Source organism: Panicum virgatum, chromosome 4N, assembly GCF_016808335.1.
Source record: "Panicum virgatum strain AP13 chromosome 4N, P.virgatum_v5, whole genome shotgun sequence".
Classification (NCBI taxonomy): Eukaryota; Viridiplantae; Streptophyta; class Magnoliopsida; order Poales; family Poaceae; genus Panicum; species Panicum virgatum.
Genome location: NC_053148.1, coordinates 50,014,525 through 50,082,351, shown reverse-complemented (window position 1 = coordinate 50,082,351; position 67,827 = coordinate 50,014,525). Strand labels below are relative to the sequence as shown.

The window sequence follows — 67,827 nt, the reverse complement described above, 5'->3', positions numbered from 1 at the left end:
CCGGCGCAGTGGTGTTCAAGACTGGACAACAAGAAAGCCAACACCCCCCCGCAGTCTGAACTACCGGCGCAGCGGTGTTCAAGACTGGACAAGAAGAAGGTACAATAGAGTACAAAAGGCCAAATATCCCCCCGCAGCCACAACTAGCCACCGGCTACGTTGAGGCTGGAGCAAAACTCCGAGAAGGTCGAGGAGGGCAGTCCCTTGGTGAAGATGTCAGCAAACTGGGAGGTAGTCGGGACATGGAGTACCCGAACATCGCCATACTCTGTCGCGCACGAAGTGTAGGTCGATCTCCACATGCTTCGTCCGCTGATGCTGGACGGGGTTGGTGGAGAGATACCTGGCGCTGACGTTGTCGCAGTAGACGAGCGTGCTCTTGGCAAGCGGGCTGTGGAGCTCCGCCAAGAGCTGTCGTAGCCAGGACGCCTCCGCCACGCCGTTAGCGACAGCCCGGTACTCCGCCTCAGCACTGGAGCGGGAGACAACCGGCTACCGCTTGGACGACCAGGAGACTAGGTTGCCGCCCAAGAAGACGGCGTAGCCAGAAGTGGAGCGACGAGTGTCCGGGCAGCCAGCGCAGTCAGCGTCGGTGTAGACCACCAGCTCAGCAGAGGACGAGCGGTGAAGCACCAGGCCGAGGTCCACAGTGCCGCGGACGTAGCGGAGGAGACGCTTCAGTGCAGCAAGGTGTGACTCCCAAGGATCATGCATATGGAGACAGACCTGCTGAACAACGTTAGGTGAGGTCCGGCCTGGTGAAGGTGAGGTACTGCAAAGCGCCAGCCAGACTCCGGTAGGCAATAGGATCAGCCACCGGATCACCCAAATCAGCAGACAGCTTCGCCTGAGTGTCGACAGGAGTGAAGCAGGGCTTGCAATTAGTCATCCCAGCCCGCTCCAGAATATCGAGTGCGTACTGCCGCTGGTGAAGGAGAAGGCCAGACGGGCGAGGCTCAACAGTGACGCCCAAGAAGTGGTGGAGCTGACCCAGATCCTTCATAGCAAACTCCTGCTGCAGAGAGGAGATGACACTCTGAAGCAACTGCTGACTGGAGGCTGTGAGCACAATGTCATCGACATAGAACAGCAGATATGCAGTCTCATCCCCACGGCGGTAGATGAAGAGAGACGTGTCAGACTTGGCCTCGGTGAACCCCAATGTCAGCAAAAACGTGACGAACCGAGAGTACCAAGCCCGAGGAGTCTACTTCAGATCATAGAGAGACTTGTTGAGTCGGCAGACCATATCCGGACGACTCAAGTCACAAATCCGGCTGGCTGAGAGCAGTAGACAGTCTCTGACAGAGTGCCGTGAAGAAATGCATTCTTCACGTCCAGCTGGTGCACAGGCCAGGAGCGCGAGAGCGCAAACGAGAGAACCGTGCGCACAGTAGCAGGCTTCACCACTGGGCTGAAGGTCTCATCATAGTCCACACCAGGCCGCTGGGTGAAACCCCGGAGAACCCAGCGAGCCTTATAGCGCTCCAGTGTACCGTCAGCCCGACGCTTATGCGTCCAGATCCACTTGACTGTGACCACATTGCCACCAGACGGACGCGGCATGAGGTCCCACGTCTGGTTAGCAAGAAGAGCCGCATACTCCTCTTCCATCGCGCGACGCTAGTGAGGATCCGCCAAGGCGTCGCGGACAGAGGAGGGTACCGGAGAGACCCGCGGCTCTCCCTCGGTGGCGGAGAGAGTCGCAGACTGAGACGCCATCCGCCGAGTCACAATGGGATGGACATGTCGAGGATCCCAATGGACGACTGGTGAGTGGTACACCGACGGCTCGACTCAAGAGTGAGGCGGCAGAGGCGACGGCTCCAGTGTAGGCGTCGCAGGAGCCTCCGGAGCCGGAGGCGGCACCGGTGTCGGCGCCGACCGACGCCGATACACCTACACCGGCTGAGCGTACCGCGACGACGCCGGTGCCGGCGCCAAACGACGCTGGTACACCTGCACCGGTTGAGCGTACCGCGCAGGTGCAGGGGAGGCACCGGGGCCGCGCGTGGCGCAGCAGGGGTCACCGGAAGCGGTGCCGGTGCACCGGGAAAACCTACAAGGAAAGGGCAGACAGGTAACGGTGGTTGAACCACCGGGTCAGTCGGAAACAGACTCCAACTCAGGGTCAGGAGAAGGTGTGGAGGAGGTGGAGTAGGGGAAATCCGACTCGTCAAAGACGACGTGTCGGGAGATCAGAACGCGGCGAGAGGTGAGGTCAAAGCATCGGTACCCCTTGTGGTCAGGGGAGCACCCAAGGAACACACAACGAGTCGAGCGGGGCGCCAGCTTGTGAGAAGCGGTGGCGGAGGTGTTAGAGTAACACGCACACCCGAAGACCCGAAGGTGGTCGTAGCGAGGAGGGGTACCGAAGAGGGCGTGGTGTGGAGTGGGAGCAGGAGAAGCAGTGGATAGAAGACGGTTAAGCAAGTAGGTGGCGGTGTGGAGGCTCTCGGCCCAGAAGCGCGGGGGCAGAGAGGCCTGGATCAGAAGGGTGCGCACGACGTCGTTCGTCGTGCGAATCATCCGCTCAGCCTTGCCGTTATGAGGGGAGGTATACGGACAAGACATACGCAGCTGAACACCCCGAGAGAGGAAGAAAGAACGGGAGGTGGAGTTGTCGAACTCACGCCCGTTGTCACACTGGACGGCCTTAACGGTGAGGCCGAACTGAGTGGACACCCAGGCAAAGAAGTGGAGGAGGGCGGGGAAGGTCTCAGACTTAGCCCGCAAAGAAAAGGTCCAAGAGTAGTGCGAGAAATCATCGACCACCACCAGATAGTACTTATAACCAGAGAGGCTAAGAACAGGAGAAGTCTACAGGTCACAGTGAACAAGATCGAAGGCATGCGTCGCATGCGAAGAAGAAGAGGAAAAAGGAAGCCGAACATGATGACCAAACTGGCACGCATGGCAGAGGTGCTCAGCAGGAGCCCTAGTACCAGGAACATCGGTACTACGACTGAACTGAGCCAGAACGTCGTGGCCAGGGTGACCAAGACGGCGGTGCCAGGTGGTGGAAAACGGCGTCGCGGCAAAAGCGGCAGACCAAGACGGCCAGGGCGAAGAAGAAGGCGAGAGTGGTGCAACGGAAGAAGGAAGGCGAAGGGTGTAAAGGGGCCCGTGTTGTCACACCGGAGTAGCGGACGCCGGGAGGCCGAATCCTTTACAGTGAGGCCAGAAGAATCAAACTCGATGGAACAAGAATTGTCAGCTGTAAACTGACGAATGGAAAGAAGGTTATGAACCATCTGAGGAGCAACAAGGTCATTGGGAAGACAAAAGGAGCCAAGAGCAGAACCCACGGCGGTGACAGGAAGGCAAGACCCGTCACCAACCATGATGGAAGAGGGACAAGAGGGTGTGGGGGTCGGACAGAAGAGAGGATACTGGCATGTGGGGTGGTGTGGAAGGAGGCACCCGAGTCGGCGATCCACTCGGTGCTGACCGGCAGCGTCCGCCTCATGGCGCTGAAGGACTGTGCCAGTGCGGCCTGGGCCCAACCCCCAGACCAGGTCGGCTGCTGGCTGAGTGGAGCGGGCGAGGTCCAGAACGGCGCGAACAGGAGAGCAGCAGCGGCGAGCATAGCCGCCGGCTGGGGCTGAGGACGAGGGGCCCCCTGACCCTGAAACGGCCACATCGGGATGCGCCCTGGCTATGGGGCGCTGAAGGATGGCCAGGGCGTACCTCCAGGGGCAGAAGCAGGAGTGGGAGCCGGAGTCAGGGTCGGAGTGCCCCGACGGCCTCCACCAGTACCCCCAGAGATAGCGCCGCTAGCACCACCACCACGTCTGCCCCGACGACGACGCCCGCGGCCTCCCCCACTCCCGGGCTGGCCGGTGAGAGGAGCACCAAGGAGGTGGTCGGTCTGGGATCCAGACCCAGAGGGCGGAGCCTGGTGGGTCTTGGCGGCGAGAAGGGCCGCGGCGAGAGCAGCTTCGGTCGTAGCAGCGCTAGCGGCGATCGGCTGCCCACTGAAGGCGGCGGCGGCGAAAGGCGCGTCCGCGTGGGGCATCCCGAACGCAGGCCACGCAGCGGCGAGGGAGGCAGCGGCCCGCGCGGGGTCCATGGGCGCGACGGCCTGCGCGGCGAGCGCCCGCGCGGCCTGCGCGGCGGGGGCGACGGCCTGCGCGGCGCGGTGGGCGGCGGCGGCCTGCGCGGCGGCCGCAGGGCCTGCTGGGCAGCGGCCTGCACAGCAGCGACAGCAGCGGCTGCAGGATCGGGCGACGGCCCAGGGGGCGGAGGCCCCTGGGGAGGCGGCCCAGGCAGTAGTGGCGCGTGCTCTGCGCCACCCGCCGCGGCAGCGGCAGCCCCGCCCGATAGCTGGGCGATGGCCACGGGCTCGCCCGCGCGAGCAGCGCCGGCCGCGGCGGCAGCCCAGGCAAGCGGGGCAGAGGAGGGGCCCCCCGCAGCGCCCAGGCCCGCGCCCGTGGCGTCCAGGCCGTCCGCACCCCACACAGTGGTTGCAAGAGCGGCGGCAGGGGCAGAGTAGGAGCCCCCCGCGGCGCCCTGGGCACCCACGGCGACGGGAGGAATCGGCCACCCCTGAGGCCACGGCCGCGCCAGGTGCGGCGCTGGCGGCGGCGCGCCCCCTGCGCCCGCGCCCCCTGCGCTCGCGGAGGCGGCGGCGGCGGTAGGGGCAGGCAGGGCGGGCGCAGGGCCGGGAGGAGGAGGGGTTCCGCCGGGAGGAATCGGCGCCCAGAGCAGAGCAGAGGAGTTACTGCTGGGAAGGGAAGAGAGGGGAGGGAAGGAAGGGGCGGCGCCGGCGGCAGCCATGGAGCTAGCCTGATACCATGTAGGAGAGAATAATGGCTTGTATTACTCCAAACCCTAGAAGGGTGGGATATATAGATCCTATACATGGACCTCTAGATGGGCCTCTATACATGGGCTCACATATACACCAACAATTATGATGCTACGCAAATAGAAAATATGCCTCCACAACAACAACAACAACATAGCCTTTTTTCCCAAGCAAGTTGGGGTAGGCTAGAGATGAAACCCGAAAGAAATAAGTTCAAGGTTCAGACACATTAATAGCTAGTCTCCAAGCGCTCCTATCCAAAGCTATGAATTTAATGTGCAGCTAGTAAGTGATAATTAACTGAGCAACAACATATACATGCACGCAGGTATTGACAAACAACTAGCACACAACCAGTTCTGCATGTCTGTATCCACAAAAACTAGGAAGCAACTAATAAATCATTTAAGATACAAGTTTCATAGCAAAAAGGGAAAACAGTATGGAGACTACGACAAATGGCCATCTCAAAATAGCAAATTGATGTTTTCTGCAGGTTATACTGTGCATATACTTGCCAACAAATTATTTACTTGGATTACCAAAAATGCAATTAGTACAATCTGCAGAAGGAAACAAGGCTATGAATTACAGGATCTAGAAAGAGCAGAGTAAATATAAAGAGACATGTGATGTACCTCTTGGCAGCCTCCAACTTAAAAATAGATTCCTTGCCTCTTCACCAGTGATCTTCCCATCACGATCCCTGTCTACCTTGATAAATACAATCATATATTTCCTGACATCCACTTGAGTGATTTTCGGCCATGGAGCCTGAGACTGATTTGGGTTTGAAGGAATTTGTCCACCAGGAATATTTGCACTCACTGGTCCTGGAGTGCTTGGTATAGCATTAAATTGCTGTTGCCTAGGAACTGGTTGACTGTGTGGCAACTGGCCAGTATGAGAAGGAAGCGACGATATACCCTGTACGGGACCAGACTGCATTGGCTTAGGAGGGTGATGAGGTCCAGCAGCTGAGGCAGGAGCTGTAGAACTGGGCAGATTATTTGGAACGTTGGGGGGCAAAGATGCATCTTGTTTTGATTGTGGAGTTGCAGAAAAAGGGTCAACACCAGAAGTTGAGTTAGATGATAATCCATTACCCAAGGGTACCAATGTCTTGGAGTCATTGACTGGTGGTTGTGAAGGCATCATGTTTAAATTTGTTGAATTTGTGTTGGCAGGCGTCGTAGCACCCGGCTTATGAGAATTGTAGCCTGGTAAAGGATTTGAATTCTGAGCTGAAATTCCAGCGCTAGTAAGGTTGGCCTGCGGAGAAATACCTCTGGTTGGAGCTTGTGAGGTTGCACCCAGTGGACTTGCACTCCTCTTACCACTAAACCAATCCGTAGCCAGATTTGTTGTGGTTGAACTAGTGTGGTTTAGCCCACTAGGACCGCCTCCCACAGGTGGCCTTGAAGCGATTCCCTGAGCAGGGGGCACAGTGTTTGCATTTGGAGGTTGTGGTGGCCTGACTTGTGCGTTTGATGATGCACCAGGAAGCCCTTGTGGTCCTCTTATAGCAGGATTCTGCTGACCAGACACTAATCCCTGAGTGGCATTCGAGGGGCTAGGTACAATATTGGTCTGAGGAGTGGTAGAAATATTTATCCGAGGAGCAGGAATCTTTGCAGCAGCTGGACCAAATAATGCCGACCTAACAATCTCTGGTGTTAATTCTCGGCCGCTCTGAGCTACTGTGACAAGTTTAAGCGAATTGTAGAAGTCTTCACGCGCAAGGAAACCAGTCCGATTTTTATCAGCATACGTCCAAATCTGAATCAGGGAAGAGAAATACAAAGCCATCAGTATAGAAATGTAACGTATGGTTCAATAGTGTTTAATAATCTAATAATAACAACATTGTGGTATGATAAAATTGATTGCAGAGTATATTTCAATAGCTGAAGAGCAAATGTGGGGTCATTTTGGTTCCAGATAACGGGTGCATGGCTATTTCTTCCAAGTAGCACGTGTAATGCGCCAAATGTTTAGAGCAAAAGGTGGGCAAGTTTTGGAACAGGAAATCAGTACCCCTGTAAATGTTTATTCTCACAACAGTGATTCTCTCATCTGGAATCCTAATTTGAGCAGTACAACAGCACACTAAGTTAATCTTCAGTGCAAGCTGGATCCCAACAGCTGGTTCTCTACACTTGCTAGTGGGAACACCATAGAAACTTAAGTTGATACTCAGATCTTAAATTGGTGAGCTCATCATGCTGTAGAGCACCTAATTACGCAGCTGGATCAAGGGCAGGAGCACGGGGCATCAAACTGTAAGCATCAAGCATTGAGAAAAGCAACTAAAGTTGATCTGCTTGGTCGGTCCGTCGGTGGTGGGGAAGGTCTGAAACACAGCGACGTCCATAATCTCGGCGCCTGGAGCCCAGTAGAGCTCGCGATGCAACTGGCATGGCAGCAACCACACCCGCGAGGGTGGCTGGAGCGTCACAGATCGCCGAGGCGCAAGTCGCGCGGCAGGGAATTGGAGCGCGGCGCGGCGCTGAGGATGGGAGATCTGAGGTTCACCTGCGCTAGGACGGGCTGCGGGAGGCCGGAGCCCTTGAAGAAGGCGACGGCCTCCTGGCCGCTGATCCGGCCGTCGCGGTCCAGATCCGCGGCGCGGAAGTAGGCGTCGAAGGCCGCCTCCATCGCCCCCGGAGGAGGGCGAGGGCGGCGGGGCTCGCCGGGGCGGGTGGGGAGGGAGGCTGCCGGCGGCGGCGAGGGGCCCCGGCCGGCGAGATCGGGAGGGGAGTGGGCGGCGGGTGAGCGTGCGCGCGGGCGGGCGGGCGGTGGTGGGTATATTGCTTTGCCTTGCCTGGAGTTGTGTGTGTGTTGTGTCCCCACGGCCACCGTACCCTTCCCTCCGGACGGAGATGAGTTGCTGGCCGCTTCAGGGGCTTTTCTGTAAAACTAGCCGTGCATTCTTTCTCTCTCTAGTCTTTTTGATTGGATTTAATTGACTTTGATTGTTACTAAAAAAATTGACTTTGATTGAATTTAATTGAATGAAAACTTAAACTGGTGCCACCAAAATGTTAAGTCAATTTTGGGTGGTCGATTGCATTTCTCTTAGATGACATGATAATGTGACGATAGCTCGTATATTTTGTTTAGTTTCAGCATATGCATGTTAGAAAGTAGAAAGACTATAATTATATTTGCACCATGTGTCCTCTTTTAACCTCAAAGAGTCATCCCAACGGTTAGTTCCACTTACAGCAGATAAAAAAGGCAAAATGAGATTAGTTGATCTACATGCCCTATTTGGAAGTCCGGTATTCCATAAAAAACTCTTGTAATTAAATTACTGCTCCACAAGTTTTCCCTGAAATTTGCTACTTGGATTGGATAGCCACTAATTTTACAGTTGCTTTGGAACAAAACCACGACTCGGCGGAGGCGCTGAGTGCAAACCTGATGGAACTGGCGTAGGCGCCGAGCGCTCGACATAATGAAGGTGCCGAGTGCAGCCTGAATGCGATCCAATCAACAACGGCAAGCGAATACGGGTCGAAGTATTGAAATTCATACGACTATTTGTTCGATCTGTGTTTTTATTTGTATGGAAGGATTGCATTGCACCTGGTTCGTGCATTCACTGTCAAATTCAACTGTTGATACCGTGTATCCAAACAGAGTTTTACAAGCATCACCGTTGTTTTCTTGTGCACAACAAAAAAAACAACTGTAAATAATTTACATGTTCATATATTTTCATAACATCCAAACAGGGAGAGAACACCTTCAATGTGACAATACAGTGCATCCATGAACAACAACAGTACACTCTTACACTTACACCAACATCACATCGAAAGAAACAAACCCCGATCCGAGAAAAAACATAAATAAAGAGACATCTCTAGCTAATAAACACGAAAACCATTCGTGCTGATTTGTGGTATCATATTGATATATTAAATTTTGTAAATATATCGTAGTAAGTACAAAAGGTTGAGATCAATTTGACTAGTGACCAGAGAGAGAGAGAGCGGCGGGGGGAGGGGGGGTAGGTATTTGCAACCGGGATGTTTGGTGGTACACAGTTGCATCGTCCATTCCACATGGACTTTGGAGAAAAGGAAGGAAGCTAATATATAAGCTGCCAGCCTGGCATGATTAATCTACCACCTCTCTCATCAGATGAGATACCAACAACATCATGATCGATAAAGCCATTGCGAAAAATGTTTAGACTCCTCCAGATCAGATCTGAATGAGTCTAGTCCCCAACTCAATTATTCGGATTGCCCACCAAACTCTTGCTCTTTCTTTACCTTCAAAGTTTTTACTCCCATCTTTATTAAAAAAAAAAATCAGCTTCTTTCTTTTATTCCTCATATTGATTCAAGAGACTTGAGGATTGATTAAGGGGAAATTAGTTCGATCCCATTCATCAATCCATAATAATTAATAAGGAGATGGCTTATTTACTTACCAAATAAACTAGCTAGCCTTACAGTTACTACTCATACAATTACAGTTCATGTACGACAAATGTCCTCGTTGGGGATGCCCTAAGGCAGAGAGAGGCCAAGATGCAACGCATGCATGCGCAGGTATTCTCTTAAAACCAACTTGAATACTGCACAAAACATGAAACCCGTCTCAAGTCTCAAGAGCAGAATGAGCAGCAAACAAGAGGGCCAGCGTCCGGCTTCCTTTTCTGTCAAACATGAAAGATTGCATGGTAACACAGCACAGCCCAGAAATATATATCCATCTGCGGAGGGAGCAGTGTCATTCATCCAAAGTAACAGAGGGGGGAGTTTCTTTAACAAGAGTAAAAGAATACCAGAAAAAGGTTAAACATTTGGAAAGTAACATCAGCAGTAATCAACCAAGGCTAAGAAGGCAGTTACAACTTAATCAAATTTCTTCACCTGGATGCACATTAAGATCATAGTAGCTGTTAAAGTTAGTTATGATGTAAGAAGCAGTGAAAACAGGCTCACACATCAATATTCAATCATCGAAGTCTAATTATTTACTAGTATATTCCTTTGATACCAGAGCACTTGTAATTATGCCATAACAAAGCAATCGTGCACTAGTAGTTACCACCAAATGCAAGGACCTCTTGCCTGTTGTCAGTCTTCCAGATTTTAACAACTAAACACATTTACACCATAATCACAAGGGAGCAAAGGAATCATTTGCCCAGAGAAGGCAGCAGCTACTACACGTTCAGTGTCTGAAGACCATTGATTACAACATGCCATTTATTTGAATGATGATATGCATAACAGGTACAGGTAAATGGGTTTGCCACACCCCCTATTACTAACAATGACATCAAATGGGAAGAGCGGGACAGAAACAATACGGTAGAAATACCCTGTCACCTATATACCATAAAACAAGCACATTTGTATTAAAATGAAAGCAAAGGCGAGATCTACCGAGAAAGATTTACCTCCTCTCCCTCTTCGTCCGAACAGCCACTTCAACATACAAAAATCTCACAACAAGCATTGCTAAGACAAGCATCTGCCAACTATACGCTATGGTACCTCGCTAATCAGCTTTCACCGAAGCTGAAGTTTCGGCTGCTGTAGGAGAGGAGCACACGTTGTGCAACACCTTGCTATCAGAGGAACAGTGTGATGTTTTTAACTTCTTGAACTTCCATACAGATGTAATCTTCATCGGCGCCACGCCATCACCTGGGGCCTTTGCATCTGTTGGACACCCATGCTTTTCTGTTCCATTTCCATTCAACTTTGATTCATCCTGTCCTATAGGTTGTACTTGTACAGAAGGTTCTGTTTCTCTGGGCTCTTCTGTTCCTTTATTTTTCTGCTGGTTCAGGAAGAGTTCCTTCCTCCTGATCTTCACTTTCCGGGCGGCGCTCAAGTTTGCAGCCCCAACCCCGTTATCAGCAACATGGCCGCTACTCTTGGCAGCGTGCTTAGATGGGTCATGGCCACCATCCTCATGGTTGAACAATGGAAGAACAGCAGTTGTCTCACTAGATTTCCCCTCAGAGCATCCATTAGCCTCAATTGGCGCATGAACTGAAGAACCATTGCAAGCATTGCTGGTGCCGCCCTCACCGTTGGTGATATCACCAAGGGCACCAAGGGTGGTGCCACGAGGCCTCTTGGGCGGTGGTCCAGTGTGAGAGATCCTGGGCGAGCTATTCATGGCACGGTGCAAATTGCGTGCGATCTCTTCGTCGGACTGCTTGCGCCTCCTGGGTTTGGGAGCATCCCCCAGGGTTCCATTGGGCCCGTACAGCATCTTGACCTGGACATGCTTCTTCCTCGACTTGAGCTTGAACTGGAGGCCATTCCTGGACCCGCCGGCCCTGGAAAAGGAGTCGAGGAACTCCATAGCGGCCCGGGCAGCTGCCCTAGCCTTGGCGGCCACGGCCGCCTTCTCGGCGGCGGCGGCACGGGCGGCCTCGGCCGCATCGGCAGCGGCTTCGGCAGCCGCCCTCGCAGCCTCGATCATTTCCTCGGGCGAGGAGCCCGAGGCGTTGGCGGCGAGCGCCATCTCGCGGAGGCGGGCGGCGAGATCGCCGGAGGCGGGGAGGGGATCGGCAGCGTCGCAGGCGGTGGCCGCCGTCCGGAGCCCGGCCAGCAGCCGCTTCCGCGGTGGCAGGTGGGTGTTCAGATCCGACGGCTCCATTTCCAGATCACAATTAGGAAGAGGAGTGAAGGGGGGGAGAGGAACCCTACCTTACCTGGGGGTGCGCGGGGTGGACAAAGATCGGCGGGGTAATTGGAGTGGATTTTGTTGGTAAGGCCGGCGCTGCGACCTGTGCTGTGCTGCGAGGGAGGAGGAAGAAGAGGTGACGAGGGGATGGGGATCCCAAAACCCAAGGCGAACAGGGTGGTGGTGGTCTGGTGGAGGAGGAGGAACGGATCAGGCTCCAGAGCCCCAGTTTTTTCTCTTCTCTTCTTTTCTTTCTACTAACCTCCGTTCACAAATAATTGACAAATTTAATTTTACTATTCAAAATTTGACTTTCAATTTTCTCATAAATTCATTATTATATCATTTTAAACATGTGTCGTACTTAAAGTATTCTTGACACAAAATACAATGATACTCTAAGTGTTCTCGTTAACTGAATACTATTTAAATAATTAGCGGTCAAAATAGTAATAGTAAAAATTACAAGTATTCGTGAACGGAGGTGAGTAATTCTTTTCACCGAAGCATTGCTGGATTGCTGCTCAGTTTTCCATCACCACAACACATCGAAGATGGAGACGCCCCGTCCCCCTCTCTCTTAGACCAATCTCAAGGCTCAGTGCATGATTTTATTACATTATTATCATTATCAAGACAGAAATTTTGGTAACTGAATTAGATAAATATTATAGGGATGAAATTCTCTCATATATAATATGAAACTCTTACTTCTCTCTTCATAAATACACTGTCACATCGACAAAATATAAAATTCTTAGGAAACTTCATTAGAACTGGCCTTAGATTTCCTCAGAACCATAGGCCGCAGCAGAGGTATGCCCCTAGGGCTGGATGACGAGCCGGCTCGGCTCGGACTGGCTCGGCTCGGCTCATTAATGAAACGAACAAAAAAAACTTAGCTCGGCTCGGCTCGTTCAAGCTCGCGAGCCAACACATGAAAGCTGCCCTGCTCCGCCGATGAGGACAGCACGGTCCTCTTCGCCACTGCCTTACACGTGCACCAGCTCCTTGATTCAATGCTGGGCGGCGGAGGCTGTTGCATCTCCTCGCCCTCAATGGTGGGCTGCAGGCGACGGGTTCTGGCGGCCCCTCCTGTGGCCGGGCACCCGGGCACCCCTGCGTGGTTGTGCCTGTGCTGCTCGGAGGTGGGGCGGGTGGAGGTAGACTAGAGGGGCTCCGGCCAGAGGGAAGCGGAGGGGAGAGTGCTGATGGTTCTTCCGCCTGCCATGTGGAGGAGGATGATCGGACAGAGGGAGCCAGGGATGCGCGATTGGATTCGGAAACAGCGTGGGGGGAGGGCGGAAGATAGAGTCTAGGGTTGGGTTAGGCGGTCGGTGGGCTTGTTGAGCCACAATGTTTGGGCATGTGGCCTGCTGGATGCACGGCTCACTAGGCTTGCGAGCAGCTCGCGAGCCAGCTCGAGCCGGCTCGTTAAACTAGCGAGCAAAAAAATCTGCTCGGCTCGTTAGCAAATTGAAACGAGCCGAGCCGAGCCAGCTGCGAGCTGAGCGAGCTAACGAGCGAGCATTTCGTCCAGCCCTATATGCCCCTGTATGCCATAACATACCCATAATTTGAGATCGAAGGCTTAATAAGTATACATATTTGTTCGTATAACGTACATTCCACTAGCTCAGCAACGAGAAACTTCCTCCCATCCGTCCATAGATGGGTACTTTGTTACTTGAAGCTTATAATAAGCTCATCTCAAAAACTCCAAATAAGTCTCATTCTATCCAAACACTTCAAGTTAAAGGTGAGGCTTATTATAAACTTCTCAATAAGCCCATAAGCTTCTTTAAGGGTGCTTATAAGGTTTTATTTTCTGTGGATTCCACCGGCACCTTCTGTCGGTGTTTACCGCCAAGCCTGCTTAATGATACCATTAGCAGTAGGGTTTGTAGGTAAGGAACAATGGCTCTGGAACTCGATGGTGCAAGGAACACAAAGATTTAGACAGGTTTGGGCCGCGAGTTGCGTAATACCCTACATCATGTGTGGTGGTTTGTATTGCCTTAGGTGTAGATAATTGTTTTGAGGGGGTCCCTGCCGGCCCTTATATATCCGGGGGGACAGAATTACATGGAAAGTTCTAACCGATTACAATTGGAGTCCTACTACAACACGATCGGGTAGTTTTCTTGTACTGCAGCTAGTTCTATGCCTATTCGGATAGTTACAAAAAGAGGTAAGGTACATCCATGAGCTATCCCTTACTCTAGAACATTCTATGTCTATAAGCAGTCCCGCTGCCCCGGGTCTGACAAGCCCCCGAGCTCTTCGTAGCCGAGTCCTGCAGGCGTCGAGTACTTAGCTAGGCATCTTCGAGTAGTCAGAACATCCTTCTGTTTGCTTCTGACTCTTCCTTCAGATACGTCGAGTAGTCCTTCAAGTACTTCTGTTTGCTTCGAGGCTGTGAGGTGCTCAAGCCCCGAAATCTTGATCATATATGGTGCGCGAAGTACTCGCGCTCCATATGGAGTAACCCCCGAGCCTAAGGTTGAATCGTAGAATCAGGCTGAGGGTCACTTCAATCTTTTTCTCCTTCTTTATTTTTCAAAAAATTTGAAAAATAAATCTCTTATACATATATTCCACAGCCCCCGAGTCTTGAATTTAAATCCCTCCATTTAGATTTAAGAATCAATGTAAACTCGTGGCAAAAACTGAAAATTTTCCCGAGAAGGAAAGAGTCCGTTAGCATCTCCAAATATTCACAAAATTGCCCCTGAAGACCGTATAAAGCCGGTTGAAAACTTCCAAGGGTTTTACCCCTTGAACTCCTGGCCGCCGTCAAACTCAGATTTCGCATTTGCCTCTTCTCGGTCAAAATCCAAAAGCCCCTCTCATAGCCCCCGAGCCAAAACTCGTGACTTTGAGATGGCTCCCAGGAAGAACAAATCCAAAGTTGAGGAGGGAATTGTCGCCAATATGTCCACAGGTTGGCGTAAAAGCAAGATGTCTGAATCACTAGTCCGAGAGTTGGAGAATATGGGTCTCCTCCAAGAACAGAGCATAAGCCAATGGCGCGCTGGTGAAGGAGAAGATTACCCCATGGAAGGTACTCTTGAGACCGTTATGTTTCGTGATTTTGTAGAACGTGGTCTCACTCTTCCGTATCAGAATTTTTCTATAGACTTCTTCAGTTTTGGAGAGTTCAGTTACACCATCTCACTCCCCAATCCATCTTGCATCTTTCAATTTTCACTCATTTCTGTGAGGCATTCCTTAGACTTCTCCCCCATTTCCATCTTTTCCAATATTTCTTCTTCCTTGTTCCAATCCCTAATGCCGTCAATCCCACCGTCATCGGAGGATGTGAATTGGTACTCCGCCCTGAGAACCGAGACGAATACTTGGCTTATGATCCGGTAGATCAAGGAGCTGAATGGAAGAAATTCTGGTTCCATGTTGGGAACTTTGAATCCCCACTTCCAGAAAGGACTGCTGGTGCCCCCCAAGTCCAGAAGAGCTGGTCGAGTAGAGGACCTGGTGGCAAGCAAGTTGAAGCCATTCTTCGTGCGATTGCCATTATTAAGAAAAAAAAAAGTCACTAGAGATCATGTGGTCTTCTCGTTTATCAGTCGCCGGACGCAGTCTCTCCAGCTGCGAAAGCATCCTGGCTTTAGATATGAAGGTACGCAGGATCCCACTAGGATGTCCTCCGAACCATTAGCTCAGTCTGAAGTGATAAAGAGATGCTGCAAAGTACTCGATAACTTCGACATGTCTTTGACGCTTCCAACACTCTTCTCGGCACAAAATCCTCCCGAGAATGCCTGTGTACGTGCTTTGGATACCATGTCGAGTACTTGTAGTCAACCATTTTCGATCTTCTATCTAAGTATTGGCTTCTTTCTGCAGAAGAATTATAAATCCTGGTATTGTATGCCTTCGACTTCCGCGAATGTTGATTCTGATGACAGCAAAAAACGGAAGGTGGCTCCCGGATCAATGTTGCAGAGGAAAGTTCCTCATCTCGATGCTGGCCAGTAAGTATATAACTTTTTGTTGATTGTATCCCATTTGCCTCAGCTTTCTTATTCAGAATCTTTGTTTGGCTAGGGTCCAACATCTTTTGGCGCATGAAAAAGATCAAGTCCAAGACTTCTGCAACTGGATGTCGAGTGGTTCGGAAGAAGCTAGTTGATCAGCAACCGATTCTCCTGTAATTGGGTTGATCGAGAACCCGACTGCCAGTTGCCCGAGTGTAGACACAGCTGAGAAATCAAGCGAGCCAAGCCCTGAAACATCTGATACTCCTGCGGCTACTGATGGAGCTTCCAAAGCTGGTGGATCTGGGAGTAGTGGAGCAGAAGGGTCAAAAGGTCCTTCCGTTCGACTGGTACCATTCCAGTCTATGCCTCAGTCAGCCCAAGAAGAGCTGGGAAAGGAACTGTTAGATGATCCGTTGTTGTCTCTAGACAACATGAAAAAACTTGCAGATTGTATGCGGTGGAGCTTTAAATTCACCAAGGTGAGTCTTCTGCCACTATTTGTCTTTGTCGAGTAGTTGTTGATATCTGACCATATTCGCCTTGTATGTCTCAGGATGTAGACAATCGATCTTTCTTAAAGTCTCATGCTCTGTAAAAGACTGTGGACAACAGAAAGGTCTTGGAGGATCAGAGAGCCATGATTGCCAAATGTCTGGATGAGTCCCTGGCGGCTCGTAATAAGCTCTATGAAGCAAATCAACAGCATCATCTGGAGATTTGTAATATGAAGCTCCAGATCTAGAATCTTGAAGAAGAAAAATCAAGGCTGCATGAAGAAAATTCCAAGCTTCAACAACAAGTGCAGGCTGCCCAAGCTTGTAAGTACTCGATCTTTTTTCCTTGATTTTGCTTGGTCAATAATAATTACTAAAAAACCTTTCCATCAGGTTCTCCAGAAGACCATACTCGACTGGTTGCAGCAGCTCAAGCTCTTGTGAATGTGGTCGATGAAGGAGGGTCGTCAAATAGCAAATCTTTGGTCGAGCGCTTGGAAGAAGCGTCACAGAAGATTTTTGATGTCTTGACGGCTACTTCCAAGAATTATCTAACCCACATGATAGGAGTTGTCAAGTTGTACTTGCCTCAGTTTAATCTAGCTCCGATAGCTAAAGGAATAGCTCCCAATTGCTCTGATAAGAAATTCCGAGAGTATTGTAAGGAATCAAAAGTGATTGCGGAGGAAATTCTGAAGAACATGGCAGAATAGACTGCTTGTAACAAATCTTATAATCTTCAGTGAGCTCTTGTCGTTGTTCATAGCTTGTATCTTGTTGGTGTGTCTTCAGAAGCATAATCTGATACCGTAGGATAAGTATGAACTAGTCGACCAATCGAGTATAATACCCGCATGAAGTAATCCTTAAAGTTAATCATTTAGGACGAGTTCCGTTGGACTATCCAAATAGAAAAAACTTGTAAAAGATACCCATAAACTACTCGATCAGGCGAGTAGTGTGTCCTTACCAAGGACTGGAGTAATTCGTAAGACAAAACTGTTAGGTACGAACCCCGTCGGGTTGCCCAAGACGTAAATGTCGTAGGGATATCCAAGGCTTACTCGAGCAAGGCAAGTAAGGTGTCCTTTAATTAAGGACTGGAGTAATCCTTAAGGCAAAGCTGTTAGGTACGAACCCCGTCGGGTTGTCCAAGACGTAAATGTCAGAAAGATATCCAAAACTTACTCGAGCGACGCGAGTAAGGTGTCTAACTTGTATACTGGAGTAACTACTAAGATTGACATGTTAGGGCGAACCCCGTAGGGTTGCCCAAGATGGACAAAATGTAGTAGTATCCATAACATACTCGAACGAGCGAGTAGTTTTGCATTGACAGTAATGCTGAAGTTCCTCATAGTTGACCTGTTAAGGTGAACTCCGTCGAGTTATCCAAGATGGACAACTAGTAAGGTATCCATTCACATTCTCGAGCTAGGCGAGTAGGTTGTGCCCTTTAAGGGAAAGGATGCGGCTTGTGTAGTTGTTCTGAAGGAAAACTGTGTAAGTTTATCCTGAACTGGTGATGCTGTCAGATTGCCTTTAATGTAGTCGATATGCCAATAAGGATCTTTATTTTATTAAAGAAATCCACTAACACCATTAGTTGCTTGGATCAGGGATAAAACATGCGCAAGTGCTCGATGTTCCAGGAATTCGGTACCTCATTGCCATCTGCATCAGTGATTCTGTATGAACCCAGTCTTGTAACCTTAGTTACGATGAAGGGACCTTCCCATCTGGAATTTAACTTGTGCAATCCTGTCTCATCCTGAATCCGGCGAAGTACTAGATCTCCAATGTTGAAGGATCTTTGGTGGACATTGCGATCGTGATAGCGTCTGACTCCTTGAAGATATCTAGCCGATTGGGTTAAGGCGTTGACTCTGGCCTCTTCGACTGAGTCTAACTCAAGTTGTCGAGCTCCATCTTCTTCTCCTTCTTGATAGGCTTCTACTCTTGGAGATTTCCACATGATATCAGCGGGTAGTATAGTCTCTGACCCATAGGTAAGGAAGAAAGGAGATTGTCCAGTTGCTTTACTAGACTGGGTTTGCAACCCCCAGACTACATGAGGTAGTTCTTGAATCCACTTGCCGCCTTTCTTGGTGTTGGCGTCGTAGAGTCTTTTCTTCGAGCCGTCGAGTACTAAGCCATTGATGCGCTCAACTTGACCGTTTGCCCGGGGGTGAGCCACGGAAGCATATTTGACCTAGATGCAGGAATTATCACAGAAATCTCAAAAAGATTGTGACGTGAAGTTAGAGCCAAGATCTGTAATAATGGTGTGAGGAAAACCAAACCGATGGATAATGTCGGAGATGAAGTCCACTGCTCTATCTGATGAGATCTTGACAATGGGCTTGTACTCGATCCACTTGGTGAACTTGTCGACTGCTACCAGCACATGATTGAATCATCCCGGAGCAACGGTTAATGGTCCGATCATGTCCAAGCTCCAACAGGCGAACGGCCATGATGGAGGGATTGTTATCAAATTGTGTGCTGGGACGTGAGTCTTCTTGCCAAAGAATTGGCAACCAGGGCACTGTCGGACCAGATCTTCTGCGTCCGAGACAGCTGTTGGCCAGGAAAAATCCTGACCTATACGCCTTGCCGACTAGTGTCCTTAATGCAGCATGATTGCCGCAAACTCCTTCGTGTATTTCTCGGAGGATGTCTTTGCCTTCTTTAAGGGTAACACACTTCATGAGGATGCCTGAAGCAGAGCGCTTGTATAGGTTGTCGCCGATGAGGACGAAACCCTTCCTGCGCCTGGTGATGCGGGCAGCTTCAGCGCTTTTAGGATCAACATGTGGTGGAAGCTTGAATTCCTTGATGAAATCAATAAACTGAGTTCGCCAATCTTCATCAATCATCATCACTTCTCTGACTGTGGTCGGGGCCTCCGTGTCAGTGGCTTGTTGGCTTTGTTCCTTGACTGATGGGTGGTGGAGTTCATGGATAAAAACTCCTGGTGGAACAGCTGCTCGAGTGGACCCAAGTTTGAAGAGGATATCAGCTCCCACGTTATTGTTGCGATCGACGTGGTGGATTTCCAATCCTGAGAACTTGTTTTCGAGCTTCCTGATTTCTGCAACGTATGCATCCATTGTATCCTTGTTGACGTCCCATTCTTTATTGACTTGTTGAACGACGAGTAGAGAATCGCCGTAGACGAGTAGTCGCTTGATGCTAAGAGATACTGCTAGTCGGAGGCCATGTAGCAATGCCTCATATTCAGCTTCATTATTGGAGACCTTGAACAAGATTTGGAAAACATACTTCAATTGTTCTCCCTTGGGAGAGATGAACAAAACTCCTGCGCCGCCTCCATCGATCTTGAGTGAGCCGTCGAAGTACATCACCCAATACTCTGGAATGTTCTGGGGTGCTGGAATTTGGTTTTCCCGCTATTCAGCCAAGAAGTCGACTAGTGCCTGTGACTTGATTGTTGTTCTTGGCTTGAAGTTGATTTCTAAAGCTGTTGAAGGCTGTTGAAGGTCTCTTTCAGGTCAGTGATGAATTGATCCTGGGTCTTCGTTTTGACAACGACGCCGTCAACATAGGCTTCAACATTGCAATGTAGCTGGTCGGAGAAGCACAGCTGTATCGCACGCTGGTAAGTAGCGTCGGCGTTCTTCAACCCAAAGGACATGGTCTTGTAGGCGTATGCCCCGTAAGGGGTGATGAAGGCCGTCTTGATTTGGTCTTCCTCTTTTAGGGAGATCTGATGATACCCTGAGTAGCAGTCGAGGAAGGATAACAGGACGCATCCTGCTGTCGAGTCGATTACTTGATCAATACGTAGTAGCCCGAAAGGATCCTTCGGGTAATGCTTGTTTAGATCAGTGTAGTCGACGCACATCCTCCACTCGTTGTTGTTCTTCTTCTGGACGAGCACAGGGTCGGCCAACCAATCAGGGTGGTAGACTTCCTTGATGAACCCAACTGCGAGTAGTTTTGCTAGCTCTTTCTTGATGGCTTCTCGCTTGTTCGGTGAAAACCGCCGTAAGCGTTGCTTTTTTGTGTTGCTTTAGGGTCGACCTTCAAGGCATGCTCGATCAACTCCTTGGGCACCCCTGGCATATCCGCTGGTTTCCACGCGAATACATCTCGGTTGGCCCTAAGGAAGTTGACGAGCTCGAGTTCCAATTTGTCACCCAGTCCTGCTCCGATGATGGCTGTTTTAGAGTCGTCTCCCTCTTGCAGCTGAATAGTCTTAGTGCCCACACCATTGGTTGGTTTAACCGATGATTGGTTTGTCTTCTTGGAAGGCATCGACTCCTTGAGTGAGAGTTCTTTAGCAGCGGCAAGTATTTCGCTGACAGAGCTGGGAACCTGGATAGTAGAAGCATGGTCTATTGCTTCCTTGTCGCACTCGAAGGATTTGAGGAGGTCTCCCTGTAGTGAAAGGACTCCTGTGTTGCCTGGCATCTTGAGGAGCAGGTAGACATAGTGTGGCACTGCCATGAATTTGGCTAGTGCAGGTCTTCCCAAGATAGCATGATAAGAGGACTCGAAGTCGGCTACTTCGAATTTGATGTACTCTGTCCGAAAGTTCTATTTTGTACTAAATGTGACTGGGAGGGTAACCGAGCCAATTGGAGTAGAGGAATTTCCGGGGATGATGCCGTAGAATGGAGCCTTGCATGGAGTAAGCAGACTCATATAGTTGAGGCCCATCTTTACCAGTGTGCTAGCAAAGATTAGGTTGAGCCCACTTCCGCCGTCGATGAGTACTCGAGTAAGCTTGGAGCCCTTAACGACTGGATCGAGTACTAGCGGGAACTTTCCAGGTTCAGAGAAGCTGGTCCACTGATCCTCCCTAGAGAAGGTAATGGGGACCTCGCTATATTTGAGTGGCCTCTGAATTGCTGGTTCGACTGAGAGGATTTCTCTGAGTAGGAGCTTCTGAGCTCGCTTGGAGAAGCTAGAATCTCCTCCGAATATGACGTTGACGACGTTTTGCTGCTGTTGGAAACCGTCATGGTCTTTTTTGTCGTCTTCATCATCTTTGTCTTGTTCTTTCTTTGGAGTAGTTGCAGGTGCCGACTGGAAGGATTTGCGCAGGATCGTGCACTCCCACATCGAGTGGTTGCTCTTGGGGTGGATTGGACATCTTTTGTTGTGAAGTATCTTGTCGAACTGGTCCTGCAGTTTATCGCCCTTCTTACCACACGGTGTGTGATCCATGGTTCCGACAGTGTCATCAGTCTTACGCTTACGCGTAGGATCCCGCTAGTTGCTGGGCCCTCCACGGTCGTTGTGGCGCTTCCCGTTGTTGTCGTTGTTGCGGCGGGGAAAGCGACTGCGTTCTTGCTCCTCTTCATCTGCCCAGCGCTGCATCATGTCACGTAGATCTACCACTGTTTTGGGCCGATTACGCCCAAAGTCGCGGTATAGTGATTGGATGGTGATGCCGCTCTGGAAGTAGTCGATGACGTCGTCGTCGGCGATGTTGGGGATGGTGGCTCTTGTGTCGAAGAAGTGCTTGACGTTGGATCTGAACGACTCGTCTTGTTCTTGCTTGCACATGGACAGGGCGTGTCGAGTAGCTACACGGTGTAGCGACCCTTGGAAGTTGTCGATGAAGGCCTTCTTAAGGTTGTCCCATGAGTGAATGGACTCGCGCGCCAAGCTTTCGAGCCACGTGAGGGGTGCGGGCTCCAGGGCATCGGGAAGTAGAGGACCTTGGTGTTGGTGTCTCCCCCTGCAACACTAACAGCGGTCGAATATAAACGTAACCATTGAGCAGGGTCTTGCTTACCGTCGTACTTCTGGATGTTTGTCGGCTTGAAATACTTTGGGTACTCGACATTGTCGAAGACACTGCTGAGGGCGGGGAAACGATCAGAGTTGTCTTCAAGCTGTGCTCTGCGTCTTGCGTTGATGATGTCCCGTGCGTCCATAATGGAATCGGCTACCTCTTCCCTGTTGTTCCCACGGTTGTTGTTGTTGCGGTTTGGCCGAGGGTCAGGAGCTTGATTTGCTTGTGGTTGGCCACCTCTGGGGCGGTGACTACTCGCAGCTTCCTGATCCTCTAGGTTTCTTCAATTTTGCCGTTCTTGCTGCTGCTGGCGCTGGTGGCCTCCGGGGGTACGGCTTGCTTGCGGTATTGCTATTGCGGTAGCCTTTGATCGCGTACCGTGAAGTGAGGACAGGGGGTTCTGTCTCTCGAGTTGTTCAACAGTGTTTTTGGTAAGATTTATGACTCGTTCCAACTCGGGATTCTGGGGTATTGTCATGACTCGCAGGGTTGCTTCTGTCATTGCGGCGATTGGTGTTCTGAAGATGGGATCCACAGCATTGTTGAATTCGTTGTTGAGGTTGCGTGGCGGGAGATGAGCACGTTCGGCCGCACGAGTCCTGCGCACTTCTTTGCGTTGATTCCTTTCCCTACGGGATGTACGAGTGACTTCGTCTTCATCAGCTGGAGCGTCTTGGGTCAGGTTGTCTGCTGAGATCTGATCCAAATCTTCGTTTGGATCATGGTGGCTTGGAGCACCTCCGGGCTGGATGATTACCGGAACCAAACGCTCGTGAGAGAAGCTTTCCAGGTCTGATTCGTAATCAGCTAGGACAGTTCCACCGGAGCCAGTTTCCCTCTCGGTTTCGAGGGGAGTACCGTGTTGAAACGAGAGATCATCAATGCTGGCGACTTCTCGCAGGTTGTCGAGTAGTTCTGCGAGAGTATGATCTCGACATGATTTGAGTTGCATCTTAGCCAGCGCATTGGTGATGAAATCCAGGCTGTCTTGAGATGACTCGACTGGATCTGGATAGACGTCAAAAATGAGTGCCTCCCGGCTAGCGGTGGCTGATTGGTTTTCGATGTGAAGTAGGCGATCCAAGCTATTTTCATAGGAGGATCTAATCATCTGTTTGTAAACAGACGATGAATTGCACAAACCAAAGACAGGTTGCGCAATAAGAGTCCCAATCCGAGTAAATTTCGGTTTGAGATCAATCTGGGTCCGAGTAGAACTCGAGTTGATTTCGAGTTTTGACTCGATCTCCTTGGCAAGGTCGGGAAGCAACATAATGCCGCGATCATGAGATCTGGTGAGCTTGTTGGAGTCTTCCGGCGTGGAGCTCTTCGGCGTGGGAGAGTTGGTTAAGTGGCTATCAAAGCCACTTGAACCATTGGCGACGCAGACCCACGAGCCGAAGATGAAGGTGACGCCTCTGGGAGGCGTCATGGTGCTGAAAGCGAAAGTGGCCATCGAACTCGCCGATGAACTCGCCGAGTCCCCTACCTGGCGCGCCAGCTGTCGGTGTTTACCACCAAGCCTGCTCAGGGATACCCTTAGCAGTAGGGTTTGTAGGTAGGGATCGACGGCTCTGGAACTCGATGGTGAAAGGAACACGAAGATTTAGACAAGTTCGGGATGCAAGTTGCGTAATACACTACGTTCTGTGTGGTGGTTTGTATTGCTTTAGGTGTAGATGATTGTTTTGAGGGGGTTCCTGCCCGCCCTTATATATCCGGGGGGACATGATTACGTGGAAAGTCCTAGTCGAGTACAGTTGGAGTCCTACTACAACACGATCGGGTAGTTTCCTTATACTGCAGCTAGTTCTACGCCTATTCGGGTAGTTACAAAAAGAGCTAAGGTACATCCATGAGCTATCTCTTACTCTAGAACATTCTATGCCTATAATTAGTCCCGCTGCCCCGGGTCTGACACCTTCCAATCCCTAACCTTCCACAACCCTATCCATTCAGCCCCTACAAAGCACCTTAATGAGGGGAACAAAGGTTATTAGCTATTAAAGATGCTTATTATAAGCCCATACAATCAAACACCTATTTGGGCTTATTATATAATAAGCCCTCAAATAACCTAACAGGTCCAGAATCGTGTAGTCAGCGTTTCGCGAGCGGTGAGTCGTATCGTATCCCCCTATCTCTGCTCGCCTGCGCTGCATCAGCGCATCGGCTTGGCGGTTGGTGCTCGATGACTCCCCCACTCAGTCACTCTAGCGACCGGCGGGCAGCACCAGCACCTTGCACCCTCACCTCCATCGGCCATCGCTCACGCGCTACGATTTACATTCGATAGGCGGTTGCACTAGAGAGCAAGTGGAGCTCCGAGTTGTGGGGGCCGCGCGGCTGGGCGCAGGCTGCGTGGCGGCCCGGCGGCGAGCTCGCGTATTTTTTCATTTTTGATGGACAAAACTTTTCTAACTGAATTTTTTTTGTCTTGGATGCAAAAAAATGTTCTTTTATTTTTTTTATCAAAAAATTCTCTTTCAAGTTTTTTCTCATAAATTTCTCCATTCTCTCCAAATTGTTTCTTGATAAGTTTTTCCAAAAGTTTTTATCAGAAAATAAAAAAAAACTGTCAACCGTAAATTAGCTTGGCCTATAGATAGATAGATTATTAAATGGGAGTGAAACGCACACCTCCACCAGAAAAAAAAGGTTATTCCTGGCATAGACCTGCTCCCGGTCTGTACCTACTTTTTTCTTAGTTTTTGTTTGGTTTTTTAAGTCATCAAATGTTCATATGTCAATTTGAATGTTCGGATACCAACTTAATACAAAACTAATTGCATAAGTTACAATTAGGATTCTAGATGAATCTATTAAAATATAATTAATGCACGATTGCGAATGGTTAGTGTAGCAAGTAGTGGTTAAATTATGGACTAATTAGGTTTAACATATTCATTTCGTGATTAAATCACGACTTATGAAATTAGTTTTATGATAAATCTATGTTTAGTACTCTTAATTGGTGTTTAAAGATGCGATGTGACGGGATTTGTGACTTAAACTAAAAAAGTAAACGAGACCTATACTCCTTTTTCTTCAAGGAGAGGCTTCTATTTTTGTTCTGCTCAAATTGACGAGCAATAGAAAAAATGGTAAGATGCCCAAATTTAGCCCCAACTAAGAGTTAATGCGACAATATTTATTACGCTGTGTTCAAGAAGTAGGAGTAACGTTTCTACTGCGCTTATTGGAGTGTCAAACTCTCAGGTATGTTTTCTATTGAGGGATACTTGTCTTCAGTAAATACAAAAAAAAACTTATACATAATAAAGTGAGGAATTTCCAAGACATGCAACTTTTACATTGAAGCTGGAAATTTGCTGCTCAAGTCGCTTGTCAATGTAAGCATCTGCTTGGTTTTGTCAGATGAAAACCTCTATCAGAATGTCTTCAATCAGTTCATCGAAGATGGCACGTTCAATCTTCCTCCCAACAACATAGGCATCCTCGTGTAAAACCTCAGCCCATGCAGAATTCCGGATTTCATAGGCCACCATGCTATCTATTGTCTTCATTTCCTGCATTTGGGGGTTCCTTAGTGTTTGCACCTGAAATTTGAGAGAAACAGATAGGAGCTCTGGTTGATCAAAAAAGATAATAAAGAAACAACAACATGCATCGCACTATATATAGAACATGCAAGCATGTCCATTGTTCAGTCGAGATCACTGACCTGCTGCCACACATCATCTACCAGCCTCCTCCCTCTCGACGCACCAGTACTGTCAATGACCCATTGCCGCAGCGAGGAACCGGTTCTCGCACCCTGAACCAAGCTCAGCAGTGCTTCGTTGGCAAGGTCGAACAGCATCCTGTGATCCGTTGCGTTTCCTCCAGCGTCGCTGTACAAGCCAATGCCGCGGTAGTAGTAGATGTCCTCTACCTCCTCGAAGATGTCATCGCAGATCGGTCTCGCCATCGAGTCCACCCTGGCATTGGCCTTGTTGTCAAGTGACCCATCGTCAACGTATAAGCCAGCAGCAGCAAGGACCTCTCTGATGTAGGCCTTGTCAAGGCTGCAGGCTGTTTCAATAGTCATTTCTGGCCTGTATGACAATTCACTGGCAGGCGCCTCAAATTCTGACAGACATTTTGGGCTCAGTTCTGCAAAAGATTATTGAGTTCAAAAGCTATAATAAAGTTTTCAAACAAAATGTAGCATATATATATAACTGTCTGTTTGTGGTTTTAATGTCGTACCTGGCAAGGTGCAGCTGAAGTCGTTGTTGAAGAAATGGCGGCAACTGTGGCCTACAACCTCCAGTGGGGACACTGGGCTAGGAGGCAACTCGATGAGATTAGCCTAACAGCAAGCCAAAAGCAACAGAATTTCAATCAGTCCATTTTCTCTGGGTGAAACAGTGTCGCTGCTCCTACCAAGCAAAATATAATGATGACATTTACTTGCCTGTGCAACCTTGAACAGGTTGAAAGCTTCAGGAGGCGAAGGCGTCGTGCCAATAGCCATCTGAGGGTGGAGCTCCCCAAGATTCGTCTTTTTCGACCAATGCGTCCTCCTCCTGAACAGATTACTTCTAAGGCTGAAGCTGTGCCTCAGGCTTGAGACCGTCCCCCTGATGAAGCCCAAAGTAGCATTTCTCTTGCTTGCCATCGATGCAGCGCCTTCAGAAGCTATGTCGTCTGAAGAAGCTTCATGCGCGGCGCTCCTCACACTGCCATCCCCAAACAGCCTACCTATTGAGAAGCCCAACTCCGGTGCAGAGAAGGATCGGAATAGTGCCCGTGCTGGCGACACACGGTCATCCTTGTGCTTCATCAGGCACTCGCTCCTGAAACTTTGCTCGCCAAGGCCATTGATGCCTGACGGAGATACATCTGCCAACGACCTGACCCTTTCTCTACTTGCGATCGAGCAGGAGCTCAGTGATTCTTCATCGTCTTTATTCGGTGTTGACACTGTTTCGGTTATCGATGTGACACTCTTGAGCCTGTGAGCAAGGATGTTCCTCGCGACTATCCTGACATGCTCTGGAGATGCATTTTTTGTAGTAGCTTCCTTGCGCTTGCGGTCGCTTCTGAAACCGCGGAAGGACTCTGACCGGAAAAGTCTTTTACCATGGTCCTTGGCGACAGTTTGTTTGGCCTGCTTTGCCAAGTCGCGTGAGATTTGCGTTGCCTCAGTTCCCCAACAAGTTATCGTGTTGAGCTCAGTCGTAGCGTTCGCTTTGAGCTCTTTCTGAAGCATCTCCCTTACCTCCTGAAGAAACCTGCTCATGTTGCCATCCCTATTCACCTTTGGCAAACCAAACAACGGTTGCTGACCATCAGAAGTACTAGGCTTGAGGAGAAGTATCGGCGTCCGTGATCCCAACTCTTCAACAGTTGCCCTATGGTGATGTCCATCCTTGCCTGCCTCAAAATCTTCGGATTTTTCTGATGCTGCAGCACAGGGAGTAGCTCTCTTCAGTACTGTAATGGCCTTCTCTTCAGGCTTTGGTTCAGCTGCAACTGCAACCTTATTAGCTGCGCTCTCCGAATCACTTTGCTGCACAACATTTGCCTTGCTGTTTGCAAAACCGTATCTTGCCATCTTTTGCTTGCGCAGGTTCTCCTGCGCGATCATCTGGATGCACCAACTACTTTCCAGATCCTTGCTAGGAGGATTCCCAAACGCTGCAACAGTAGCTGAACAATCGGCCCAGTGCTTTGGATGTCTGCCATGCCTGGAAATCCTGCTTGATCTTCTGAAGCAGGTCCTCCTGGGGATGACGACGCTGGCGCGAGCGTGATCTTCCGGGCACCCTCGTCTTCTTCAGACAGTGCCTGGAGCCGGAATCTTCTCCTCCATTCCGGCTGCGGTACGAGTAGGACAGCAGGCTGCACTTGGCTTGCTTGAATGGCGCGGATCGAGGCGAGACGGCCATGATTTCTTGAGCTGTGGCAGGTGGTGGTTTGAGTCTGCTGCTGGTTGGCTGCGCTTGGACTTGTATGATTGGTGCAGGCTTTGGTGGGATCGGGATGGCGTCGACGCCCATGAGACGAGCAATGACATTGGGCGGCTGGATGTGGATGGGTATGTCTCCGCATGTCACCTTCTCTGCAGCGCCCCTGCTGCTATCAAGATTGCTCCGTCTGGATGGCTTATTAGTATTACGACTCATCATCTGCATCTGCAATCTGCATGGTAGGGAAGAATGTCATGTACTGAAAGAATAAAAATACCCTGTAAATTCGTTTCTAGTTAATACTACGTAGGGTTAGTATGGTGCCTTTACATTAAAAAGATGTCTGAATTCTCAGGTTGTACCATAGCAGGCGGACAATTTGAGTGATAATGAGATATCGATATCCAAAAAAAAAACGAAATGACTCGCATAGTAGAAAGACAAGGGAAGAGAGTGGTTTCAGTGCTAATCCAGGAACCAAGAACATGTATAAGGCGGCAGTGCAAGTGCTTGAATTGAGCAGGTGAGGAGAGAAGACAGGAACAGGATGAGAGAGACAAACCTTGAGGTCCGAGGGAGAAGCAGCAGACCTCTCCGCCTGCTTCTTTTCTGCCCATGGGATGGGAATTGCAGGAGGCAGGCACAGACAGACACAGCTCAAGGGATTTGATGAATTGTTGGCGTCACGTCGAAACGAAAACCAAACCAACAAGTGGGGGCCGCAGGACAGCACAGGTAGTCGCGCGCACGATTCAATCCAGGAACTCTGTAAGAATACCGAAATGGAAAAAAAATACAAAAGCCCCCGGCGAGGATCGAACTCGCGACCTTTCGCTTACGAAGCGAACGCACTACCACTATGCTACGGAGGCCGAGTTTGTTTGAGGTGATAATGGAAGTTATTTATCGTAAATATAAATCAACACAACAGAGTTTTTTTTTTTACACTAACACACAACAGAGTTACTCATACATGAAACGGAGCCTTGCGTTACTAGCCCATTTGTTTCAATATACGCAAAGCAGAGCAAAAACACCACCAGCATCTACGAAAGTCTAGATTGTATTATGATTTAAGGTTCCGTTGTTTCCAACAACACGCGGAAGATGCGAACCGTTGGTTTGCTTCTACTAGTTAACGAAAAACAGAAAAGAAAAGGAATGGCTGTTTTGTTTGTATTGTGAATTGGTGATGGCGATGAAAAGGATCGGAGGAGCAAGGAGCCAGCCGATGAGGGAGGGGAGATATCCCTGCTGCCTGAATCGGCATGCTCCCTAGCTAGCTAAGCTAGGGCCGGGTAAAGCAGCCTACCTACCTACGGGCGTAGTAGTAGTACGTAGCAGACGTCGCCATCACATTGGTTTCCGGCTGCAGTACCAGTGCCGTACCGACGGCGATCCATTTTTAATTTTTTGAAAATTAATCCATTTCATTTCGGAACCCAATCCCAACTCCCCCTGTTTAGTTGCATATGTAAAATTTTTAAAATTAAATCTTTTCATATTTGAAGTATTAAATATAGACTAATTACAAAACTAATTACAGAACTTGTCTGTAAACTACGAGACGAATCTAACGAGCATAATTAATCTATCATTAGAGCATGATTACAGTAGCAATTACTGTAGCGATTTAGTACCTAATCATGGTCCAATTAGGCTCATTAGATTCATCTCGTAATTTACAAGCAAACTATGCAATTAGTTTTTTATTTTATTTAGATTTAATACTCCATACATACAAGATTCATCTTTGATGTAATAGTTTTGGAATTTTGAATTTTACAATTAAACAAGGCCCTGACCGTTGGTTCTAGCCGCCGTCGCGTCGCCGTGGGTGGTGGCTCGCTGCCTGCCTGCTCTGCTGTGCTGCTGCTGTCAATTTTCAACAGTGCATCACATCTGCTGCATCTCGCCCTCCCTAAGAGCAAGCATTACGGCCGGCGAAATCCAACGTGTATGAGAGAGAAAACATGAGAGAGAAGAGAACCGGCGTTTCGCGACACGCCGGCACTGTAGCGGGCGAAATGCACTGTAGCAGGTGTTCTCCCAGTTGAAAACGTCCACGTTGCTGCTGGGCATTCAATATCGGTGGCGCGCTGGTCGAAGCCGGATGACATGGCGTCCTCCCCGCCCGCAGCAGGCGAAATCCATAAGACTTGCTCTAACGGTAACGAGGCAGGCCTGCATCTGCTGCTCTCGCCTCGTTGATTGTTCTGCATCACATAAGAGCAGGTATTATGGTCGGCGTGGAGGTGGCTGAATCCGACGTGAAGTAGGAGAGAGACTGCGAGCGGGCGGTTCGGTAAACGCCCGCTGCGGCCGGCTGAGACGCGCGCAGACGCGCTGTGGCTTCCTTCTATTGGCTGACGGTGCTGCTGCAGCATTTAATCGCAGCCTCGTGCGCGCCTCCCCGCGCGCTTGCAGCCGGCCACGGGCTATATTTATAAAACTTGCTCTAAGGCACCAGCACCAAGAGAGACACATCATTAAAGTGAAACACAAAAAAGCCGTAAACGCAAAAAAAAGAGAAAAGGAAAAAAGCCGTAAACGTATTAAAGTGAAAAGGAATCTTACTAATTTGAAGTACTAAATGAAGTCTATTTACAAAACTTTTTGCATGGATGGCCTGTAAATCGCGAGACGATTCTAATGAGGCTACTTAATCCATGATTTGCAACAGTGATGCTACAGTAACCATCTGCTAATTATTAATTAATCATGGATTAATTAGCATCATTAGATTCGTCTCGCGATTTACAACCCATCTATGCAAAAAGTTTTGCAAATAGACTTCATTTAATACTTCAAATGCCATGTTTACATCTTGACACATTTTTGCAAAATGAACTAAACACACCCTTAACTTTTTTTCCCCTCGTCATTCATGTATGATTGTGATTGATGGTAGAGTACTCCAGTATGTATGATTGTGATTGATGGTAGAGTAGCAGCAGCACGTGCACATGAATCCATATCAAGGTCACTGCCGAGCCGATACGTATCCGTTTCTTTTCCAGACAATGGAAATAATAAATGTCTGAGTCGAGTACGTACATTGTTGGAGTTGGAGTATACACTTGCGCTACTGCAGTGGTCACGCATACGTACAGCATGAGTATATACCATCAACTTTCAATAAACCATGATTTGCTGCCCTCTTATCTATGGTTAACATGATCGATATTCAGGCTATTCGCTAAGCTAGGTACCAAGTTACTATGATTTATTTGGTCCTTTATCAAGTCCACTACTACCAACCATCCAAAATCATGTTGGTTCTAAGACAAGAGTCCACTACTACTCAACATCAGCTGAATGACTAACCACATCACAACCATTCCATTCTCTGTGCGACCAACCCGTCCATACAAAGGGCGACCACAATCCGTCCCGTTCCAAACAGGGTAACCAACCACCACTGCAAGTCAACAGCACACCAATCATTTGCCACCTCCATTCCATTCAGTATTTCCTTCACAAAGATTCAAAATATAGTGTAGCGCCAACCATCCTGTGCACTCATTCATGTACAAAGAATGTAGGGTATCACCAAAACGGCAATTGGACACACAACCGCAACTTTGCAAAGCATCGGCACCAAATTACCAGCCAACAAAAGCAGGTGCTCTCAGGGTAGGTACATGGTATCATGCACAGCGCTCCTAGTCAAAGCAATCATCAGGCAACAACACCAAGACAATGTAAAAATAACACCCAACGATAGGATATGCACGAGAACAAGGATTACTTAATCTAACATTACCCAAACTGATATTATCACAATGTTAGCCGATGACAATGGAAACAGTAATCTAGGTACAAGCGGGTATTGCCGGTGTGCCCACCGCGCAAACACTAGCCCGCCGGCGGCGCCAACAAGGAGCGATATCCGTTATAGGACAGACAAAAGTAAAACATCACGATGTGAAGTGAAACTGAATAATTCTAGTACACTGGATAGGCTCCTTTTAAATCCCGCCACTAGGCCTTTGCATTCGCCACTCCATTGTTCCATGGAGCATCAGCTTGACCTGAGCTTACTCGTCATCGTCTTCATCCTGCAAACACAGAACCATGCAATGGTTTTAAGCCTTCATCATGCGAACAAGGCATGCTTGTACTTGGATTAACAGCTACCAAAGAGAGTTTCTACTAGTCTGATCATTTAATCAAATAGTATCTATAGAAGCCACTTATATCTAAGACACGTGCAAGTAAAGTCTTGGATGAACAAAACGAAAGCAGTATAGATTATAGAAACTTGCTAGGCAGCATCAATGACAGAGGTATACCTCCTCACTACCCTCTTCATCATCCTCGTCGTTTACCTCAGACTTTGACTTGTCAGACTCCTCTTCTTCCTCCTCTTCCTCCTTGGCAGGAGCCTTCTTGGCAGCAGTGCTCTGACCAAGCCAAAGGCATGATTGGTTAGTACTGAATAATGAAAAGCAGGAACAAGAGTACAAGCCAAGCGGAATCTGTATTATTTCTACCTCGCCCTTGTTGTAGGCAGCAATAGCCTTGTTGTACTCAAGCTTGAGTTTATTAGCCTTGGCTACATAAGGAGCCTTGTCCTGCAGCAATCCGCAACGAAAATGTAAGAATCATCACAGGTTCGGTTCGGTTTGGTCAAACCTAATCGCAGCAACTAGTTGCCGGTTAATGTAATGAAGCTTACCGCATCGGTCAGGGATTTCCACCTGTCACCGGCAGCTTTCCCCACCTGAAAAAAGTTCCACCACGAGGAGTATATAGGAAAAATAATTAATCACGAGGTCAAAGTTGCTATTATGTGTCAATTTTTTAAAGAAAAAAAAGATGTCCGCTTAAAGGAGAGCGAGTTGGTATTTTTAGAAACTTACCGCAGCAACAGACTTGTTTTTCGGGTTCTTCTCCTTGAACTCCTTGCGGAATTCCTCCCTAACCAAAAATAGATCAAACCACCACCCCAGAAAAAAAAACTAAGCAACTAGGATCAGATCAATCTTCTCTCTCACATGAAGACGAAGAAGGCGCTGGGCGCTCTCTTGGGCTTGTTGGGGTCCTTGCCGGCCTTTCCCTTCCTGCCCTTGGCCGGCTTCTCCGCCCCCTTACTCTTCACCGCCAACCTGAACGAAGCAACGAGGAGAACCGAGAAAAAAAAAAAGTCAAAAGCACGTCGCAACGCGTAGAAATCGAACTGTTTCGGTGGCCGCGGAACAGATCTGCCCGAAGACGATCGAAAAAACAAGGGAGAGGCGTCGTGATTCTTACTTGGCATCGGCCTTGGCGGCGCCCTTGGATTTGGCCCCCTTCATGGCGGATTCCTGCGGAGACAACCGAGGAAGCGGTCAGATCCGTTCCAATCGGGCGGAGCGGCGGCGAATTGGGAGCGGGGCGGGTCGGCTCACCTGGACGGGAGGCGGCGCGGAGAGGGGAGGGCAAGCCTGGCCTTGGGAGGGGAAAGGGAGGAGGAGACAGAGAGAGGCGGGCGCCGAGGGCAGGGGATAAGAAGGAGGCGCGCCCCCGGGGGCATATCTGCGATTCCTCCCCGCCTCCAGGGGCCCCAAGCCAACTCCTAATTTGAATTTTCGTACCGACGCCCGAGTTTTGTCACCCGGGCGGATCCACCCCACCACGACGCGCGGGGGCCGGGCTGCGGTGGGCCCCGCCTGTCATCCTGTTCTCCGCGGCGCGGATTAGGGCTCCCGGCGGGCGCGTGCAAGTGGTGGAGGGGGTATTCGCGGTTGCTCCGAACGCGGGGGTTGTTTCCGCGAAACCGGCGGCGGCAGGGGCTTGGGCGGGATTTTGGAAAATTTCGGCCCGCGTTGGAGTTGATATCCTCCCGCAGCGGATGTGCATGTGCCGCGCGGATCCTGTTCTCCGCCACGTCACCGATCCGCGGGAGGGCGCCTGGTTGGCTGCAGTGGAGCGCGGGGGGCAGGCAGCGCCTTGTGCTTCTCGCTGTGCTTTCTGCGACGCAAACCCTGGCCTGGTTTGCGGTTTGCCATTGCGTTTCGGGAGTTTGAAATCTCTCTCTCTGGGTTTTGCTGAGAGCCTCCACCTCCAGCTGCTGCTGCTGCTGCTTTGATCTGATCTGCGATTAGCTGTGTGTTTGTTTCCCTTCGACTCTTTTGCTGCTAAACCATTTGTTGCGTCATTTTTTCACCAACAGTGCACGCGCATTGTCCACTGCGATAATGTGGCACTGCCTGCTGATTACAAGAGTGCTGTTGCAGTATGGAATGACCCTCCTTTTACCTATAGCTGCAAAAAGGTCGTGTTAGCTACAAGTAGAAAAAAGTCTATGGCCGTGTTTGGTTCTTTTTCACGTTTTTACTGTAGCACTTTTGACCAAAAATTTAAACTATCAAACGAAGTCTAATTACAAAACCACCTCCACAACCCCCCGTGTAAATCTCGAGATGAATCTAATGAGGCCTTTGACCGCGCGATTAGAGGATGGTTACTGTAGCGTCACTGTAGCAAATCATCAATTAATTACAACAATTAGATTCGTCTCGAAAAGTTACACCCGTCCCTAAAAAGATTTTGCAAATAGACTTCATTTAGTACTCCATGCGTACGAGATTCTCTTCTCGAAAAACGTGCGCGAAAAATTTTTCATCTAACCAAACACGGCCCAGATGTGTGTTTGCGCGTCAGATACGTGTCGGACACTACGTGGAGTATCGGGAAAAAAGAAAATCGTGAATAAATCGATACGTGGGCTGGACACATAATTGGACTTTTTTTGGGACCCGGCCCAGCCCACGAAGCACTTCAGCCTGACCTCACGGCCACGCCCCCGCACAGAAGCACTCTCGCACTCGACGGACGCACGCAGGCGCCACCCACCCTGAACCAGGCCTCCGCACGAGCGCCGCGACTCGCCGTCGCCGGCGACGAGCCGCCGCCCGCCGGAAAGGAGGAGTGCCGGCTGCAATCTCCAGTAAGTTTCCCCTTTCCCATTCTCGTCGTCCTCTCTGATTTCCTCCTCCCCGTTCCCGATGGCCCGATCTATAGACCTGAGAGACCTGTTCTTGCTTTTCTTCTGACTTCTGTAGATGGCTACATCTAGCAATACTAGTGCTACTGCTGGAGGTGCTGGTGGTAGTGTAGGATCTGCATCCACGATTGATGGCTCCACTGTGGGCTCATGTTAACATTATAGACAAGCCTAAAACAGGAGGAGAATGAAGCACATGGTTGAGGATGTACAAGCATAAACCATGAAGCATTCAACTGCAAGCTGTCCTTAATAAATTATAGTAATTTCCTAGATTGGCCTATGTTTATTGTGTACTGATTGCTATGTGCCTGTGTTGAACTTCGATTTCTTGTTGTTGTGAACTTTGGTATGCATTTTTCTTTCTTTATTTTTTTTAAGAATTCTGAAACGTATCTACGTATTGGAGTTATTTGGGAAACTGCCGTATTGGCATATCCATATCAGCCTCGATACTGATACGCGTATCCGTATCCATGTAACTTAGACATCAGGTGATGTCTTGCTTTGCTGAGCTAACTTTCTCGGTTCTCCTTGTCGCAGCGAGATGTCCGAGTACCAAAATGTCATTGGGGGGAGGCTGAAGCTGAAGGGGAAAGCTTTGGATGTCAAGGAAGGTGGAGTCAAGAAAAAGAAGAAGAAGCAGCAGCACCGTAAGGAGTTGTCTCAGATTGGGCATGATGAACTTCATGAAGGTTTGGCTCATTTACACTGGCTTCTGAACCTAAGCAAACTATTCAAATTTCTGTGAACAACTGAACGTGTTAATGAGCACTATTGTGTATTCTAGTGATGACCGGTTAATTGGAGTAGTTTAGGTCATCAGACGATCTTCTTTTAACCCATATTTGTACAACAACAAATCCTTTATCCCAAGCAAGTTGGGTTAGGCTTGAGATGAAACCCTAAGAACCAAATCACAAGAACAAACCAACCAACCAAACGGAATAAGGAAAAGAAATATTTTTTTACATCAATTGTGTGCTGAAAGCTAGTGATGTTTGCTTGTATCCTTTATCATGCCCTCTGTTTTGTCTCTTTTGTTGTGCCTCACAAGTCACAAGTAAACAATGTGAAACTTGAGAAAAAAATGTTTTGAGAACCACCCTATCACTAAATTTCTGGGAAAATACAAGTAACGACCCAACCAAACCACAAAGCTAGCCCTAATGTTTCATGTGGTGTATTGTAGTCTGAATAAGTTTTCGATGGTACTTAGTAAACCTGTGAATATAGCACTAAAAGCTGGTACACCCAGTTTGTGCTGCTAAACTTTCAGAACACTTTTATGGATACCTTTTGATGTTTTTGAAAAGTAAAAACAAAGGTGACTGGGTACGATATTTCAAGAGATTGATGCCTTTTCTGTCTGGGTCTGTTTTTTTTCAACTAGATATATTTATGAATGCTTGTTGGCTTGTTGCAGGTGGACTGATTTCTTCATCAATGGATAAAACCAAGGGGTCACCATGTCAACAAGGTTACCTTGAAAGTTCTCAAGCTGGTAAAATGATGAGACATTCGATCCCAAACCTTCCAGAGGTATGTCAGTTATCGGCATAAGATTCTGAGAGGGAGATTTAGATGGCAAGCCTACTGTCATTAACCATATTATATTATTAATTGTCATTGAAATTCCCATGTGTTATATTACTTTCCCATTTAGCAAACCTTGTGCAATCAGAGGTGGATTACCCATGTGCTTGTGTTTGTTCTAACCCCTCTCGTCTAAGTAACAATTGAGTTCCCATGGCTGTACATGCAGGACATCTGGCGTCATATACATTCCCTTGTGCCACAGCGTGATGCAGCTCGTGCTTCTTGCGTGTCTCGTGCGTTTCTACATTCCTGGAGATGTCGTCCTAACTTCATCTTGAATCGGGATACCCTTCAGTCGAAAGCACATGTGTCTGGAGTGAATTTCAGCCATACACTTGACTGCATTCTGAGAAGGCACTCTGGTGTTGGTGTGAAGACTTTGCAGCTTGTATTAGATGATATTGCCAATAATGGCGATCTTGACAGTTGGCTTCAGGTTGCTGTTGCACCAGGGATTGAAGAATTAATACTTATGCCAATATCTGGGATGATAAAGTACAACTTCCCGTGTTCACTTTTATCGGAAGGGATAAGAAACTCAATCCGGCTTCTTACACTTGGCTATTGTGCCTTTCGTCCCACACTTGAACTTGGCCCCTTAAGAAGCCTGACAAGTTTATGTTTGGATACTGTCGGTATTACGGGGTATGAGTTGGAGTGCTTTTTTTTTCCCATTCTCGTGCTTTAGAGCGGCTGGTGCTCATGGATTGCCAGGAAATAATTTGTCTAAAGATACCATGTGAGTTGCAGCAACTCAGCAGCCTCACGGTTTGTGGATGCTGGAGGCTAAAGGTGATAGGAAGCATAGCTCCGGATCTCTCCAATTTAGCCATCACTGGGAAGGTATAACTCTCTGGAGAAATATTGCAAATGAAACACTTAAGCATGTTCTTTGGAAATGTGGTCTGTTATGCTCGCTCTGAGCTGCCGTCAATTTTGCCAAATCTTGAGACTCTTGACTTAACTTCTGATGATGAGGTATATACTAAAACTTTAGGTCTTATAGAGTTGATATATGCCTAGGACAATACTTCTAATTTTTAAATCTAAACCATGCCATATTTTTTGAACAGGATGTCCATACACCAATGTTGCCTACCAAGTTCATGTACCTCAAGCAACTGACCATTTCAATTACATCAGGATTGACCTTTTCCCCATCCTATGATTATTTTTCTCTGGTTTCTTTCCTTGACGCATCTCCTTCATTAGAGACTTTGGTCTTAGATGTAAGGCTCTCATTGATTATGTCCTGCATAGATATGTAGTAATTGTTGGATACATAAATTCAGGTTCCTTTTATTCTTCAGGTAACTCAGGAACATATGGGGCATGCATCAGTTTTTGAAGATTCCTCAAGTTTGAGGCAGATTAATGAACACAACTATTGCTGCCTCAAGAGTGTGAAGATCTCAGGGTTTACCTCTGCAAAAGCTTGGTTGAGCTAACATGTCACGTCCTCAAGAACGCAGTGTCACTTGAGCCTGTTACATTGGACACCCTTTATGGTTGGTGGTGTTCTGAAGAAAATCGTGCAAGTTGCTTCCCTATGGGCAATGGTATTCTGAGGGAAGCCCCAAGAGCACTTGAGGCTGTCAGAAAACACATTACAAACAAAGTTCCAGCCACTGCTAAGTTTTCTGTTGTAGAACCTTGCAGACGATGCCATAAAGTTGCACGTTCGTAGCAGGTATCATAGCAAGAAGGCAGTTTTCAAGCTGCTTCCTGGTTCGTCCTCTTTCATTGCTTCTATATATTTGCTTCCATGTTTGTTTAAATCAGTCTCTATTGGAAGCACATCATCATTATGTTTGTGAGTTCGTTGTGTTGTCGTTAGGGTTCCAGGTTGAGTCGGGAATGAGTTGATCCAGCACCTCAGTTTGGATAATGATTGTGCTACTTTTTTTAAGAGAGCCCAGATTTGTCCGATAATGATTGTAGCAAGTTCTAGCCACAAGCATGTCAGTGCTTTACTTGAGTTTTTATAATTCAGTCTCCAGATCGCACTTTCGAGGCAGGGTGATGAGATGAATTGCTTGTTTAGAATGGTTTGGTGTGGAAGCAGGAACATTGGATTGATCATAGCTAGGATTGATTGTGCTGGTTGGCTTCCTGGCTATATATGCTTTTGAAATAGAAGGAAGTCGCTTCTAGATATTGTGTGCAGCTTGCAAATATACTTTGAAATTCTTTAATAGAGAGTATGCAAGAAGCAGCTCATGTTTACTAGAATCATCTGTAGAATATGTATTCAATCAGGCTTCAACAATGGTGCCTGCATTGTTCTGTGATAATATGATTTAGAAGGAAAGTACTGATTAAAGTATTAAACCAAATTAGGAGAATGTTGTGCAGAAAATATATACATTTGAATTTATGAAAAGAGGGGGGGAATATAAGTGTTTGTTTCTTCCCATGGGGAAACCAATAGTTTTTTTTATGGAAGTCTTTTTCCAGCACTGAAAAGTCAATGAAGGTCTAGGTACTCGTGTCACCTGATTTCTCTTGGTGTATGTCGTCTTTCTGATTTCTGCCTTTCTCTATGCAACCTGGAAGCTTTTATTCTACTTGTGTTGTCGATCTGTTTGCTTGTTTAATTATCATAAGGGAGAAATAGCTTGGTGTCATGGTGTGTTTGTGGGTGCGGGAGTGGGGAGGGGCGGGAGGGAGCATTTTATATTGCAACTTGAATTTGGTGAAGTAACAAGGGCCAGTAGAAGACCGGATTCAAAACATTATTGTGGTTTAATCCTTGATTTTCTAGTTTTTTTACTGTGACCAAGTTTAATCTTTCTTTGTTCAGATTGTTGCGATTCTTTTTATTATCATTATTAAGCAGCTATGTTTTGAGTCCAGGATAAGCTTGCTGATTTTTAGGGAATGAAGAAGTAATCTCATTTACCAGTTGACTTGTATCCATTTCAACATAACTGATTTTTGGTTGTCCGTCTTGTTCTTGTGTAGAGCACATGTGATCTAGGAAGCAGGGATTCAACGTGATGTTGCTGCAGGCAGTTATCTGACAAAGAAGAAAGTTTTATCTAGTGAGCAGAATGGGATGCTAGATTGTGAACATAAAATGTAGAATGAGATGAAGACTAGACTGTTTCAAGGGATGTAAGTTTATGTGTTGCTTGGTAGACGTTGTCGATAATTGTCGATTGTTTAGGTCAGTTTCCTAAGAAAATTATCTCTCTGGTCTGGAATATATATAAGTGTTTGAAGTGTTAATTGAAGGAAGGTTTTGCCCTGCACGCATGTAAAATAATGTAATGATGCGTCGAACTACAACTTACTATGGGCCATGATACTGATAAACAAGGAAAGGGATGTAATTTAGGCAGATTGCAGCAAGAAGGTAAGGATGGAGTGTGGAATCAATACAATGAGTTTATTATTAAGACAATAGTACTATTATAGTATAATACTTTTTTTAGATCAAAGAACTTTAGCCATTGGCTTATTACAAAACAATCTTATATATAAGAAGAAAATGCCCTATATAGTACCGAGGGAGGGAGCCTCGGTAGCCTAAAATCTTGGTACTAGTTGTGGTTGAGGGTGTGTGTTGACTTGCGGAGCTTGGTAACCCGCTTTAGCAGCTCCTTGGCGTCTCTCACGATCCAGTTTAAGGGTGCTTTAGCAGCTCCTTAGCGTCTCTCACGATCCAGTTCAAGGGTTGGTTTGCTGGTGCGTTGATGTGATGTAATATGTCGTTGCAGAGGGGGATGGCCTCGATCGTCATGAAGCTGCTGCCCACCTGATTGGCACACTGCCGAAGTTGCTGCTCACAGTCTCGTATCCAAGCAAGATTACCCGTGTTGTCATGGGGGTTCTCCACACGAGCGGGGAACGCGGAAAGGCTCAGCATACCCAACAGCCCATAAGCATTCACCATGTGCCTAGTATTTCTCATGCTGATAGCATGAAGCACTTTCGGAGCTTCCTCAACGTGAAGAGCTCGAACGAGAATCACGCGCTGCGCACCACTCGGCAGTTCTGGCAACCCCTCGTTCATCTCTTCCACAGGGTTCACCAAACCGGTGGGAACCGGTTCCGGTTTCGGCCGGTACCCAATCGGCCAAAATTCAAAAAATGAAAAATTCTCAAAAAATTCTTAAAAATACTTCAAGTTGCGATGAATCTAATGGTATCAAATTTTCTCAAAAATTCGTTCATTTAGTATAGTTTGCGGGGATTTAAAGTTAAATCAAAAAAGAAAAAGAAAAAAATGGGCCGGCCCATTAAGGCCCACCAGTCAAACCGGTCAAACTGGCCGGTAAACCGGTCAAACCGGCCGGTAAACCGGTTGCACGGGAGCTTTTGAATTTGGATTTGAATTCAAACCAGTAAAACCGGTCGGTAAACCAGTCGGAACCGGTTGCACGGGAGTTTTTGAATTTATTTGGATTTGAATTTGAATTCAACCGGTTTCCACCGGTTACCGGTCCAACCGGTCCGGTAAACCGGAACCGGCGGCCGGCGGTTTGGGTTAACCGGTCGGGAAAAAAAACCCCTGTTCTTCCATCGCCTGGCGCAGCGAGATACGCTGGCATGCAAAGCCATCACATCGACGCCGATCTTTTCCTCCTCCAACATCCTCTTTGCTTGATTTGTTTCTCTAGGATGGATATGAGTGAGACGTTCACAGCTAACTAGGGGTTTTCTAGCTCTCTAGGATGGATAGGAGGGAGACGTTCACAGCTAACTAGGCGAGCGTGGAGGCAAGGCCGCCCCTGCCCGCTATTTCAAGCTGAAGGGGGAGAGGTCTCTGAACCAATCGACTCATACGATCCTAATCCGACCGTGACTCGGCCTTCCTCATCGAATTCTAGTCGGGAGAGGGGATTCGGTTGCCTTCTATCGTTTGGGACATTAACGGGAAAGTGGAGCACAAATCACAATCGGATATATAGCACTCCGGTCTTAAAAATTCAAACTAAAAAAATTAAATTTATCCACCATTAACAGAGCTCCAGCAGCTTGCCTTCTCCGGCCAAATCCGCCCGATTCCCTCCATGGATTTCAAACCCACCACACCCTAAGCTCACTCACCTACCTAGAAACCTCCCCAACCCCTCCAACCCCAGCCCCGACTCTTACATCGCTGGGAATCGAGGATTCCCCGGACGCCAACCTCCATTACCGCCGAGCTCCACCTCCACGTCGACGACCTACCCTCGGCATCTCCACGCTCGAGATAGGTATAGAACTCGCTTTCCCTCTTCCCCAACATGCTCATTCTCTTTCTACTTCCTCGCATTTCTTTCTGCCGTTTGGGACATTAATGATACTTATACAATAAGTACTTAGAAACTGGGAGACTAACACTTATAAAACACTTGCTTTATTACAGCACAATAGTATTACACAAGAGTACACAACACATCATCTCTTTAAGGCTATCCTAGCGCTCACTCTTCTCATCTACCATACTCTTGGATGGATGGCATGTCAAAGAGAGAGGGGCTTTATTTATAGGGCAAGGGAGAACCATGAGGTGGTGACAAGTGTCGCCCATTCCAGAAATTTTCTAGATATTACAACATTATCTCATTTATTTTATTACCAAATCTAGACTATTTCATGGTAAATATCTTACTCTTGCATAGTGTAGAACATTCTAGAAAGATGCCTTGTCTTCTTTCAACAGATAAGATTTCCTATAACATACATACCTTGCATGATCTCATCCGGCACTTTGTAAAAATTATCATGCATTTTCTTTTCTTTTTCTTTGTGTCCTCAAATCAAGCTTTGCAAACAAACTGATACAAAATTATCAGAGGGTAGTACTCCCTCCATTCTCTATTGATAGTCCTAATTCAACTTGACACAATGATCAAGAAAAAGCAACCTTGCTTATCATCTAATTAATGTAACACAAGACTTTTTGCTAGTTCCCCAATATCTTTGCTAGAAACTTCTTGTTATTTGTGCCATTTATTACTATGGTACTTATCAACAGTAAATAGGACTATCATTTGAGAATTTTTTGAATTTTGGAAATAGGACCATCAAAAGAGAATGGAGGGAGTAGTGTATATAGGCCCATGACTACCCTAGATTTGGGCTATAATTCTCTTACTCATTAGATTTTCAAACTCCGAAAATAAAGAAATGGCCCAAGGGCAACAACGTCGGCCCGTCACAACCCATTAAGCCCATCCATCGAGCTGCCTTCCCTGCCCTGCCCTGATGAAACTCTAGGGAAGGAGAGGGAGGACGGGACTTCAGCTCGCTCGCGCCGCCGGCCGCCCGCCCGTCTCTCGCCTGCCGCCTCCACGCGGGCACGCGTTGGCCCCTGCTCCCTCCCGAGGATAGCCATTCTTTTTTGGCTCTCACATCATCACATGCTTGGTTTGGTTGGTCAACTGATTCCATAGCGAGAAAGATTTCTCCAGCCTTTGAATTTCCAGCTCAACTAGTACATTGATTGATTTGATTCGAATTTTGACAAGCTCGTGACGAATCCAAACCCTTTTACTATTGACCACCTGGTATTCAAGGGTGCCCATTATTTTTGAAAACATCAAGTATACATATACATGTATCCGTATTAAAAAAAGAAAATTATACTACCTTAGGTTTATTCACATCTAGCCCACTTCCCTTCTCTCGAAATGGGCCAAACAGCTAAAAAACGGCCCACTGGCCAGCCTTCCCTCCCCATCCCCAAACCCCACACGCAGAGCCCAAGCCCCCACATGGACACTCCGTGTCTCTCTCCCTCACGTCACTGGAACCCTATCCGCCGCCGGCGGCGGCGGCGGCTGGCCGCCGGGCACGCAGGCTGCAAGCGGCGGTGTCTTGCTGGTGGGCAGGCTTGGCGAGCGCATGGTGCGAGGAGGGCACGGGGCAACTAACCAGCGGCCGCCGGCGGGCGGCGGGTCGGAGCCGAAGCCAGCCGCGGCTGCCGCGCGGGGAGACGAGAGCGGAGCGCCGGGGCAGCCTGCAGCAGTGCGGCACTGCGACACCGGGCAAAGGCGCACGGCGACCGCGGCACCGCAGCAGGCAGCTCGCGCGCAGCCTCTGCTCAAAATTGGACAATTCTAAGGTCAATTTCTCAAATTTCCTAATCTCATATTCCTATTTCTGCATATTAGGCTATTAGCCTGATAATTTGTGCAGTGAGCAGTCAACTTGAATCATTTTGTACCATGTTTATTATTGAGTATATCTATGGCTATATGATTAATTGATTATATCTATATCTAACTTTGGGTTGCCTTTACAAATTTTTGAATACCCAAACTCAAATTCCTGGGCCCGCCCCTGATTGCCTGCCCTTAAATCGTTTCCCAACTCTCACGCTGTGTCGTGTCGTCAGCTTATGGATTTGCCAGGTCCGAGATGGAAGAAAGGCAAGGACGGCAAGGACTTTGCCGCTCTCGCAGCAGCCAATCCCATGTCCACGATACTTGCCAAGCTCCAGGCTTCTTTGAGAGACGCACAAGCCGTGGCCGTTTTATCAGGGGATGCCAAAGATGCGATTCTTGCAGTTGGAGAAGACCAAGCCGTGCTTCTGAACCGTGCGGCCTTTGGCCGGGCTGTGGAAAATGCGGCAGATGAGAAGCTATGGTTCCAGCTGGGCCCCGAGGAGACGTTCTTCCTTTGCCATGCCCTCAGGTGCATCACAGTTCAATCGGAGGAGAATAAGCAGCAGATGGGTGAAGGGGAGCTGTGGGATCTCTTGACCTCCACCTCAGAGCCATTCCCGGAGATGTACAAGGCGTATCAACACCTTAGATTGAAGAATTGGGTTGTAAAGTCAGGATTGCAGTACGGTGCAGATTTTGTTGCTTACCGTCACCATCCAGCACTTGTTCACTCGGAGTTTGCAGTAATCGTAGTTCCAGAAGGCAAAATATTTGGTGCTCGATGTGGCCGCATGAAGGTGTGGCCTGATCTACTCTGCGCGCTTCGAGCTTCTGGAAGTGTGGCCAAGACATTACTTATTCTAACCATCAGCACCAACAACTGCGAGGTGAGATCGTCTGATTGTTTGGAACAGATGATTGTTCATGAGAGGATCATCAACAGATGGATACCGCAGCAGTGCCGTGAGCAACAAAACAAACCGCGCAGAGAAGAAGCCCACACGGATGAGCAAAGACAAAAACAGTGCAGAGAAGAAGCAATTAGGGAAGAACAAGAGGATACAAGAGAGGGTGTAGTATTTAGCTATTGGGGTGTAATACTAAGCTTTACAATTCTCTTTCTAGCTTACTTGTCTACAAGCTCAAACTTTGACTGAAGAGCTTAATATTTATGTATGTTCATGTTGGTAAACGTGAATTCTGTCCTATTGAATCCTATGATGCTACTTCGTGAGCCTTGTTGAGGTTTCTAGATGTCCTGGCTAATAATACCATCATATGACTGCACTTCACTGCAGACTGTATAGTATGTGTATTGTTATTTCTGGGTAAACGTTTCAGGCCTTCAAGACTGCTATGGACTGAGTGCCCTCTGGTGGCATATAAAATTCTATCTGCATGGCCGACACCACTGGAGCATGTTGAACAAATGAGGTACACCAGATGCATTACATTATGCATATCTGCATAGTTTTTTTTGTAATGTAGTTGAAGTATTCTATATTTTCAGCACCATATATAGTGTCTTACAATTAAGTTATGTTGCAAATTTACCTTTAGTACAACAGAACTCAACATAAATAGCTTGCCAAGTAAACATGACCAAGAAAATTGATCTGACATGAAGTCTCTATTTTCTTATATAAAATCAACCTTTTGATTGACAAATCTGCTTAAAGTAAATAGTTTAACTGGCATCATTTGGGGATTTATATAGTCATGGAGGTGACTAGGGAAAGAATAGCATTCGCAATTGCATCTGTTCCATCTCTATTTATTCGAGGCTCTCAGCTTTTTCGTGTACGATGCCTACTCTATCTGGTAATTCACTGTGTGATCCTTCCATATACCACTCTCGAGGTACTTCTCGTATAAGCTAGCTTCACCATCATAGCTCACTGATAAAGCTGCTGTGCTTCGTGTCCCGTAGAGCCCCTTCACCAAAACAGAATTACATGAAAGAATTTTTGTAAGTTCATTTCTGAAGTATTAGTGTAAGCTTATGAACACAAATGTTTATGAGTGGTCAAATGATGTAGTTTTCCAACTAGTTGAACACTGAATGTAAATGTAACTGGAATCATGTCAAAGTTTTTTTTTTTCTCACTTGGTCAGTTTGCACCTCGATGAAAATGGAACTCAGACCATGCTCCCAGTTGGGATCACAACCAGTGTTTGGCAGTCTATCTTTGTCAGCCTTTGTGGTGTCAGTCATTAGGCTCTCAACTATATCCTTCACTTCAACCTCATCATCACCATGCTTCATAAGAAGTTCCCTGAAGTTTTTACCAAGGCGAACTGCCTACAAGTGCATACACAACAATGAAAAAAAAAACCTTTAGGTACCAGCACACTGTCTTCATGAACAACTGTCTACTATTTTGGTAGGCTGAATGGTCCCTAAGGGACAGAGTAGCTTGCAATAATGCATCGCCATTTTATCTTCTTGCACATGCTATGCTATAAATTGAGTTAAATGCATTGTAGCTTATAACTAGGGAGGTACTTTAGATGGTTCAGCTGTAGCTTTCTCGCACTTTTCTCCCAGCTCAATGTTTGCTTTGTGATAGTTTTAGTGCGGCTAAGAACGAAATCATTAAAATGACACCTCATTCTTTTAGTGTTTCTAGTTGTGTACCAATATATCCTACCAGCTATTTCATAAAGAGCCTCATTCTTTTAGTGTTTCTAGTTGTGTACCAATATATCCTACCAGCTATTTCATAAAGAGCATTCTATGACATTTTTTATTTGCAAGCCATTCTTAGAGTTTTATCTATCTACAAGTTGTCAGGTGAACATGAACATGAATTAGCTCTGCTTACCTTTTGCCAAGGGCTATCTAGCCTTGCATTGGACAGCACATGGAGTCCTGGTGATACAAGTTGAATTGTCGCAGGCTGCCCCTTAGGCCGGTTTGACACATAGACCATAATATTTGTGGTTAGATCAGCTAGTATGAGGTTGAAGCCATTGTATTCATCAGCTTCTTCTGCCACTTCAGTTGCAACTTCAAGTGGGCTCTTGTTGCTCTGCACAGTACAGACTGTATTATGCTTGTTCTTGAGGGAAAATATTATGCCAAATATAATTTCATGATGATAGATCAGATTTTGTTCTTACAATGCATGCTATAGTTATCCGTTGTAATAGAATGAACCACTTAAGTGTTTTCAAAGGTAAAGTTGTGGTTTCTATTGCCAATGGGGTATGCATATATATGTGCCATGTGCAGTGTCTACTGTCTACACCAATCACTGTCAGAACAAACGAGTAGGCTGAATCAGATGCTAAGGAACGATGGTGATAAGAAAAATATAGCGGAAACACCAACTTTTATTGTACTTGAAATGGATATATCTTTCTCAGCACTACATTGGCTCAGCTGTTGGATAAATACTTCAATCAACTTCAATGATCTAGATGAAGCTTTTGATATGTTTTGCTATATACCTGCAGGTACCGGAGGGGCAAGTCTCCCCTAGTTCGTGCGCCAGGCATGGCATCTGGCTCAAGCACATTGGTCAGGAATGCGAGCCTGCCATCCTTGGTGCACCCCATCCATGTTCCTCCACCAAGCACATCCCTGCCTCCAAGAATCTTCTTTGAGCCTTCTCCCCACCATCCTACTGCCTTTGTAGGCCTGCATTAGTTTGTTGGAACAACAGAGAAGCTCTCTGAGCACTGAACACCCAGCATTGTTGTTTTGCACTGAGTAACCTTTCTATTGGTTTCTCTAACAGCATTTTCTCTATGAGAACTGATTGAACAATATTAGCATACGTGTCAGGGAAGTTTGCATTGCATGACTGTAAATTCTGCCAGTGAGTTTGCAACTCTGGAGGGAAAATTTTACTCAATTTCAAACCAGTTACTCATACAGCAGAGCTATTACTTCCAGGTTGGGTACTACAAAGATCAATAAAACCAAATAAGGTCACGTACCTGCTGTGGAACTCATCTCTGTTGAGCAGCAGGAGGATCTGGTGCACAGGGTGAGCCTGCCAAATCCATGCAGCTATGCACATGGCTTCAGGTGGTTTCAACTCCTTGGTTGGTTGAAAATAACTTGCTCGTTTCGCAACTATCTTTGTGTTTAGCTGATGGTTCTCCTTGGGCTTGGCTTTGTATTTATAGGGAGAAGGCTGGAAGGAGAGCGAAAGCACAAGGAGCCCACAGAGTCTTTGCATTATTGGCTGCAACCAGGTGCTCTGCAGTCTGTCATTCTTCTGTCAGAGTTCTATCCTGTTCAGTTACCTGGTTATATTACTTCCCATGTGAAGAGGTCCTGATTAGGGGCCCCTTCCTTACTACTACTGACGTCTTCTATATCTGGCGAAATATTGATGACTTCATCTCAGGTTAGCTATAGTCTGGTCCATCATTTGTGCGAGATTTGCTACAGGCTCTCGTACTGTTGACAATGATTATATGGCTTAATGCGTGCTCAGCAATGCAAATTTTGTGCTTGGTTTCCTAAGTACTGTTGACCGTAGACATGTCACATGTGTGAAGAAACAGCACCTGATCAAGTAACTGTCAGCTAGACGAGATTCTAGCAGCACGCCACCCGAAAACAGGCAGCAGCACTCTGCTTTCCCCTGTTCTGAGTTCTGACTGGAGTGAGTGTTTGTTGCTTCTGCAGGCCACGGGAACTGGAGCTCATCCATACCTCAACGAAACCAGGGGCGTGCTGGATTGGGTTAAACAAAAGCGGCAAACAACGACCTGATCTTTCAAAGCAATATATGACACCTGTTTCCGTGTATGATCAAAAGGCCAGTACTGAATCCATCAATCTGTTTCCCGTGGGTAGTTGGCTGCGGTGGCTCACACGTGTCGACCTCCAGGAATAGCGTGCCTGCACGGCGGTTTTCAGGCACTCGTCATCTACTCTATCCGTTTCCAGGTACCACCCATGTCATTTCTAATTTCTTGTTGCAATACATATTCGTTCTTTTCTGCTCATGTTTATCCTACGCTGTGATACATGTGCTACCAGTTTACAAAATATCAGCGGCGGGTGCAAAGGTCTTTTATCTTTTAGAGATGATAGTCACAAGTTTTTCTGGTGATAACATTGACGCAGCCGTTGATTACAGAATTAAATAACTTGTAGGCGCTGTCATGGTACTGGTCCTGACACTTATCACTTATCAGGCCATACAGTGTTTTTTTTTTTAAAAAAAGATGTTACAGTGCATATATATATAGTTCCTCTTAGAGTTCCGTGAATGAGATGCCACATCAACTAAAGCTTTTAAAGATTATTATTGTTACCATTATGTTTAACCAAACTTGATGGGCCAATAGCAAAGTCTAAAATATCATGTGAAACTTTACACAAAGTCAGGATATTTGGTTTCTTTGGACTCTTCAGGGCGCTGGTCCTGCGTTTGGTAAGGTGCTAAGGACGGCCGATTTGGGTAAGAGTTGGTGTCTCCATCTCTCATTATTTGGTTTAGTTGGAGAATACTAGTCGTCTGGCACTTGGTGGTTAGATTTATATTCTAGGGTTCATTTCATAGAGTGGCTGCGTGTCCATCATTTATCCTCTGTCTGTCTCAGTATGCATGTAAGAGGTTAGGCTTGTAAGAGGGTTCTAATAATAAGTTATACCAGAAATTAGAAGCAGCTTAATTTGGTGGTTTCGTAGCTTTTAGAATGAAGCTTAATTATGGAAGTAGCTAGCTAGAACATTTATTGTGGGCCAGCAAAATTAGAAGGGCAATAACACAAGTGCTCATAGGTTGGGGGTCACTGCAACCTACCATGTCGGCACCCAATTACTACTCTAGCATTGCCCGATGATGCACGCTACCGCTTTGCCAATAACCCACAACGGACAGCCAACTAGCCATCATGTACTGTACCTTATTAGCTTCTGTGATAGCTACCATGCATGATGGTCTAACAATAACAGACATGCTTATATATTATTATTCCCAGGGGGTTTACTGCCTTGTCTCAGCTTGACCCCGATCGAGTCGCCGGTTTTCACCTTGGTTCTATCTCCTCAGTCGGATCAGCCTCGACATGTCCAGTTGTCTACTTTTCAGCAGCAACCGGAGAGACAACTGCCTCGCGCGGAATGGTAGATTCGTGTGACCGAAGCCAGCTCGCGCAGATAAACGGGAGAGCTTTATTCTTCGATCCTCCAAAGTACAGCACTACAGCATGCTAGGCGGTGACCTTTATTATAGATCAGGTGTCCCGATCAGGCTAGCAGCTAACCACGCGCGCGCTAACAACCCGAAACAAACTCATAAACACCCTCATAAACGAACGGATTAGATCATCAATCATCATGTCATGATATGCTACAATAGGCCTTCTGCATCCATCCTATTCGGCCCATGACGTTTGCACGAAACTGGGCTGTCTTTACGTCGGCTTTTATTTTTTTTTAAGTTGGGCCACTCAGCCTTCTTAGCTGAAGAATTTGTTTGTGGTGGGCCTGTGAAGTTGGAAGGAGCACCCTGGCCCCACATGTGTGACTAGCTATCAAAGTATCACACAGTCATATATTTTCCAAAACCGTACATCCAAATCAAAATCCAACTGCATCATTGTGTTCCTTGCAACGAAACCTTCAAAACAAGATCACGTTTGGATGATTTTTGTGTGTGTGTGTGGAACAGTTTTTTGAACGCGGAATAATTTTTTTCGAAGTTGGAATAATTGTTGCAGCAGTATGAAAAAAATGTTCCGTCTTATGTGATGGTTTGATTGTCAGTCACACGTGTGGGTCATAATATTTACGCCCTGCTGGGGCCGGGGCCCTTGAGTTGCAGAATGCAATGCCTGAAAATTTGGAATATGGCAAGTGTCGATGCATAACGACATCGAACACCATGGTGAGCACCAGTGGAGAGGCTAGGGTTTTGGGGCTTTAGATGGAGTATGTTGCTAGCGCTGTTTGACCGGTATGAAAAGTAATCCTGCTTTTGGGAGAAAAAAAAATCTCACAAAGGCTGCAATCAATTACCTACCTAATTAAGTGGTTAGATTTAACTTGCATGTGAAAACTAACTGCAGATGAGGGACGAGTCTTTTCGCACAATCATATACTGATGCCAGCGTCAACGCAACTACATGCATGACATGATGCTGACCCACCTGCCAATCACATGGAAGAAGCGTGTGCGGATATATGATTGATGATTGCATTGCATAATAATATACTGCTTACTCCTAGGCCCTAGCTTAGATAGATAGAATAGTGAAATAATAAAAGAATAGATCGCGGAATGAACAGCGAGCTTTTAATTTTGTACACATTTTGGCAATCCGCGGCAACAAGGAAGGAACATCCATCTATCACATGCAAGATATCTAGCTAGGGCTACATGCATGTTGTATACACCTCCTCCCAGCCATCTGTATATATATACATATGTTTAATTTGTACAACAACTAACTTTGTTATTTCCCGGAGAGGATTTTTTTAAAAAAAAATCCAAACCAACAACCAACTCTCTGTCAGTTGAAAGTAGAAAAAAGAAAACTCTCTGTCAGTTGAAAGAATCAAAACGAATGGTGATCGTGTGTGTAACCTGTATGTACGACCTTTCTTTCTGTGTGTGTGCGTATCATATGAATGAATTGATACGTATTATATACCAATCAACGAGCTGAGGCAACGACGACGACTATGCTCAGAGCTGCTGGTGGTGTGGGGGGTTATTGGCGGAGCAACAACAAGTTTGGAGGTGAATCCGAACCATCTGCGGGTCACGTCCCGCAGCAGGGTGTCCTCCACCTCGCAGAAGCTGTGCGCCCACCCCTCCGGCTCCACGGCCTCAAACCCTAGCCCGGGCGTCCGGTCCCTGGACCCGCGGTTCACCGGGTCGGTCCAGTCCGCCACGTAGGTCGACACGCGCCGCCGGAACTTGACCTTGAACTCGTCCCAGGCCTGGTACTTGTAGTGGTTCACCCGGGCGTGCCCGGACCGCTCCCACCTGAACCCTGCCCGGACCTCGAAGTGGTGGACCGAGTTCATCAGCGACGGCGCCACCGCGTCGAGCCGGACCAGCGACTTGTGCCGCTCCTCGGCTCGCCGCCGGCACGTGTACCCCTGCGTCACGCCTTCCTCGGGGTGCCTGGTCCGCCCCGACGGCCCGAAGTCCCTGCAGCCCAGGGTCACCTGGCCGACGTCGGCCTCGACGGCGGCCACCACCGAGCGGAGCATGGAGGATCTGGACGGCCTGCTCGATCGGGCCCACCTCGGGGAGAAGATGAACTCGTCGACGTCCACGAACGCCATCCACTCGCACGAGTCCCGGTGCGCCGCCGCCGCGTAGGAGAAGCCTGCCTCCTGGGTCTTGGACCACGGCCACGGGCGCGTCGAGACGTCGAACCCGGCCGCGCGGAGCTGGCGCACCTCGCCGGCCAGGTCGTCCTGGCTCCCGTTGTCGTAGAGGAAGAAGCGGTCGACGCCCACGGCCGCGTGGTAGGCCACCCACTCGCGGAGGAACTTGGCCACGTCGCGGACCATGGTGCACGCGCACAGCTTCGATCTTTGTTCTTGTTCTTGTTGTTGTGTACCTGATCCTGACGACGATGAAGCAGCAGGGTGCTCTGGAGGAGGGCGGCCGCTGTAGGTCGCCATGGAGGGGATGGGCTCGCCGCCCGCGACGGCGAGCGTGACGCGGAGAACGTCGTCGCCGTCGAGCCGTGCCGTCGCCGGCGGGGGCGGGCACCGGAAGACCTGCTGCGCCGAGGTGGCGGCCGGGAGCGAGGCGACGACGCCGGTGGCGTTGTACTTGTGGCGGCGGTAGTAGTAGACGCATTGGATGTCGGAGGCGTTGCGGTTGACTCCCTGGCGCGGATTGACCCCCTTGGCGAGGACGAGCACGTCGCCGGTGCCGGTGAGCGCGACGGCGTCGTAGACGATCTGGCGGCCGCTCCAGCGCAGCATCTCCTCCCCGGCGGCGTTGTGGGTCTGCTGCTGGGAGGAGGCCGTGGTGGTGACGATGAGGCTCGGCGCGCGGAAGGGCGGCTTGCGTCGGCGCTCCGGAGTGGGCATGACGCAGGTGTAGGCCTGGCGTCCGGACGCGGGCATCCTGCCGAGCGATCGCGCCGGGGACGCCGCCCCGCCCGGGAACGCGCACGTGGCGTCGGTGGTCTTCGTCCCGGGGGCGGCGGGGTGGAGCAGGACGAGGACCTCCCAGTCCGGGAGCAGCACGGCGTCCGGGGGGTACCGGTCGTCGTGGTGGAGGTCCCGGACGACGGCGCGCTGCTGCTGGGTGCGGCGCGGCACGAGGAGGGCGCGCGCGGGCGAGGAGGAGGCGTAGCGGTGGTGGTGGTGCAGTAGGGCGGCCGTCGGGGTGGAGGTGAGGAAGGCGAGGAGCGCGGCGAGGGCGAGGGCGAGGAGGAGCAGCAGGCGCGGGGAGGCCGGCGGCGACTGCATGGTGGCGGCCGCGGCAACGAGAAGAAGAACAAGGCAGACGATATGCCAGGCGGAGTCCGCGGCGGCTGTACGTGTCATTGTATATATACGCATCATTGGATTGTACACGGAGTCGGACTAGATCGATCGATGATGGTTTGAATTCGACGCTAGTTTGTTACCAACGGAACAGATAGAAATAAAGGGTCCTGCATGCGGCCTCTTGGAATTCGATCCAACTAGCTAGTGTGGATCGGATGCGGATACGACCGGGTCCGGGCGGCCGGCGGTCAGAGTACGTCAGCCCGTCCGACGCGGCAAAGCTAGGAATTGAACTAGCTCTTGCTCGGAATGTTCCTTAGTGTCTCTCACGATCAATTGCAAGTTGATTGTTCCAAGCTGATTCATCCATCCCAACCCTTGGAAGATGACATGACACGACACGACACGACTCACACGCATCTGATCGGCTCCCGATCGATCTTAGTCTGGCTGCTTGCTTCCGGCTGCCACGACGTTGACGCAGACTCTCTACCTCACACTCTCAGCTCACCAGCTAGAACCACTCTCGAGCAATCTCTTGTGAGCACAGGCAATACAACACACGGTGGATGTAGGGTATTACGCTCCGGCGGCCCGAACCACTCTAAACCTTCTGTGTTCATCGTGTTCTTGCATCTAGATCGGACTAATCCTAGCTACCCCTCGAGTTCATTCTCCCTCAGGGTTTAGGCGGGTGCATACTGCCACCCGGCTGGGTTTACCACCCGACAAACCTAATATAACCCCAGTAAAAATAGGAAGGAGACGCCCATCCACCTGCCTGAGTCGTTGGACACTCTTCTTACTTATTGAAGGTCGATGGCGACGGGGACGTGAGCTGTCGTGGGCCTTGTGCGATGTAACTGCACGTAGTTGCATGCATTATAGTGAAAAGCGCATCCCCCTCTTATGAGGAAATCTATTCATCGTACAGTGCGATTAGAATCCATCCCATCATAGAGGCGATGCTCTCCGTGCCAGGGGAGGGGGAGCAGGCACCGACAAGTTAGGAGAGGAGGGAGGGGGCACCGGCGGCCAGAGTGGTGGTCGAGGTGGCGGACCTTAGTTTCCGGGGTTGCCGGGTGGGGCGGCTCCATGGCCACCAACCCTAGAGGAGGGGGTCGAGGGTGGTGGTGGCTCGATAGCGGCGGCGGTTCGGCCAGCAGAGGGTGTGGCGGCGCGAGAGCACTATCGGCCGAGCAGAGCTGGATAACCAGTGTGCGGCGGCGGGGTTGAGGAGAAGACGAAGACGAAGACGAAGACGACGGCAACGGCAACGGCTAGCTTGGTTAGTGTTGGTGGTGGTGGAGGTGCTGCCAAAGCTGGAGGAGGCAGGGGAGCAGCGGGCGGGGCGGAGGAAGAAAAAGAAGTAGGAGGGCGCAGCTACAATCACAGTTATTACAATCGAACCGGACCGACTGTTCATTTGGTTAAACGGGGAACCTAAGCTTCTACCGATTGGTCTATGTAAAAGATTGGACATGTAATCAAATCGAATTAAATCGTTCGAACTGCCTGGTTTTACTAAAAAAAACAAGCAATGAAACTGTGGTCTGACCCGGTGGACGGACATCACCTCGCGCTGGCAAGGGGAGAACGGTGGGACTGGCGTTCTGGGTGGGAAATATTGTGGCAAAATGAGTGGGCATGCGGTTCGAACCCAGGTTGGGAGCTTCGGAGTGGAGAAACATACCACTACACCAAATTGAAGCGTATAAGAAAATTTAATTTTATTTGAGATGTTTTGAACCAATGATTCCATCAGTTGGACCAATAAATCATTGAACCGAGCGCTCTAACAATTTGACCGGTCCGATCCTAGTAACTATGGCTGCATTATATTCGGATAAGTTGCAATCGCAGCTGCGAGGAATTCGTATGGTGGCCTCGTCCTGGGTCTCTCTCTCCGTCCGAGTGCGCGCGCGCGAACCAACCACATCGGCCTGCTGGGCCTTATCTTGGCTCCCGTCCCACCGCATCAATGTTATTGAAGATGCTGCATGCTGCGGAACTCGGCCCAGTCGCGATCCCTGTCATCATCATCTTCTTCTCTTCTTAATGCAGCGTTGCATATGCACAAACCATCCATTCCAGGGTACTCGTTTATTTAGTAGTATAATAATATTTTCTATAAATTTTTATTTTTTGTCTATTTAATTTGTTGTTGGCTGTAGCCTCAGTTGTCAGTTGAAACGAGTAGTACATTTTTTTTCAAAAAAAAATACTACTACTGAATAATAATATGGAGTAAATACAATGAGACCTCCTGATTGATCTGAATTCTTGTTGGCGAAAACAAAGAGAGAAAATACATACGATGAAGACTATAGCTAGTACTCCGTGGTAGCAGGCAGCTGATGATATATATATGGACGTCGATGCATATGGTTATTTTGATCGGGGCGGCGGCTGCTGCGTCGCGAGAGGCGCCGCCGCCGCCGCCGCCGCATCCCTGTCGGCATTGCGTATTCTGGCCTTGAAGTCGGCGAACTCGCGCCAGGCCCGTGCCCTGACCTTGCCGCCGCCTCCCGTCTCCGGGTTGCCCTGGCGCCCCAGCGTGGGCACGGCGCGGTGCGCCACGTACTGCGCGTCCACCACGCCCATCTGCTGCTCGGGGTCGTCGACGCACCTCCAGAAGTTGAGGTCCAGCCCCCAGCCGTGGATGAGGTCGTTCTGGATCATGTGCCAGGCGCAGGCCCAGGCGTCCCGGGAGAAGACGGGCGCCATCACCTCCACGAAGCCGCTGCAGGGGCGCTGGTGCACGTCGGAGCAGTTGCCGGGGCCCCCCACGGTGTTGCGGTGGACCTCGCTGCCGTTCCTCCGGGTGGTGACGTCGTACGTCTTCTTCCCCCGGGTGATGTCCAGCCCCGGCTGCGAGATGCGCAGGCCGTGCTTGGCGACGAGGCGCACGTACTCGTCGGCGTCGAAGAAGTCGGCGGCGAGGTCCTCGTCCCACAGGAAGAGGTAGTCGTAGGGCGCCACCACGCTGGGGTGCAGGAAGCGCTTGGCGTACCACCACTTGGCCTGCTTGCGGGCGCTCACGTGGATGGCCTGCTTGGACCACGGGAACTCGTCGTCCCACTCCGTCGTGCGCCCGTCGTAGTGGAACAGCATCACGTCGAAGTCGTCGGAGAACTGCCGTGCCGTTGACATTGGTATCTATCTATCAGCAAAATAAGACTGCAACAGATAGATCATCGATCAGAATAGCAGCAGATAGATCACCTTGTGAACGGTGGCGTTGACATTGGCTCTCTCGCTGAAGCCGACTGTCATGGTGAGGAGGTACTTGCGCACCGGCGTGTCCTGCCGCGGGTCTCCCCACAGTCGCCGCATGTGAAGATCAGTCTCTGAAACCACGATCTTGGGTGGGAGCCTCTCCGCGCCTGCCGGCGGCGGCTTTGAATTACCAGCTGCTGAAGAACAACTACTAGTAGTTGCATTTGGCTGCTGCTGCACCTGCAGGACGCTTGCTGCTGCTGTATTAATATTGTTACTGCTGCTGCTGCTGCTGACGACGAATGGCACCCAGAATCTGCCTAGTATGTTTGTGGTTGTGGAGTTGGCCGCAGCACCTGCACCTGCACCATCACCACCGCCACCCCTCCAAGGGAACACGTAACACGGAAGCTGCATAATTCCAAATCAAGGAGGTTGAGATTATAAGCTAGAATATATTATATATAGATATATATACATATATATCTATATATATAAATAAATATATAACTACCTGTGGTCGTCCTACTTGAAGAGGGAAAGAAACGCCGATGAAGAACCCGAATGCCGCCCCGCACAAAGCCGTCAGGATGGGATTTAATCTCATCCTGCTTATTCCCGACTAACTTGTACTACTACGACACCGTCGTCTTTAGCTTTGGAACACCTTATATAGCTTCTCGCGAGTCGTACGTATAGCAAGCTAAGTGCGTGACAGCATGCAGTAACTTGTACAGAGGAAAAAGATGCATCCCCATGCCTTAGAATTGCAGGCAAAGCTTATTAGCTTGCTTTTCCGGAGCTGACTAATACATCTCTAGCTACCTACCTACTACCAAGGTCAACGCCAGCAGCGGGCAGTGGACGACGAGCGAAGAGCTGCCTCCTCTCATCCTCTGCACTGCAGCTAGTTGGCTAGCTCGTCGGAGAAGAAGAGCTTTCTTGATATCATGATCGCCGGCCGGCCGGCAGAGGATGAGAGGAAAGAAGAATGAAGCCTTGCATTGGTTCTCATGGCCTTAATTAATGTCCCGTCCCCTTTGGGAATCCATGATTACTGGCAAGTGGCAAGTATGTATTATAGTTTGTTTTGCTTCGGCTAACAGCAAGGCAGCAGGAACTTTGCGGCCAGTGTCCTCGATCTGCTGCTTTCTCTCCTTTGTTCTTGGTTCCTGTCTGTTTGTATCTCGATCGATGACTCGATCGCTTCTCTACTGATGTACTATGCTTGGTCCAAAGGAAGGCACGCTTTTCTCAGAAAAAGTTGCTCTGCGCACTATAGCTAAACATCATTTTTTTCGAAACAAAGGATTGATATCAAGGGTTGTTTACTGAATTGTGAGAGAAACCACAAAACAAAATATATGAATGTACTATGTACTACATACCAGAAGGTTGTCGCCAAGCAAAATGAACCAAGCTAGTACGTGCGTGGCTGGTAGCTTCGTTTTTCTGACAGCTTCAAAAATGAAAGTAGCTTCATTTTCCCAAGCAAAATGCATGCATGCAAAGTAACCTATGACTCGGTCCAAGCAAAGCATCCATCGTCGACTTTTCTGACTGGGCCGGGCCGGGTCACCCACCACCGGTACCGGACCACCGCACTTGCCCCTTTTTTTTTTTTTTGGTTTGAGGGCGATCACTGCAATTGCTCTCCTGCCAGGGGCGTCCCAGCCAAACCGGGTCCAGTGTGAAATATTAAAATGAAGCTCTAATAGTCTACTAAAATTAAATAATATATAGTAACAAGTAACAATGGAATATATATGATATGTATATATGTGTAATATAATACGTATAAATAGAATATTTTAAGAATTATCTTACATATTCTTCACTTGAATAACATTATTCTTTAAGCATTCTTTGAAATAAAGTCTTCACTGATGCATTCATAATCAATTTTCTCCAACATATCACTCTCAAGTGCTATAATATCCAGAGTTAAGCCTTTCTTGTGTGATTGTATGACATAAGTAAGACTTTAATAGCTTCAATTTTAAAAAGCTTTGTTCCGCTGATGCAACCGTCACAGGAATAGTCAACATAACTCTATATGCATTAGTTGCATTTGGAAAGCAATCATGTCAGCTTCAAAAAAATTAGAATTTGAACTGGGCCTATATTATCTTTAGGAATGAAATCTTGAAGGAACCTCAACTCCACGTATAGTTCACTAGCAGCAATATTAGAATTTCCATCTCTTGTAAGGGTTGGCTCATGATTATGACATGATTTCAAGCTCTTAGTATCCAATGACTTGAATGCTTCAGAAGTAAATTTTAGAATACTATGTGTGACTTCTGAGTGTAATTTGCACATCATTTTGCTACAGATTGGGCTGCAAATTAATAAAATTGAAGCCCTCTATATTATTATACATAAGTATAAAGATATACTTTATATTTTGGGGCCCTTCAAATTTGGGGGCTCAGTATGGTCGCATAGCCTGCACGGGCCCAAGGACGCCCCTGTTGCCGCACTTGTAAAAATCCGATAGATGATCGATGATAGCAGCAGCGGTGGCGCACACGGTCATGGCAGCCGCCGCTATGGTGTGCCACACCACTCGTCTCGGCTGCCGCGACCGCGACCACGGCACATGCGGCCCGGCAGCAACGACACATGTGGCGGTGCCACACGTGACATCCGTGTTGTGCACGGCAGCGCCAGATGATGATGGGACGTCCGTTTTGGTCACCTACACCACTCTTGCCAGCGGTCAGGTTTGCTACCATTCCTCCGGTGATTGGCTGAGGTGCTAGCAAATGCTTGGAAAACAGCATCTGCGGGCGCTGCTCTCTCCTTGGAGGCATCCTTTTGCACCCCTCTGCCTCCCCGTTCTAGATGTTGCAGGTGAAAACCCAACCCATCTTAGGCTGGCGTCAGCAGCGCCTTTGGCAACGTGACCTCCTTAAAGGCGACGCCAAGCTAATCCTGATGGCGGTGATGACACTACCTCTTTTCTTCCTTTCTTCCTCCTATAAATAAAAAAAATATAGCTTGTGTTGGTGCGGCTCGCTTCGAGGACCCAATCTGACCGTGCAGGGTGTGCAGAGACTCTGGTCGACGACCCCTAAAGGCTTTCTGCCGCGCATGTGGTGCATTGAAGATTCTAGCGGCGGCACGATGAAGATGAGGTTTTGGTGTGGCTCAGCGGTACTATATTACCCTCGACGGCGAAGCAAGCCGGATCCTTAAAGAGTCTAGCGACGGGAGTGGCGAGGCCCTGTGCGCTTCAAGGTGGTGTCTGAGGAGCGGTGTGCGACAGTGTATGCGGCGAGCCCCCCACGTGTTTGAGTTGAGGCCTTGGTGGATGTCCCAATCCGTCCTGGGCGAGGAATTGTCTCAGAGTTCTAGGATACGGCCTGCTATTTCAGATGTTTAGTGTGCATGGTGCGACAGCGGTACTTCGGCGATGGGTTTTGCATGGCGGTGGCTCTTTCGGTGTGGTGCGGTGGGCTCCTCTGCTGACTTCTGCCAACGTAAGGCCAAGTTGGAAGATCGTTGACCGTGTTCGTGATCAGAAAACGATAGTGGCATGGTGGAGGAGTCGTGGTGGCTACTTGGTTTACAGTGGACTGCGGCAGCAAGTTATCCGTGGTAGCAGCTAGTTGGCGTGGAACATCATCGAGGATGACAGTGATTGCGAGGTGGGCTGCTCATCAGCTTCTTCTTGGTAGTGGTGGCGCGGCGTGGTGGTTTTGTGTAGTCGAGTTGAGTTGCGCAACCGTGTTGGTGTCCCATTCCAACCGGTTGCTGTTTGAGTCGAGTTCGAGAGGAGTTATATGGTCATGTTGACTGGCGGTGATGTCATTGTTGGTTGTTATGGTTCCCGTCTGGACGTTGTTTTCTCTTTTTAATATAATCGGCAACTCTCTAGCCTGGTTGGTTTTAAATAAAATTTAGAATAATCCATTATTCAAGTCCTTGTTGACGATGGATGAGCACCGCGAGCTGGGATTCGCGGGAATCCCCGTTTAGAGATTCAGCCATGGGTGTAACACATGGTGGGATCTGAAATTTTAATGACGATCAAGGAGCAAGGTTGTTTAGATAGGTTTGGGCCACTTGGAGAGCGTAACACCCTGCGTCTTGTGTGTTGCTGGTGGTTGTATTAAGTTGCCTTGAATCTGCCGGCCCTTTATATGTTAACTATGTATCTTATTTATAGCCTTCCCGGTGGGCTCCTGGAAGAGTTTACCTCCTTTGGTGTGAACGTGGCGCTTGGAGGGGGGCACCGCCCTACAAAAGGTGTGTGTCCGTGGGATAGGATCTTGTCGCATGGACCCGGACTGTCGCGATCCGGGATTGCTATGTAAGGAGTTCCGAAACATCCCGGGGCCTTCCCGGGATCCCCATATATGACCTGGTAGTGTTGCTCTTTTAAAAAACAAAAAAGGCTGCTACGGCCCCTCGAGCCGCCGCCGCGCGGGACTTGGTCCCGCTCGAAGCCACCCCACTCACAGCCGCCGCACTCACTGCCACCGCCGCCACGTAGGAGAGGGAGAGGGGGACCAGGGCTACTGCAAGATTAGAGCGATCTCACTGACAGGTCACGCACGCCACTGCCACCATGCACTGGCGCCGCGTTGCCGGAGGGGAAGGGGAGGGCCACCGCTGCCAGGCACTGCCGTGGCCCCGCGTGCCGCCGTGGCCACGGGCTACGCACGTTGCTGCGACCACCACACGCGGCGCCGACGCTGACAAAGAGGGTTAGGGGAGGGCCACTGTGGCCCCGCGCAACGCTGCGTTACTAGAAGGGGGAGGGGAGGGGAGAGTAGGAGCCTAGGAGGTGATGAGGGGTAGGGGTGGGGGTGCGCAGAGGGCGCGATGGCAGGAGGTGAGCAGATGGGGAGGCGAGGGTGAAGGTTGGGGATGTGCAGTTCTGTGTATGCAAAGGCTACGGTGGTAGGAGGTAAGCTGATGGGAAGTGGAGGGGAAGACGGCAGGGGAGGTAGTGCGGGGGAGGGGAAGAAGGGAAGGAAGGGGTGCTGGGGAAGAAGTATGGGAGGGAGTGGCGATGGGGGAAGTGAGGAAGATCGGGAGGAGGGGTAGAATGAGATGTAGAATACAATGAGAGAGGCTGGAATAGAAGAAAAAAAGGTGAATGCATCAGCATCAGGTTGTATCATGACCAGACAGTGATACCCACCATCACCGTCAGTTCGTATTATGACCCGACGGTAGTGCCCTTGCAAGCTATCACCACCTATTTGTAATACGAACTGGCGGTGATGTCCATTATCATCGTCGGTTCCAAAGGGAACTAGCGGTAATGAGGTGTTTACGATGTTAAATTTTATAGTAGTGTTTAATCCCTCTAATATTTTATATTTGAGGACAGATGGAGTAGGTTTTTGTCTACATGAGATAAAATCAAACTGGTATCTTTGATGCTACTAGCTAGTCCGATTCTAAAGGTGTGACAGTGACAGCTACAATTTTAACGGCGGGACTGCTCGACTCCGTGTGCATTACGTATACGAGTATCTAGTAGCGTACGTACATGTAGCTGTGGGAAGCTCAACTAAGAAACATCAAGAGGTAGCCCAAGCCCCAAGTGAAAAGTCAGGCAACATGTACTACGTCACCGGTGTTGGACTCATGCGTTGACTGACACAAAAATAATTAATCGTTTCAACCCATAACAAAATTAGATAGCCACTTGACTGATCGAGACGGTTTCTCCTAGCATTCCCATAATATAATTAGGATTTTGGTCATTTTGCTTCACTAGGGATAAATAGTATTCACTATGTTCGGTTTATCTGCTTCCGATTTATTCTCACTCACAGAATACTATTGAATTAGTTAAAATCAGCCGGGTTTTTTCTACCGGCCGAAATGTAGCAAGCAGGTAGCTAGGCCGCGGTACAGGCACCTCTGTTATGGCTGTGTTTAATGGAGGGAAAAGGGGATGCGAAAAGGCACATCAGACACTGTAGTATACTGTAGCACTTTTCGTTTTTTGTGGTAATTGTTGTCCTACCATGACCTAACTAGGCTCAAAAGATTCGTCTCGTAACGTACATCAAAACTATGCAATCAATTTTTTTATTTACCTACATTTAGTACTTCATGCATGGGTCATTTGCTATATTTAATGTTTCGATGTGATGGAAAGTTTGGAATTGAGAGGGAGTTTTTTTGGAACTAAACACAGCCTATGAGTTTTTCTCATTCAACAATTCCAAGGGCTAAGCTAGTGTGTGTACTCAAGAAGAAGCACGTATAAACGTAGTAGATAGAAAAGCGTGGACTCACACTCACTCGTCATCGTCAAACAAACAAAGACTAGGGAGGAGGATTCCTTCCTTACAGTTGTTTGGACTTGCCCTTTAATTTGTCTCTCTCGTGTTTGGCAGAACGTAGTACGGGTGGTTTGCAGATTGCAGTGAGCGACCGAGCGAGGGTAGCACCATATATATATACTAGCAGTTGCAGTTGCAGACTTGCAGTCGCGGTTGCAGTCGTCGGTTGCCTTCCCTTCCTCCCCGCCGCCCCTCTCGCTTCGCTTCCCCATCGCTTGCTTTGCTTGTGCTTCCTTCCACACAAACATACTACACACAGGACGCACGGCAGAGGGAGGAGGACAAGAAAGAAGAAAGGGAAGCATCCCCCTGGTCAGCGCAAGGGGAGGGCGCCCTGCCTGCCCTGCAGGCTGCAGTCTCTCTCTCCCTCCCCAGAGATAGAGATCGATGGGGAACTGCGCCAGCGCCATCGACGCCTTCGTCCAGCCGGGCAGCAGGGCGTCGCCGTCGGCTGCTCCTGGTAAGTACAACAAGCCAGAGCCATTTCCGGTTCTCTTCCCCCTCTCAAGTCTTATCTTAACTAAAGCTCCAATCTTTCCGAGATCCCCTTCAAATGCAACCGGCAGGTATTCTGTGGCCCGGCCCCTTTTAATTAACTTGAGTCCTGGATTTAATTACTTGCAATGTTCATAGCCACCTGCTCATGCTGCAACAAATTAAAGCGTATCTCTTTTATTTATTCATTCACTCTCCCCGTAGCAGCAGTGCCAGTGTGTTGCTAATTCCATCCATCGTGGTTCCGAAACTGCGCAGACCTGCCCAATTTTTCGATTCATGTCTTATCAAACTGAAACTTTGCATGCCTTTATTAATTATTATTTGCTTGATTATTGCATACAGCGTAAAACTGTCTTATTTATATACCACCGGGTTCTTTTCACAAATTTCTCTTGAATAAACTTAGGAATAATCATATACAATCATGCTACTCATCAAGCGTATGGGGCACTTTCTCAATATATTTGGCCGTATTGCTGTTTCGACTAAATAAAACCTTGCTTTTGCAACTAAATTTGTTGGTTTCTGCCAATTGCGCTGACTTTTCTCTAGAATAAAGCACCACTTCTACTTTTTTCCCCAAGAGAAAATGTTTATCCCGGTCCTTGAGAAGCCTCGATATCTGGCCTCTGCCCTTGTATACCATATATATTCTGTTAGTACAAAACCTACTTTTACCCGAATGGTAAAATTCGCTTTCTTACTTTGTATCTCAATGTCAATGAGCATAAATATCCCCTGACATCTAAATTATTTTGATGCTATGATAAATTAGTTAGCATTTAATTTCAAACCTCTCCTTTTCTATCAGTTAACTCAAGACCTCACATTGCCTGTCACAAGTGCAGGAATGTCTGCATCGAGGAGGACTAGTAGCTCTGCCACCACCGGGAAGCTGTCAACACTGAGTACCAGCACCTTCATGCCATCCACAGTTAGTGGTGTTAGTGTCGACGATGACTATCAAGAGGGTCAGATTCTTGAGTCTCCAAATCTCAAAACATACACCTTTGCCGAACTCAAGTGTGCCACCAAGAGCTTCAGGCCCGAGACGGTGCTTGGGGAGGGCGGATTCGGAAAGGTTTACAAGGGATGGGTTGATGAGAAGACCTTGAACCCGTCCAAGAGTAGCACTGGCATGGTGGTCGCCGTCAAGAAGCTCAATCCTGAGAGCGTGCAGGGAATGGAGCAATGGCAGGTACAGCAATTCTCAAGTTGCTGTTTGTTTGCATTATTAAATGCATGTTTTTTTTGGAGAAATTAATTGCAATTTTAAGGGGTTTCCGTTTGATTATCAGGGAAATAGATAAACGAAGCAGTGAATGCTTACCAAATAGTTCAGTAGTTATTTAAAAACCATCAAAAGAAAAACCAGCGGATTAGCTCATGTCACTTGAATGTTTGTGGAAAACTACATCTTGCTTTCTTTTTTCAATTTGTTCCTATCATTCACTGAATTTCTTTCTCTATGCATTGTTAACTGGTGCATTGGTCTTTTTTTTTTGTGGAGAATGAACCTGAAGTATCCCTGGCACTCTGGTTATTTTTCTTTTTCAAGTGACTCCATTGTTGTTCCCTTTTCTACTTACAATCAGAATGCTCTAGTTGTTAGGCTTTAGTGCATGCTCCTGTTCTCTCACCAATTGTTTCACACTTTTTATTTCTATACTTTGTTTCTGCTTGTAGTCTTATCTTTTACAGAAGGATTTCTGATTTAGGCAAATGGCTTCCTACTCTTTGATGCTATGCTTGTCTCTCAAAAATAATTGTTTGTTTCCGTTGCAGTCTGAAGTCAATTTCCTTGGGAGGATTTCACACCCCAATCTCGTCAAACTCTTGGGATATTGCATGGATGACAACGAGTTACTACTTGTGTATGAGTTCATGGCAAAGGGGAGCTTGGAGAACCACCTGTTTCGAAGTGAGTATTTTAGCAGATCTTTTCCTAATGCTGCTAAAATCTAGAAATAATTCTCTTTATGTCACTTTTTTCCGCACTCTTTATGCCAACTTCGCCTGCAGTAGCGCACTATGCAGATGTTGGTGCTTTATCTGCATCTACAAACCATTTTCATAAATTATTATATATCGAGCACCATAGTCCATAGTGCTATACAACTAACGAGCATTTTGGAGGATGTCAACATCAACCAAATTGCCAGAGCTGTATGATATCTTGCTGCTTCAGCCTTCAATTTTTCTTGTCAAGTCAACTTGGAAATTTAAGATGAAAAGTTGGCGCCACTTGTTTTTAACTTTTACTATTTCGGGCCATCCATCGATTTCTTTTATGAAACATCCTATTTACTAGTACTGTGATTATTTACCATTGCCAGGAGGGGCGGTCTACGAGCCACTGCCTTGGAGCCTCAGGCTGAAGATTCTCATCGGTGCAGCTCGTGGGCTTGCTTTTCTTCATTCATCAGAAAGACAAATAATCTACAGGGACTTCAAGGCTTCCAACATCTTATTAGATTCGGTAAACACTCTTTCCAGCGGTACTAATAACCAGCTGTTGTTACCTGAACAATACTTTAATCAGCCTAAATCAATGTCATGTTCAGCACTTCAATGCAAAGCTCTCAGATTTCGGATTGGCCAAGCATGGTCCAGATGGCGAGGAGTCTCATGTGACAACAAGAGTCATGGGAACCTACGGCTATGCAGCTCCAGAGTATGTTTCTACCGGTAAGTCTTATCTCTATCAGGGTTTATGTTTCCCTCAAAATGTCTACCATTTTATCCTTTTTCTGTTCAGAGTGCTAATTGGTAGCTGATTGCATCTTTCATGAGCTAGGCCACCTGTATGTGAAAAGCGACGTGTATGGATTTGGAGTTGTACTGCTGGAGATGATCTCTGGCCTGAGGGCGCTGGACCCAAGCCGTGTGAGCGAGAAGGTGAACTTGGTGAACTGGTCCAAGCCATTGCTAGCTGACCGGAGGAAGCTTAGCCAAGTGATGGACCCCGGATTGGAGGGGCAGTACAGTTCCAAAGGAGCCCTCCTTGCTGCTCAGCTGACCCTCAAGTGCCTGAACGGTGACCCGAAGAGCCGTCCATCCATGAAGGAAGTGGTGGAGGCGCTGGAGCAGATTGAGTCTATAAAGAGCAGGGTGAGGGAGCCCAGGAATAGTGGCTCCTCGCGTCGTGGCCAGCAGGGACAGTCACCGGGGAGTGACAGCGCTAGGAAGAACTCCAGGGGCAGGTAGATGGATGGTCACGATGATACATAGGATGAACTGATTCTGATGTGGAAATTGTAAATGTAGACCACATTTTTTGTTGTCATGACGAAGTTTGTGCCGATCATGATGATCAATGTAATAGTATAGCGTCACACTTTCGATGACTTGGTACATGCCTACCTGGCATATCCATACATTCAACCACTTCTCACTGAAAGCCTTGTCTAAGTTGATAGCATCAGATTGCACTTACAATAGCATCCAGCCATTGTCATTCACATCCTTGTTTTTGTCAGTCGTGGTTCTGTAGAACAGCAGAAGTCCTGAATTTCTATGGTCAAATGTGAAGAAAAAGCAAACACTCGAATCATTAGCAGAAAGATTTTAGCAACCAACCTTTGATATTAGGTGGGAAAAAACTAGCTGTTGAAAATGTTGGGAGCCATCTGATTCTGATTCTCTATAGGAGCAGATTCTCTGAGAGAAGTAATTTTGTGGTTGAAAGTAATTTTCTTTAATTCTCTAGCGTAGACTCTTAAAATGGAGAATTACTTTATAGAATCAAGAGAAGCTAATTTTTTTTCAGCACAGTCTCTTAGTTCATTTCATATAATCAGCGAATCACTTCTCTCTAAATAGTTAAACAGCGAATCACTTCTCTCTAAAAAACTATTTAGTAGAGCTCCTGCTGGATTCAACAGAGAATCAACTCTGGGAGCTCTGCCAAACGCATCTTTACTCGCTCTTATAGATTACTCCAAGTTGTAGATATTTCAAACTAATGTGATAGTCCAAAGCAATGTGGCACTCTTTTGCATTCCTTTTCGACGTTTCTAGTGGGATGCCCACTAGCAAAGCAATAACTTTTGGTGGTAATGGGGGATTTAAAAATGATTTCGAGGCACTTTAGGATTTGATGCCCTGGTTGGATGGTCAAAAGCTGTAACTTGGTTGGAACTAAGCCTACCTGCATATGTCATCAGTCGGCAAAAAAGGAGGTGTGTTTCAAGTCCATGTCTGCTAAGCAAAAGCTCATTGGCTACACATGTGGATTATGTATCCTGATCCCATGTGTAATTAACAACGTTAGGCATGTCCAGAGTGTGTACTTGACCATGGGCTCACTTTTTTATCCTTGCCAAATTACTAGTACATATGACCATGCCTACACAAGAATATATGAGTTGCAAGAAACATCATCACACTATTGATCTCTAGAATCATTAAACTGTGCATGAAGACTTCCAAGCGCTAATTTTGTGCAACTTCAAATTCGCAGTGCAGGCCTGGTCACTCCGAAATTTAAAAAGCCTAAAGCAGCATGGGTCATATATTCCTCCAACATCATTCTTGCTAAGGTTGGATGTCTTTTTTCAACCTACTCATATCCAAACCGTTAGGGCCCCTTAGAGGTTCTAACCACGGAGGACAAAGGCCCAAAAAAGGCTTTGATCTTGGGCTGTTGTGCTAGTTGTAGTTTTTTCTATTTGTTATATCATCGTCCCGTCTGAACTTTATTTTTCTTTCAGTAAAACCGACATCTCTCTTGTCTAATTCGTTGAGAAAACTTCAAGCTTGCAAGTGCTGGCCCGAGGGTACAATAATACTCCATTGTAATTTAGTCACAATATTTTCTCTAGAGTAAAGTGCGTCACCGGTCTCTAAACTCGTAAATCGATCTTTTAGATCCTCAAACTTGTTTGGCTGTGTCATTCCGGTCCCTAAACTTATAAACCATCTGTTTAGATCCTCAAACTTGTCCAGTCCTGTCATCCCGATCCCTAAATTTGGTTTTGAGTCTCATATAAGTCCAAATCGGACGATCTAA

At 48.1% G+C, this 67,827-nt stretch overlaps 8 protein-coding genes, 1 long non-coding RNA gene, 1 other non-coding gene and 2 pseudogenes across 11 annotated transcripts in view; 4 read left to right on the top strand and 8 right to left on the bottom strand.

Moving 5' to 3' along the window:
- The window catches only part of LOC120668908 (epidermal growth factor receptor substrate 15-like 1), a 13,239-nt gene extending 5,573 nt beyond the window's left edge, over positions 1-7,666 (bottom strand). For both annotated transcript variants that reach the window (XM_039948711.1, XM_039948712.1), the window contains exons 1-2: positions 7,346-7,666; positions 5,449-6,589 (exon numbers count right to left, since the gene is read on the bottom strand). In XM_039948711.1, the coding sequence (XP_039804645.1) occupies positions 5,449-6,589; positions 7,346-7,468 (1,264 nt within the window). In that variant the 5' untranslated portion in view covers positions 7,469-7,666. The remainder of the gene's footprint in view (positions 1-5,448; positions 6,590-7,345) is intronic.
- Positions 7,667-9,968: 2,302 nt separating this feature from the next.
- LOC120668907 lies at positions 9,969-11,708 on the bottom strand. The gene has a single exon (XM_039948710.1). The coding sequence runs from the start codon at positions 11,450-11,452 to the stop codon at positions 10,337-10,339; it is 1,116 nt and encodes a 371-aa protein (XP_039804644.1). The 5' UTR covers positions 11,453-11,708; the 3' UTR covers positions 9,969-10,336.
- A 13,275-nt stretch (positions 11,709-24,983) lies between these two features.
- Positions 24,984-26,090, bottom strand: LOC120671173. Its single transcript, XM_039951451.1, has 3 exons — positions 25,957-26,090; positions 25,430-25,860; positions 24,984-25,304 (listed from the first exon to the last, which is right to left on the bottom strand). The coding sequence occupies exons 2-3, from the start codon at positions 25,793-25,795 to the stop codon at positions 25,119-25,121; spliced, it is 552 nt and encodes a 183-aa protein (XP_039807385.1). The 5' UTR covers positions 25,796-25,860; positions 25,957-26,090; the 3' UTR covers positions 24,984-25,118.
- Positions 26,091-28,462: 2,372 nt separating this feature from the next.
- TRNAT-CGU lies at positions 28,463-28,534 on the bottom strand. The gene has a single exon. It is a non-coding gene; the product is annotated as a tRNA-Thr (tRNA).
- Positions 28,535-31,393: 2,859 nt separating this feature from the next.
- On the bottom strand, positions 31,394-33,205 carry LOC120668906 (DNA-binding protein MNB1B-like). The gene is made up of 8 exons (XM_039948709.1): positions 33,056-33,205; positions 32,919-32,971; positions 32,663-32,773; positions 32,528-32,585; positions 32,344-32,388; positions 32,159-32,239; positions 31,958-32,068; positions 31,394-31,723 (listed from the first exon to the last, which is right to left on the bottom strand). The coding sequence occupies exons 2-8, from the start codon at positions 32,960-32,962 to the stop codon at positions 31,703-31,705; spliced, it is 471 nt and encodes a 156-aa protein (XP_039804643.1). The 5' UTR covers positions 32,963-32,971; positions 33,056-33,205; the 3' UTR covers positions 31,394-31,702.
- Positions 33,206-34,466: 1,261 nt separating this feature from the next.
- LOC120668905 lies at positions 34,467-39,633 on the top strand (annotated as a pseudogene).
- A 3,309-nt stretch (positions 39,634-42,942) lies between these two features.
- On the top strand, positions 42,943-44,604 carry LOC120668900 (annotated as a pseudogene).
- Positions 44,605-44,837: 233 nt separating this feature from the next.
- On the bottom strand, positions 44,838-47,988 carry LOC120668901 (transport and Golgi organization 2 homolog). The gene is made up of 5 exons (XM_039948705.1): positions 47,298-47,988; positions 46,806-46,995; positions 46,178-46,384; positions 45,460-45,654; positions 44,838-45,287 (listed from the first exon to the last, which is right to left on the bottom strand). The coding sequence occupies exons 1-5, from the start codon at positions 47,540-47,542 to the stop codon at positions 45,162-45,164; spliced, it is 963 nt and encodes a 320-aa protein (XP_039804639.1). The 5' UTR covers positions 47,543-47,988; the 3' UTR covers positions 44,838-45,161.
- A 138-nt stretch (positions 47,989-48,126) lies between these two features.
- On the top strand, positions 48,127-49,549 carry LOC120668902. The gene is made up of 2 exons (XR_005672623.1): positions 48,127-48,261; positions 49,302-49,549. It is a non-coding gene; the product is annotated as an uncharacterized LOC120668902 (long non-coding RNA).
- Positions 49,550-50,900: 1,351 nt separating this feature from the next.
- On the bottom strand, positions 50,901-52,722 carry LOC120669511 (glycosyltransferase family 92 protein Os08g0121900; the record flags this gene model as incomplete). The annotated part of the gene is made up of 1 exon (XM_039949248.1): positions 50,901-52,722. A coding segment is annotated over one exon (1,755 nt), but the record flags the coding sequence as incomplete, so codon positions are not given.
- A 2,306-nt stretch (positions 52,723-55,028) lies between these two features.
- Positions 55,029-56,637, bottom strand: LOC120670296. Its single transcript, XM_039950384.1, has 3 exons — positions 56,519-56,637; positions 56,011-56,415; positions 55,029-55,920 (listed from the first exon to the last, which is right to left on the bottom strand). Exons 1-3 carry the CDS (start codon positions 56,609-56,611, stop codon positions 55,174-55,176), a joined length of 1,245 nt encoding a protein of 414 aa, XP_039806318.1. The 5' UTR covers positions 56,612-56,637; the 3' UTR covers positions 55,029-55,173.
- Positions 56,638-62,322: 5,685 nt separating this feature from the next.
- On the top strand, positions 62,323-66,247 carry LOC120668899 (probable serine/threonine-protein kinase PIX13). The gene is made up of 6 exons (XM_039948704.1): positions 62,323-62,778; positions 63,665-64,014; positions 64,602-64,737; positions 65,153-65,295; positions 65,381-65,504; positions 65,614-66,247. The coding sequence occupies exons 1-6, from the start codon at positions 62,706-62,708 to the stop codon at positions 66,021-66,023; spliced, it is 1,236 nt and encodes a 411-aa protein (XP_039804638.1). The 5' UTR covers positions 62,323-62,705; the 3' UTR covers positions 66,024-66,247.
- The last annotated feature ends 1,580 nt before the right edge of the window (positions 66,248-67,827 follow it).

Coding starts and splice junctions, on each gene's coding strand:
- LOC120668907 (XM_039948710.1), bottom strand. CDS start 11,452: ATGGAGCCGTCGGATCTGAACACCCACCTGCCACCGCGGAAGCGGCTG.
- LOC120671173 (XM_039951451.1), bottom strand. CDS start 25,795: ATGACTATTGAAACAGCCTGCAGCCTTGACAAGGCCTACATCAGAGAG. Junction 25,305..25,429: donor TAGATGATGTGTGGCAGCAG/GTCAGTGATCTC, acceptor CTCAAATTTCAG/GTGCAAACACTAAGGAACCC.
- LOC120668906 (XM_039948709.1), bottom strand. CDS start 32,962: ATGAAGGGGGCCAAATCCAAGGGCGCCGCCAAGGCCGATGCCAA. Junction 32,240..32,343: donor GGAAATCCCTGACCGATGCG/GTAAGCTTCATT, acceptor GGATTGCTGCAG/GACAAGGCTCCTTATGTAGC. Junction 31,724..31,957: donor ATGAAGAGGGTAGTGAGGAG/GTATACCTCTGT, acceptor CTGTGTTTGCAG/GATGAAGACGATGACGAGTA.
- LOC120668901 (XM_039948705.1), bottom strand. CDS start 47,542: ATGCAAAGACTCTGTGGGCTCCTTGTGCTTTCGCTCTCCTTCCAGCCT. Junction 46,996..47,297: donor AGAGATGAGTTCCACAGCAG/GTACGTGACCTT, acceptor AAACTAATGCAG/GCCTACAAAGGCAGTAGGAT. Junction 45,655..46,177: donor TAGATAGCCCTTGGCAAAAG/GTAAGCAGAGCT, acceptor ATGCACTTGTAG/GCAGTTCGCCTTGGTAAAAA.
- LOC120670296 (XM_039950384.1), bottom strand. CDS start 56,611: ATGAGATTAAATCCCATCCTGACGGCTTTGTGCGGGGCGGCATTCGGG. Junction 56,416..56,518: donor TTCAAGTAGGACGACCACAG/GTAGTTATATAT, acceptor GGAATTATGCAG/CTTCCGTGTTACGTGTTCCC. Junction 55,921..56,010: donor TCAACGCCACCGTTCACAAG/GTGATCTATCTG, acceptor ACGGCACGGCAG/TTCTCCGACGACTTCGACGT.
- LOC120668899 (XM_039948704.1), top strand. CDS start 62,706: ATGGGGAACTGCGCCAGCGCCATCGACGCCTTCGTCCAGCCGGGCAGC. Junction 64,015..64,601: donor AGGGAATGGAGCAATGGCAG/GTACAGCAATTC, acceptor TTTCCGTTGCAG/TCTGAAGTCAATTTCCTTGG. Junction 65,505..65,613: donor TCCAGAGTATGTTTCTACCG/GTAAGTCTTATC, acceptor TTCATGAGCTAG/GCCACCTGTATGTGAAAAGC.